The sequence below is a fragment of the Capricornis sumatraensis genome, chromosome X (assembly GCF_032405125.1).
Source record: "Capricornis sumatraensis isolate serow.1 chromosome X, serow.2, whole genome shotgun sequence".
NCBI lineage: Eukaryota > Metazoa > Chordata > Mammalia > Artiodactyla > Bovidae > Capricornis > Capricornis sumatraensis.
This window is the reverse complement of record NC_091092.1, coordinates 76,635,104-76,707,192: the sequence shown is the minus strand read 5'-3', so window position 1 is coordinate 76,707,192 and position 72,089 is coordinate 76,635,104. Positions and strand designations below refer to the sequence as shown.

At 35.5% G+C, this 72,089-nt stretch overlaps 1 protein-coding gene across 3 annotated transcripts; it reads left to right on the top strand.

Moving 5' to 3' along the window:
- Positions 1 to 23,337: 23,337 nt before the first annotated feature.
- Positions 23,338 to 64,065, top strand: CHIC1 (cysteine rich hydrophobic domain 1). Of its 3 annotated transcripts, XM_068962806.1 has the most exons (7): positions 23,338 to 23,438; positions 23,589 to 23,654; positions 37,371 to 37,425; positions 43,048 to 43,203; positions 62,300 to 62,356; positions 62,597 to 62,656; positions 63,972 to 64,065. In XM_068962806.1, exons 1-7 carry the CDS (start codon positions 23,362 to 23,364, stop codon positions 64,020 to 64,022), a joined length of 522 nt encoding a protein of 173 aa, XP_068818907.1. In that variant the 5' UTR covers positions 23,338 to 23,361; the 3' UTR covers positions 64,023 to 64,065. The 3 variants fall into 3 exon arrangements, with proteins under 3 accessions (XP_068818907.1, XP_068818904.1, XP_068818906.1); XM_068962803.1 differs by having other exon boundaries at positions 23,338 to 23,654; XM_068962805.1 differs by lacking the exon at positions 62,597 to 62,656 and having other exon boundaries at positions 23,338 to 23,654; positions 63,972 to 64,022.
- Positions 64,066 to 72,089: the final 8,024 nt, after the last annotated feature.

The window sequence follows — 72,089 nt, the reverse complement described above, 5'->3', positions numbered from 1 at the left end:
GCCTCTTGATGAAAGTGAAAGAGGAGAGTGAAAAAGTTAGCTTAAAGCTCAACATTCAGAAAACGAAGATCATGGCATCCGGTCCCATCACTTCATGGGAAACAGATAGGGAAACAGTGGAAACAGTGTCAGACTTTATTCTTTTTGCGGGGGCGGGGGGGGGGAGGAGCGGGGGGCTCCAAAATCACTGAAGATGGTAATTGCAGTCATGAAATTAAAAGACGCTTACTCCTTGGAAGGAAAGTTATGACCAACCTAGATAGCATATTGAAAACCAGAGACATTACTTTGCCAATAAAGGTTCATCTAGTCAAGGCTATGGTTTTTCCAGTGGTCATGTATGGATGTGAGAGTTGGACTGTGAAGAAAGCTGAGCACCAAAGAATTGATGCTTTTGAACTGTGGTGTTGGAGAAGACTCTTGAGAGTCCCTTGGACTGCAAGGAGATCCAACCAGTCCAGTCTAAAGGAGATCAGTCCTGGGTGTTCTTTGGAAGGAATGATGCTGAAGCTGAAACTCCAGTACTTTGGCCACCTCATGCGAAGAGTTGACTCATTGGAAAAGACTCTGATGCTGGGAAGGATTGGGGGCAGGAGGAGTCGGGGACGACAGAGGATGAGATGGCTGGATGGCATCACTGACTCGATGGACGTGCATTTGAGTGAACTCCGGGAGTTGGTGATTGACAGGGAGGCCTGGTGTGCTGCAATTCATGGAGTCACAAATAGTTGGACACGACTGAGTGACTGAACTGAACTGAACCCAAGAAAACCTACAGATTCATTGCAATCCCTATCAAATGAACAATGGCACTTTTCACAGATCTAGATCAAAAAATCTGAAAACTTGTATGGAGACACAAAAGACCTTGAATAGCTAAAGCAATCTTGAGAAAGAAATACTCATTTAAATTATCTTTTATAATTACACAATTGCATTTGTCAGTGGTCTTTGTTTTTTCATGTGGATTCAAATTACTATCTGAAGTCACTTTCTTTCATTGTGAAGAAAATTTTTTAGTATTTTTTATAAGATGAGTATGCTAGAAAATAATTCAATTAGTTTTATCTAGGAATGTTCTTTTTAAATTTATTTTTAATTGAAGGATAATTGCTTTACAAAATTTTGGTTTTTTCTGTCAAACCTCAATATGAATTAGCCAGAGGTATACATATGTCCCCTCCCTTTTGAACCTCCCTCCCATCTCCCTCCCCATCCCATCTCTAGGTTGATACACACCCCCTGTTTGAGTTTCTGGAGACATACAGCAAATTCCCATTAGCTGTCTATTTTACATATGGTAACATCAGTTTCCATGTTAGTCTCTCCATACATCTCATCCTTTCCTCCCCTCTCTCCATGTCCATAAGTCTATTCTCTATGTCTTTTTCTCCACTGTTGCCCTGCAAATAAATTCTTCAGTACCATTTTTCTAGATTTTGTATATATGTGTTAGTATACGATACTTATCTTTCTCTTTCTGACTTACTTCACTATGTATAATAGGCTCTAGGTTCATCCACCTCATTAGAACTGACTCAAATGTATTCCTTTTTATGGCTGAGTAATATTCCATTGTGTATATGTACCACAACTTCTTTATCCATTCATCTGTTAATGGACACCTAGGTTGCTTCCATGTTCTAATTATTGTAAATAGTGCTGCAATGAACAATGGGATAGATGTGTCTGTTTCAATTTTGGTTTCCTCAAGTTATATGCCTAAGAGTGTGATTTCTGGGTCACATGGTGCTTTATTAGGAGTGTTCTTATTTTGCTTTCATTTTTGAAAGATATCTTTGCTGGAAATACTGTATGATTACAATTCTACTACATAACCAAAATGTGAAAATCTATATAGAGAGAATGTAGACTAGTGGTTGCTTAGTGCTATGGAGGGAAATGGAAGGTGAAAGATAAATGGCATGGATTTTCTTTTGAAATTATAAAAATATTCTAAAGTTGATTTTGGTGATGATTGTCCAAATATTACAAATATGCTAAAAGTGACTGAATTGAAACTGTAATTTTCTAAATTGTATGTTGTGTAAATTGTACCTTAAAATGTTTTTTAAAATACAGGCTGTCATAATACACAAAATATCCAAATTTCACTCAAAAAATCAAATGTCATATCAAGGACAAGAAAATTCTCAACCCAAACATAAAAAAAAAAACAATAAAAAGATAGCAATGCATCACCAAATAAAATAAACCCACTAAACTTAAAGAGATCCTTTCCAAGACAAACCATAATAAAACTGTCAAGAATCAAAGAAAAAGAAAATCTAAAAGCAGCAATAGAAAAACAATTTTTTACCTACAAGGGAACCCATATAAGGCTTTTAGCAGATTTTTCAGGCCAGGAGAGAATGATACGTAGAAAAATTACAGGCCAGGAGAGTGGAATGATACATACAAAATGCTGAAGGAAATAAATGCCAACCAAGAGCACTTTATTAATTATTAGTTAACATTAAGAAATGAAGGAGAAATGGTTTCCCAGACAAAAGAAAACTGAGGGAATTCATCAATATACCTGCCTTTCATGAAATGTTGAAAGGAGTTCTTCAAGTTTAAATGAAAGAAAGCTAATTGGTGACATGAAAATATATAAAACCATAACACACACTTGTAAATATAACTATATAGTCAGATTTAGAATACTCTAATCCTATAATAGGTTGGTGTATTAACCACTTATCTCTATTGGAAGAGTTAAATGACAGGAATATTCAAAATAACAGTTACAATAATCTGTTGATGAATAAGCAATATGAAAAGAAGTAAAATATGACATCAAAATTTATAAGGGGAAAGCAAAAGGGTAGAGTTTTTGTATATAATCAAGAAAAATTATCAGTGTAAAAGAGACTGTAATATTTAAGATATTTTATCTATGCACCAATGTAACCACAAAACAAAAATATACAGTATGTTTACAAAAGACAAAGTGATGAGAATCAAAGCAAACCACTACAGGAAATTATCAATTCACAACTGAAGAAAACAAGAGGAAGAAAGAAATGAGAGAAATACAAAAGAGCCAGAAAAAAATAAGATTGCATTAGTAAAATGTGTGTAAGTCGCTCAGTTGTGTCTGATTCTTTGCGATCCCAGGACTATACAGTCCATGGAATTCTCTAGGCCAAAATAGTGGAGTGGGTATCCTTTCCCTTCTGCAGGGGATCTTCTGGGTTCAATCCCTGGATTGGGTAGATCCTTACCTATTGATGGGGCTTCCCTGATAGCTCAGTGGTAAAGAATCCACCTGCAATGAAGGAGACACAGGAGTTGCGGGTTTGATCTCTGGGTAGAGAAGATCCCCTGAAGAAGGAAATGGCAACCCATTCCAGTATTCTTGCCTGGAAAGTCCCACGAATAGAGGACCCTGGCGGGCTACATTCCATAGGATCACAAAGAGTCGGACATGACTGAGCATGCATGCCCACACCTATTAATAATGCTTTGAACATAAGTGGCTTGAATTTTTCAATCAAAAAGCTTAGAATGGTTGAATGAATTTTAAAATAACTATGTTGCCTACAATGGACTCATTTAAGCCTGAAGAATAGGCTTAAAGTGAAGGAATGGAAAAACATACTAATGTGCAAATGGAAACCAAAAGTCAGTACATGTAGCTATATTTGCATCAGATAAAATAGACTTTAAGTCAAAAATGGTAACAAGAGACAGAGAAGGTCATTATATAATGATAAAGTAATCAATCAATACTGAACCATTATAAATGCATATACACTCAACATAAGAGTAGCTAAATATATTAAGCAAATACTAACAAGCCAGAAAAGCAAATAAAACAACAGCACAATAATACAAGGGCAATTTAATGCCCCATTTTCAGCAATGAGCAGACAATTCAGATCAAAAAATCAACAGGGAAACTTTGGACTTTATACCAAGTACACCTCACAGAAACAAATTGAGCATTCCATCCCACAGTAGCAGAATACACATTATGCTCAAGTACAGAGGGAACATTCCCCAGTGTTGATACTATGATAGATCACAAAACAAGTCTTAGCAAATTTAAAAAGACTAAAATTGTCACTCAACTCAGGTTCAGCTGCTCATTGCTCAAAAATTCAATATTGAGAGACAAGTGTTGGGTAAAAGAAAAGATAGTTTTATTGAGGAAGCTGGCAATCTTCAGGAGAAGGTGAACTCATTTTATGCCAAGAAACCAACTCCTCACTGCCCATCAAGGGACAAGAAGTGCATAGGCAAGGGGGGAGGGTTGCTATGTGTAGAAGGGCAGAGTCAGTTCTGACAATCATCTTGAAAAAGGTCGTGTGGTGATCTGATTTGCATCTTGGTTATTTTAAGTACAGTTAATCTTCAATTCCAGGGTTGGTTTTTTCCCATTCCCTTGAGGCAAATTACTGGAATTGTGTAAGATGGAGCAGCCTACATCATGGTTACAGTCTGGTCATCACATAGTTAACTTCTTTCACCTGGTGCAGGTTTCCGTATCCACAAAAGAACTCAAAGAATATAACTCAGAATATTATTTATAGCCTTCAAATAGAAACTAAAAGTCCTCAACTTTGTTTAATGGCTAAACTATTAATATTTTGTCTTGCTAGACTATTTGCCTTTGCTCCTTCGTTTTCTCATTTCTCTGATTAAATTTTCTCTTTGGAACTTAAAGAAGTCTCAGGATGTTAAAATTTCTCTACAAACAAGAGGCAGGTGGAGGACATTGAACAGGAGTTGGCGGGGGCGGGGGGGTGTGGGCAGGGAGGGAGGTGTCTGTCCTGCTCAGCTACAAAATCATACTAAGTATCACCCGTTTTCAACCACAATGACAAAGAAAGGCTGGAACATTTCTGAATATGTAGAAATTAAACAACACATGCCTAAACAATAGATGAGCCAAAGAAGAAAACAAAAGTGAAATAAAAAAATATCGAGGGAATTCTCTGGTGGTCCAGTGGTTATGACTCCATACTTTCACTGCCAAAGCCCTGGGTTCAGTCCCTCTGGTCAGGAAGCTGGGATCCCATAAGCTATGCGGCCAAAAAAAAAAAAAAAAAAAGAAGAAATCTTGAAACATTCTATAGGTTGTCTTTTTGTTTTGTTGGTGGTTTCCTTTGCTGTGTAAAACCTTTTAAATTTAACTAAGTCCCATTTGTTTACTTTTATTTTTATTTCCTTTACTTGGGGAGATAGATGAAAAAATATTGTTATAATTTATGTCAAACAGTGTTTTGCCTCTTCTAGAAGTCTTATGGCTTCTTGTGTTACATTTGGGTCTTTAAATCATTTTGAGTTTATTTTTCTATATGGTGTCAGCAAGTGCTCTAATTTCATTCTCCTACATATAACTGCCCACTTTTCACAGCATCACTTATTGAAAAGACTGGCATATTCAAGGTATATTCCATGATATATTCATGACTCCTTTGTCAAAGGTTAGTAATATAAGTGTTTGTGTTTATTTCTAGGCTCTCTATTCTGTTCCATTAATCTATTTGTCTATTTTTGCACCAACATCATACTGTTTTGATTACTGTAGCCTTGTAATGTAGTCTGAAATAAATAAGCATGATTCCTCAGCTCTGTTTTTCTTTCTCAAGATTAATTTGGCTATTTGGGGTCTTTTCTGTTTCCATACAAATTTTTAAATTATTTGCTCTAGTTTTGTGAAAAATACCTTGATGTGTCAATAGGTATTGTATTGAATCTGTAGATTTCCCTGGGTAGAGTAGTTACTTTAACAATATTAATTTTTACAATCCAAGAACACAGTAGATCTTTCAATCTGTTTGTATCATCTTTAATTTCTTTCATCAGTGTCTTATAGTTTTCCAAGTACAGGTTTATTCCTAGGTATATTCTTTTTGATGTGATAGTAAATGAGATTGTTTCATTAATTTAAATGAACAGAAAACCTACAGAATGGTAGAAAATATTTGCAAATGATATGTTGACCAATAGGGAGTTAATATCCAATGAATCAAAACAGCTTGTGCCATTCAACATAAAAAAAAAAAACCTCAATTAAAAATGCACAGAAGACCTGAATTGACATTTTTCCAAAGAACATGCAGAGGGCCAACAAGTATAAGAAAAGATGCTCAATATTGTTAATCATCGAGGAAATATAAATCTAAAACAATCTTGAGAAAGCAGAACAGAAATGGAGGAGTCATGATCCTTGTAGAGCATAGTACAAGGCTAAAGTAATCAAAACAGTATGGTACTGGCACAAAAATAGACACATGGATCAATGGAACAGAATGGAGAACCCAGAAATAAACCCAAACACCTATGATAAATTCATCTATGACAAAGGAGGCATGACTATACCAAGGAGAAAATATGGTTTCTTCAATAAGTGGTGCTGGGAAAGCTGGACAGCTACATGCTAAAGAATGAAGTTAGAGTATTTTCTGACAACATATACAAAAATAAACTCAAATTGGATTAAAGGTCTAAATGTAAGATTAGAAACCATAAAACTTCTAGAAAAAAAATAGGCAGAATGCTCTTTGCATAAGTCTCAGCAATATATATATATATATATATATATATATATATATATATATTTTTGGATATGACTTCTAAGGCAATTGAAACAGAAGCGAAAATAAACCAATAGGATCTAATTAAACTTAAAAGTTTTCACACAGCAAAGTAAACTACCAACAAAACAAAAAGACAATCTACTGAATGATAGAAAATATTTGGAAATGATATGACTGATAAGAGGTTAATACATAAAATACATTAACAGCTTATAAAACTCAACATCAAAAAACAAACAATCCATAAAAAATGGGCAGAAGATCTTAGTAGACATTTTCCCAGAGAATTACAGATTGCCAACAGGCATAAGGTGCTCAATATGGTTAATCATCAGAGAAATGCAAATCAAAACTACAATGAGGTATCACTTCAGATCTGTCAGAATGGCTTCATAAAAAAGAACACAAGTAACAACCAGTCCATCCTAAAGGAGATCAGTCCTGGGTGTTCTTTGGAAGGACTGATGCTGAAGCTGAAACTCCAATACTTTGGCCACCTCATTCGAAGAGTTGGCTCATTGGAAAAGACCCTGATGCTGGGAGGGATTGGGGACAGGAGGAGAAGGATGAGATGGCTGATTGGCATCACTGACTCGATGGACATTGAGTTTGTGTGAACTCTGGGAGTTGGTGATGGACAGGGAGGCCTGGTGTGCTGCAGTCCATGGGGTCACAAAGAAATGGACGTGGCTGAGCGACTGAACTGCACTGAAGTTATACTATCATAATTAAAAAATTTTTTTTATTTTCTTTTTTAAAATTTTTATTTTATTTTATTTATTTTACTTTACAATACTGTATTGGTTTTGCCATACGTCAACATGAATCCGCCACGGGTGTACATAAGTTCCCACTCCTGAACCCCCCTCCCACCTCCCTCCCCATACCATCCCTCTGGGTTATCCCAGTGTACCAACCCCAAGCATCCTGTATCCTGCATTGAACCTAGACTGGCGATTCATTTCTTATATGACATTATACATGTTTCAATGCCATTCTCCCAAATCATCCCACCCTCTCCCTCTCCCATAGAGTCAAAAAGTCTGTTCTGTACATCTGCATCTGTTTTGCTTTCTCTCATACAGGGTTATCGTTACCATCTTTCTAAATTCCATATATATGTGTTAGTATACTGTATTGGTGTTTTTCTTTCTGGCTTACTTCACTCTGTATAATTGGCTCCAGTTTCATCCACCTCATTAGAACTGATTCAAATGTATTCTTTTCGATGGCTGAGTAATACTCCATTGTGTATATGTACCACCACTTTCTTATCCATTCATCTGCTCATGGACATCTAGGTTGCTTCCATGTTCTGGCTATTATAAACAGTGCTGTGATGAACATAAGGGTACACGTGTTTCTTTCAATTCTAGCTTCCTTGGTGTGTATGCCCAGCAGTGGGATTGCTGGGTCATAAGGCAGTTCTATTTCCAGTTTTTTAAGGAATCTCCACACTGTTCTCCACAGTGGCTATACTAGTTTGCATTCCCGCCAACAGTGTAAGAGGGTTCCCTTTTCTCCACACCCTCTCCAGCATTTATTGCTTGTAGACTTTTGGATCGCAGCCATTCTGACTGGTGTGAAATGGTACCTCATTATGGTTTTGATTTGCATTTCTCTGATAATGAGTGATGTTGAGCAGCTTTTCATGTGTTTGTTAGCCATCTGTATGTCTTCTTTGGAGAAATGTCTATTTAGTTCTTTGGTCCCTTTTTTGATTGGGTCATTTATTTTTCTGGAATTGAGCTGCAGGAGTTGCTTGTATATTTTTGAGATTAGTTGTTTGTCAGTTGCTTCATTTGCTATTATTTTCTCCCATTCCAAAGGCTGTCTTTTCACCTTGCTTATAGTTTCCTTTGTTGTGCAGAAGCTTTTAAGTTTAATTAGGTCCCATTTGTTTATTTTTGCTTTTATTTCCAGTATTCTGGGAGGTGGGTCATAGAGGATCCTGCTGTGATTTATGTCGGAGAGTGTTTTGCCTATGTTCTCCTCTAGGAGTTTTATAGTTTCTGGTCTTATGGTTAGATCTTTAATCCATTTTGAGTTTATTTTTGTGTATGGTGTTAGAAAGTGTTAAAGACTGTAAAACTAGAAGAACACAAATGAGGAAAAAATGATTCTTTTTGTATTTGACTCTGGAAAAACAGTTCTCAACTATTATTTATTTAAATAAACAACAACCTGGGGAAGGAAATGAATATACAAGTTCAAGAAGCTAAGAAAACCCCGAATTGATTAAACACATGAAGATTTTCTTCAAGACACATTATAATAAAACTGTCAAATCCACAACAAAGAAACTATAAAAGCAACCAGAGGAAAAAAAGAGATGGGAACCTACAAAGGAACCCCTGTTGTGCAATAAGCAGGTTTCTCAGCACAAATTGTACAGGCCAGGAGGGAGTAGAAAGACATTATCAAAATACTGAAAGATAAAAAGTGTCAGCCAAGAATACTTTATTCATAAAGGTCATCATTCAGATATGAAGGAGAAATAAAGGGATTCCTAGAACAAAATTGAGCTTATCAACACTAGACCTGCCTTACAAGAAATGTTGAAGGGAGTTCTTCTACCAGAAATAAAAAGGAAAAAGTACACAAAACTTGCAGTTGTGTACTTCCAGATGTTCAAGCTGGTTTTAGAAAAGGCAGAGGAACCAGAGTTCAAATTGCCAACATCCACTGGATCATGGAAAAAGCAAGAGAGTTCCAGAAAAACATCTATTTCTGCTTTATTGACTATGCCAAAGCCTTTGACTGTGTGGATCACAATAAACTGTGGAAAATCCTGAAAGAGATGGGAATACCAGATCACCGGATCTGCCTCTTGAGAAACTAATTTTGCCAACAAAGGTCCATCTAGTCAAGGCTATGGTTTTTCCAGTGGTCATGTACGGATGTGAGAGTTGGACTGTGAGTCTGAGTGAACTCCGGGAGTTGGTGATGGACAGCGAGGCCTGGAGTGTTGTGATTCATGGGGTCGCAAAGAGTCGGGCACAACTGAGTGACTGAACTGAACTGAAAGTAAAGAGAGCCAGCTTGAGATCAACTCCCAGGGATTCCACTCCAGCAACCTGGAATCAGGCCCTATACCTGACAGGATGGTGGCAGCCACTGAATAGAGAAGTCCCACCTCACATCCACACCCACTACAAAAATGATAGCTGCCAGCACACCCTAAGGAAAGACATTACTGACATCCACATCAAATCCAGCCCTCTCACCAAACACAATGGATACACAAAGTCTGCAAAGGGATGCTCCACCCAAGAACACAGCTTCAAGGCTACAACACATAATTCTGTTATCTAAATTCATAGTGAAGGAAAAAGTTAAGTAAAATGAAAAGACAGGGAAACTACTCTCAAATGCAAGAATAAGATAAAACTTCTGAAAAAATAAATAATAAAAATAATCTATCAGATGAATTCAAAACATTGATAATAAAAATGTTAACTGAATTAGGGAAGATAATTAATCTAAACAGAGATCAACTTGATAAGGAGCTAGAGAATATAAAGAAGACTCAATCAAAAATAGATAACTCCATATTTTAGATTAAAAAACACTAAAGAAAATGAATAGCAGAATAACTGACATAGAAGAATGCATAAGTGATTTGGAAGATAGAATAAGGGAAATTATCCAATCAGAACAACAGACAGAAAGACAAATGGAAAATAAAAAAGAAAGTAACACAGAGATCTGAGATGTGAAAGTAGGGCCATAAAGAAGGCTGAGCACCAAAGAACTGATACTTTTGAACTGTGGTGCTGGAGAAGAGTCTTGAGAGTCCCTTGGACAGCAAGGAGATCAAACCAGTCAATCCTAAAGAAAATCAACCCTGAAAATTCATTGGAAGGACTGATGCTGAAGCTGAGGCTCCAATACTTGGACACCTGATGTGAAGAACTGACTCATTGAAAAAGACCCTGATGCTGGAAAAGATTGAGAGCAGGAGAAGTGGGTGAAGGAGGATGAGATGGTTGGATGGCATCATTGACTCAATTGACGTGAGTATGAGCAAACTCCAAGAGATAATGAACGACAGGGAAGCCTAGTGTGCTGCAGTCTATGGGGTTGCAAAGAGTCAAACATGACTGAGTGACTGAACAACAACAACATGGAGATCTAAGGGATAACATTAAATGTGTCAACAGCTGCATTACAGGGTTATAGAAGGTGAAGAGAGAGAAGGGGATTGAAGCTGTATTTGAGGAAATGATGGTAGAAAATAATCCTAAACCTAAAGAAGGAAACAGATAACCAGGTACAGGAAGCACAGAGGGTCCTTAACAAGATTAACACAAACAGGTCCTCACACATCAAGACATATCATAATCAAAATGGCAAAAGTTAAAAACAAAGAGAAATGTCTAAAGGCAGCAAGAGAAAAACAGCCATATAAAACTGTCCCTATAATGCTATCTGGAGAAGGAAATGGCAATCCACTCCAGTACTCTTGCCTGGAAAATCCCATGGACGGAAGAGCCTGGTAGGCTACAGTCTATGGGGTCACTAAGAGTTGGACACAACTAAGCGACTTCACTTTCACTTTTCACTTTCACACATTGGAGAAGGAAATGGCAACCCACTCCAGTATTCTTGCCTGGAGAATCCCAGTGCCAGAGGAGCCTGGTGGGCTGCCATCTATGGGGCTGCACAGAGTTGGACATGACTGAAGCAACTTAGCAGCAGCAGCAGCAGCATAATGCTATCAGTTGATTTCTCTGCAGAAGTTTTGCAAGTCAGAAGAGAGTGGTATGATATATTCAAAGTGCTGAAAGGGGAAAATCAGCCACCTAGGATACTTTACTCAGCAATATTATTTAGCATAGAAGGAGAGAGAAAGAACTTCTCGGACAAGCAAAAACTAAAAAAAATCATCAATACTAAATCTACCCTAGAAGAAATGTTGTAGGAGCTTGTCTAAATGAAAAAGTGAGAATCTAGAGCAAAGAGAAAATCCCAATAGGAAAAGCAAATATATAGTAAGAATCGAAAATTTCTTAAATAAGCCAGTATATGGATTAAAAGACTAAAAAAAAAAAAAAGTTAAAGCAACTATATTTATAATAAACAGTAAAAGAATAAACAGAAAGATATAAAATATGACATCAAAACAAAAATGTAGGTGAGGGGATTAAAAACATAGATCTTTTAGAGTGTTTTTGAACTTAAATGACTATCAAATCAAGTTTTTTAGTTTAAATCAAGTGCTACATGCCAAGTCACTTCAGTTGTGTCCAACTGTTTTCAACCTTATTGACTCTAGCCTGCCAGGTTCCTCTGTCCTTGAAATTCTCCAGACAAGAATACTGAAGTGGGTTGCCATGCCCTCCTCCAGGGGATCTTCCTGACCCAGGGATCGAACCTGTGTCTCTTACACCTCCTGCACTGGCAGGTAGGTTCTTTACCACTTGTGCCACCTGGGAAGCCATAACTAAAATAATAGTGAAAGTGAAAGAAAGTGAAGTCGCTCAGTCGTGTCCGACTCTTCGCGACCCCACAGACTGTAGCCTACCAGGCTCCTTTGTCCATGGGATTTTCCAGGCAATAGTACTGGAGTGGATTGCCATTTCCTTCTCCAGGGGATCTTCCCGACCCAGGGATTGAACCCGAGTCTCCCACATTGTAGACAGACGCTTAACTGTCTGAGCCACCAGGGAAGTCCTAAAAAAAATAATAGTAGGGGACTTTAAACCCCATTAACATCAATGGATAGATCACAGACAGAATATCAAGAAGACAAGCCACAGCAATCAGAGAAGCAAAAGAAATAAAAGATATCCCCACTGTAAGGGAAATAGTAAAACTGTCACTATTTACAGATGACATGATACTTTACATAGAGAACAGTAAAGTCTCCACACCAAAACTATTAGACCTGATAAATGAATTCAGAAATTTTGCTGAATTAACACACATAAGTTTCTTGGATTTCTATACACTAATAATAAAATATCAGAAAAGGAAGTAAAAACACAGTCCCATTTAAAATTGTACCAAAAAGAATAAAATATCTAGGAATAAACCAAATAGGTGAAAGACCTGTACCCTAAAAACTATAAACCACTGATGAAGGAAATTGCAGATGATACAAAAAATGGAAAGATATCCTTTGCTTTTGTATTGAATTAATATTGTTAAAATGGTTATACTACTTAAAGCAATCTACAGATATAATGTAATCACTATTAAAATACTCATGACATTTTTGAAAGAACTAGAACAAATAATTCTAAAACTCATATGGAACCACAAAAGACTGCAATTTTGAGAAAAAAAAGAACAAAACTATGGTAGTCAAAACAGTGTGATACTGGCATAAAAACAGTTACATAGTTCTATGGAACAGAATAGAGCCCAGAAATTGTACCTATAGTCAGTTAATCTATAACAAAGGAGGTTAAGAATATACAATGCAGAATAGACAGTCTCTTCAACAAGTGATGCTGGGAAAGTTGGACAGCAATATGTAAAAGAATGAGATTAGAATATTCCCTCACACAATGTAAAAAATTGAAATGGTTTAAAGACCTGGATATAAGAACAGAAACCACAGAACTCATAGAAGAGAACATAGGCAGAACACATGTTGACATATATCATATCAAATTTTTTGGATAAGTTTCCTAAGGCAAAAGAAATAAAAGAAAAAATAAACAAATGGGACCTAATAAACTTTTTTAAAGTTTTTAAACAGGTAAAAGGCTTTTGCATAGTAAAGAGAATTACCGATAAAACCAAAGCACAACATCTGGAATGAGAGAAAATATTTGTAAATGATATGACCAACAAGAGGTTAATATCCAAGATACACGAACAATTCATACAACTCATTACATAAAAAAAATCCCAATCCAATCAAAAAATGGGCAGAAGATCTGAATAGACATTTTTCCAAAGAAGGCATACAGATGGTCAACAGGCACAGGAAAAATGCTCAGCATCATTTATCATTAGAGAAATGCAAATTAAGACCACAATGAAGTATCACTTCACATCTGCCAGAATGGTTACTGTCAAAAAGAACACTAATAACAAATGTTAGTAAGAATGCAGAGAAAGGAGAACCCTCATATACTGCAGGTGAGAATGTCAATTTGTGCAGCCACTGTGGAAAACAGTATGGAGGTTTCCCAAAAACCTAAAATTAGAACTGCCATATGACTCAGTAATTCCCCTCCTGGGTATATGTATCAAAAAAAGCACAAAACACCACTAATTCGAACAGATACTTGCTCCCAATGTTCACAGCAGCATTTACAATAGCAAAGATATGGAAGCAACATTAATGGCCATCAACAGATGAATAGATAAAGAAGTACATCTTTATACACACACACACACACACACACATATACAATGGAATACTGCTCAGCCATAAAAAATGAAATTTTGCCATTTGCAATGACATGTATGAACTTGGAGGGTATTATGCTAAGTGAAATAAGTCAGAGAAAGACAAATACTGTATGATATCATTTAAATGTGGAATCTAAAAATAAAACAAAATAGTGAATATAATAAAAAAGAAACACTCAGATATAAGGAACAACTAATGGTTATCAGTGTGGAAAGAGAAGGGAGGAGGGGCAAGCTAAGGGTACTGAATTAAGAGGTACAAACTACTACATATTATATAAGCTACAAGGATATATTGTACAGTATAGGCAACATAGCCAATATTTTATTATAACTATAAATGGAGTGTAACCTTTAAATATTGTGAATCGCTATGTTGTACATTGGATATTTACATAATATTTTAAATCAACAATATCTTAATAATTTAAAAAAGAAAATATAGGGAAGAATCTCTTTGGTGTTAATGATTTTTTGAATTTGACACCAAAACGACAAACAACAACAAAAAATCAACAGACGCAAGCCCATTAAACTTAAAAGCTATGCACCACAAAAAAGAATCAACAAAATGAAAAATACAGAATAAAAAAAATTTGCAACGCATATATTGAATAAAGGGTTAATATCTAAAATTTATAAAGAACTCACACAACTCAAACTAATTAAAAATAGGCAGAGGAACTACATAGAGATTCTTCCAAAGAATCGAACAGGTATATCCAACAGACCAGTAGGTCATGAAAAGGTACTCAACATCACTATTCATCAAGGAAATGGCAAATCAAAGCCACAATGAGATATCACCTCACACTTTTAAGAATGGCAGTTACCAAGAAGACAGGAGATAAGTGTTGGTGAGGATGTGGAGAAAACGGAATCCTTGTACACTGTTGGTAGAATTGTAAACTGGTTTGGCCACTATGGAGAACAGTACGGAGGTTCAAGAAAAAGTTAAAACTAATACTACCACATGATTCAATAGTCCCGCTTCTGGATATATATTCAGAGGAAATGGAAACAAGTTATTTAAGAGATATATGCATTCCCATGGTTTTTGTAGTATTATTCAAAATAGCCAAAACATGGAAACAGCCTAAGTATCCATCAGTGGTTGAGTGGATAAAAAAGATTTGGTGGTGTTGCCATTTGTAACAACACAGATGGACCTTGCATACATTTTGCTGAGATCAGTCATACAGAGAAAAACAAACTACTGTATGATATCTAAACTCTGGGAGATCGTGGAGGACAGAAGAGCCTGGAATGCTACAGTCCATGGGGTCGCAAAAGAATTGAAAGTAGAATAGTGGTTACCAGAGGTTGGAGACTGAGAATTGGAGAGATGTTGTTTAAGGGTACATACTTAGCAAGCAGTAAATAAGTAAATCCTAGAGATATAATATACACTATAGTGATTACAGACAACAAAACTGTATTACAAATATTAAACTTACTAACAGAGTAGATCTTAATTGTTCTACTTAATTGTTCTAATTATCACCTCTAGAAATGATAACTATGTGATATGACAGAAGTGTTACCTATCATTACAATGGCAATATTATTGCAATATAAATTTATGAAATCAATATGTTTCACATCTTAAACTTATACAATGTTTTATATCAATGATATATCAATAAAAATTTTAATAAAGTAGAAGAATGGGAAAATATTATGGAAATAGCAACAATAAGAGAGTTGAAGTATCTACAGTAATACAAAAAATAAAATTTTTACTTGAGATATAAAGGAATATTATATAATTATTAAGGATCAATTTAAAATACAGTATGAAAAAATAGTTACACCTAACAAAGGAGTCCCATACTACATGAAGCAAAAGCTAACAAAAATGAATAAGAAATGGAAAATTCACCAATAATATTTGGAGACTTCAGCGACCCACTCTAAGAAATGAACAGCAAAATGAGACAAAAAAATCAGTAAGGGTATGGAAGATATTTGAAGGCAAAAGGAGAAAGGGGTGGCAAAGGATGAGATGGTTAGATAGCATCACTGACTCAATGGACATGAATCTGAGAAAACTCTGGGAGACAGTGGAGGACAGAGGAGCCTGGGGTGCAACAGTCCATAGGGTCACAAAGTGTCAGACACAACTTAGTGACTGAACAACACATAGAAGACATGAAGAGCACTATAATGTACACATAACTGACGTTTTTAGAACAATCCAACCAACAAGAGCAGAATGTAGATGGAACTTTCTCAAAAGTAAATGATATGACAAGTCATGAAACAAGTCTCAGTATATTTAAAAGGACTGCTATCACACAATTTGTGGTCTCAAACAACACTGGGAGTAAATCAGAAATCAGCAAGAGACAAAATTTTGGAAATCCTCAAATATATGGAAATGAAACAACACATTTCATAATAACCAATGGGTCAAAGAAAAATCACCAAGGAAAGTAGAAACTATTTTAAGAAAAGAGCAAATTAAACATAAAGAAATCAAAAAGAAGGAAATAAGAAAAATTACTGCATAAATCAATGGAATGGAATGGATAATAGAAAAAAATAGTTTTAAATAGTTTAAATAGTTAAAAATAGTTTAAAATCAATGAAATCAGCAGTTGGTTCTGTGAAAAGGGGCTTCCCTGGTGGCTCAGACAGTAAAGAGTCTGCGAAAAGATAAACAAAATTGAAAACATGAAAAATGAGAGAGAATATATAAATTACTAAGTCATAATGAATGAGGACAGGACTTTCCTTGTGGTCCAATGGTTAAAACTCCACACTTCAACAGTTCAATCCCTGATGAGGGAACTAATCCTGCATACTGTGTGGCATGGCCAAAAGACAAAAAAAAATTACTAAAGAAAGAAAAAAAAATAAAAAATTTTAAAATCATAGTGAATGATGAGCTATTACTACTAAACTTACAGAAACTAAAAGGATTATAAGAGAATGCTATGGACAATTTTAAGCCAACAAATCAGACCACTTATAAGAAACAGATAAATTCCTAGAAAGACAAAAAGTACTGAAACTGACTTAAGCAGAAATAGAAAATCTGAATAGATTTTTAACAAAGAGATTGGATTAGTAACTAAAAACTACCCATTTTAAGAAAAAAAAAAAAAAAGCCTAGGCCTGGTTAATTCCTTCAAACATTTAAAGAAGAAAAATAACAATTCTTCACATATTCTACCAGGAAATAAAGGAAAAGGGAAAACAAAATCCCCAAATGATTATAAAAGCCTGTCATTACCGTAATACCAGATCCAGACCAATATCACATGGAAAAAATAGAGCCCAATATCCCTCATGAAGATAGATGTAAAAATTTAAATATTAAGAAATTGAATCAACCCACATATAAAAGTGACAAGTGGGTTTAAGAACTGAAAATCAGGGAATTCTCTGTTGGTCCAGTGCTCGGGACTCCATGCTTCCACTGCAGGGCACGGATTTAATCCCTAGTCAGGGAACTCAGATCCCACATGCCACGAGAGGCAGCCAAAACAACAACAACAACAAAATCTAGAAATTATATTATGTAATAAAACATATAAGAGAATAATGAACAAAAACTTCATGATCATTTCAATTGACATGGAACAGGCATTTGATAAAAACCCAAGACCCATTACTGATTTAATTTTTTAAAAAAATTCAACAATCTAGGAATAGAAGGAAACTTGTTCAACCTAATTAAGGACACTTACCAAAAAAAACACACACACACACACACAAAAAAAAAAACTACAGCTAACATCATACTTAAAAGTGAAAGAATGCTTTAGCTCTGGGATGGCCCTGAGGGATGGGATGGGGTGGGAGGTAGGAAGGGGGTTCAGGATGGGGAACACATGTACACCCATGGCTGATTCATCTCAATGTATGGCAAAAACCACTACAATAATGCAAAGTAATTAGCCCTCAATTAAAATAAATAATTTTTTTAAGTGAAAGACAGTCATTTTCTCTTGAGATTGGGAACAAGTCAAGGAATTCTGCTCTCAACCATTCAGTTCAATATTTTTTTACTGTAAATTTAAAGCTAGGTCAGATGGTAAAGCGTCTGCCTGCAATGCGGGAGACCCGGGTTCGATCTCTGGGTTGGGAAGATCTCCTGGAGAAGGAAACGGCAACCCACTCCAGTACTCTTGTCTGGAGAATCCCACAGATGGAGGAGCCTGGTAGGCTACAGTCCATGGGGTCACAAAGAGTTGGACACAACTGAGCAACTTCACTATTCACTAATCAGGCAAGAAAGGGAGGGAAGAAGAGAGGGAGAGAGGAGAAAGAGGAGGAGGAGGAAGAGAAGGAGAAGGAGAAGGAGAGGAGAAGAAAAGGAACACATAAAACTATGCTTATTTACAGGTTACACAATTTATATGTAGAAAATCCTAAGGATTTCACATACACATAGACACACATACACAGGCTACACATCAATATACAAAAATAAATTGTATTACCATAAATTAACAATGTGCAATCCAAAAGGAAATCAATTGAACAATTCCATTCACAATAGTATTAAAAAGAACAAAATCATTTAGTAATAAATTTAACAAAAAAAACTACAAATTTTGTACACTGCAAACTACAAAACATCACTGAAGGAAATTAAGGATCTAAATAAATGAAAAGGTATCCTACCTTCACGGATCAGAAGCGTTAACATTGTTAAGTTGCCAATATTCCCAAATTCATATGCAGATTCAATGTGATTCCTATCAAAATTCCACTTGTTTTTTCTAGAAGAAATTGATGGGATGATCCTAAAATTTTTGTGGAAATGTAAAAGATTGGGGGGGGGGGAAATATTATTGAAAAAGAGCAAATTTGGTGGACTTATATTTTCCAATTTTAACAAAATTTATAGTATTCAAGGTGGTGTGGTACTGGCATGAAGATAGACATAGATGAACTAAATAGAATTAAGGGTCCAGGAATAAACCCATACATTTATGGTTAACTGATTTTCAACAAAGGTATCAAGGCAACTCAACAGGGGAAAAAAAAGTCAGTCTTCAGGAAATGATGCTGGGACATGGAAAAATATGAATTTAGACCCATGCTACATGCCATACACAAAAATGAACTCAAAATTCATCACAGATATTTAGAAAAACTTTTAGAAGTAAACAAAGACCAAGTTTTTTGACAGTGCACTAGGCAAAAATTTCTTAAGATATATTATCAAAGGCACAAGTGATAAAAGAAAAATTGATAAATTGAATTTCATCAAAATTTAAAACTTTTTTAGTTCAAAGGCACCATTAACAACATGAAAAGGCAAGCCACAGACTGGGAGAAAATATTTGTACACCATATATCTAATAAATAATTTCTATCTAGAATAAAAAACAGGTACCTTATAACCCAATAATATGTAAACAAATAACCAACATCTTAAGAAGGAAAAAGCTATACACAAATGTTCACAGTAGTTTTACTTATAATATTCAAAATGTGGGGAAACAGTAGGTGAATAAGTAAACAAATTGCTGTACAGTCATACTGTAGAATAGTACATAGCAATAAAAAGGAATGAACCATTGGTATACTCAATAACCTAGACGATTCTCAGAAGAATAATGAGTGAAAAAGGCCAATGCCCAAAGGTCACACACTGTATAATACAATTTACATAATATTCTTGAAACTATAATAATTAAAGGTGGTAAACAGCTTAATGGTTATGAGAAGGGAGAATGTGATTATAAAAGGGTAACAACTGGTATCCTTGTGGTGATATAACTCTTCTGTATCTCGACTATGGTGGTGGTTAAATGAACCTACATCTGTGATAAAATTGTATAGAACTAAATACACACACACAAATGAGTATATGTATGACTAGAAATCTGAGTAAGATGGTGGATTGTGTCAATGTTAGTTTCATGGTTGTGATAGTGTACTATAGTTACAAAAGTTGTTACCATTCAGGGTACTGAGTAAAGGAATAAACGGGACTTCTCTGTATTATGTTTTATAATTGTATATGAATCTCCAATTATCTTAAAGTTTATTTTTTTAAATGGACCAAAAAATTTGAATAGACGTTTTATCAAAGAAAGTATAAGAAAGTTCATTTGTAAATGAACAACAAGCACGTGAAAATATGCTTAACATCATTAGTCATTCAGGAAATGCAAAGTAAAACTACAATGCAATAGCACTTCATACCCACAATAATAGCTATAACCGAAAAGACAATAACAAATTTTGGAGAGGATGTGGAGAAAAACGGAATCCTCATACATTGCTGATGGGAATGTAAACTGAGTAAGCAACTTTGAAAACACTTTGGCAGTTCTCTTAAATTCAAAACAGTCTTACCATATGTCCTAGCAATTCCACCCATAGGTATCCACCCTAGAGAAATCAAAACATATGTTCATACAAGGACTTGTATGTGAATTTTCGTTAACAGCATTTTCATAATATCGAAAGGTGGAAGCAATCCAAATGACAACAATTGGTGAATGGATAAGCCAAATGTGATATATCCTTACAAAGGCATGCTATTCATCAATTAAAAGGAATGAAGTATTCATACAAGACACAACATGACCAAACCTCAAAAATATTATGCTAAGTGAAAGAAGCTAGACACAAAAGAGCACATATTGTATGGTCCAATTTATTTGAAATGCCCAGAAAAGAAATCTATACAGAAAGAAAGTAGATTAATTATTTCCTGGGGCTGGGGTAAAGAGTGGGGAATGACTGAAAATAGAACTGTGATTTCTGTTGAATGTGACAGAAATGTTCTAAAAGTAGCTTGTGGTGATAGTTGCACAACTCTGTGAATTCACTAAAATCACCAAGTCATATGCTTTAATAAATAAATATCTAAATAGAAAAAGAAAGAAAAAGAGGAAGGGAGAAACAGAAGGAGGGAGAGAGGAAGAAAGTTGTTTTTCAAAAGTTGCAATTGGTTTCAGCTGTTTTAAGGTTGAAATCCACCCCCTCAAACAGTTAAACTTGTGATCTCTTGCCTCAGGTCCCCTGCCATCAGATGCGACAATTACTCCCACGCCCTGCTTAGCACATTGGACAGAAGTTGTGTGCTTTCTTCTCATCCACTCCTAGCTTTACTATCCTTGATGGCAGCTAAAGTATCATTTGAAAATCATGTTCTTGTGTTTTGCTGAAAAAAATGTGTTTTTCTCAGCTTGACCAATTCCAAATTCTCCTATAGTTCTCCAAAACAAATTAAGCTTGAAATCATATATGCCTTTTCAGCCCACCATATATGCAGCAAAAACAGATGTGCAGATTTAACTATACTTGTGAGTTTCTCAAAGCATAGTACTTCTCTTAACTGCTTTGTCCTTTTGATATCTGACTGTCAAGGGCTTCTTTGCATCTTGACTATGGAATTTCACTGTTCCTCTCCTTCCCTCCCATCTCCCACAGCCTTAACTTCTTCACTTTCACCATAGTTCCAATATCTCATTTATACCTATCACAAGTACACTACCTAGTCTAATCCTGAGTGGTGAAAAGAAGAAACTACCAGTTAAGCAGTCATCAGCACAATACTTCCCTCTAGAGATTGACTTGGTAGACTTTCATGGATAATATAAGATGTTTGGAAATTTTTTTTAATATTGCCTGTGGGTTTTTTTTGTTTTTTTGTTTTTTGCTTTTTGAAAGAGCTGGTGCAGAATATTGATTTGATCTTAAGTCTAAGGTATTTTGCTCTGATAAATGACATATGACACATTATCAATGCCCAAGATAACAGACCTAACAGAAGTCTATTATAAAATTCTTTAACATTCCATCTTTAATTATAATTTCTGGTTAGTAGATAAAGTTCTTTCTGTTATAAAAACCTAGATTTTTTTTCTGAGAGTGTTGCAACTTATTTTTAAAGTTCCAAAATAATCAAGTTTTTGAGTACAAGTTTTTTTTTTCATTTTAATAACACAAATTCCTTGATAATAATGATGGTTTGATCAGTCCCTTTCATAGAACTAATTTCTTCCTCCCTCAGACAGCCTAAATGCTTTGTTTTCACTGCTATACTGTTAATATAATACTCACCCTACATTAAAGTGTGGCTTGGCTATATCTATTTCCTCAGTCCCATCAACTAATTGGGATGCAGCCATCTTGTAGCAGAAAGAGCAGTGAAGCTGCTATCAGAATACCTGGATTACAGTATTTGTTTTATTACTTTGCAGCTGTGTTACTTTATTGTCTTAATAATCCTTGAATTATGGCATGAATTTTTGTGCTACTGCCAAATATGAAATAGTTTGAAACATGGATTGGAAACTCAAAATATGTGATCTCTGTAACATTTAGCAGATGTAAGGAAGCAGGCGTTTGAAAAAGAAAATCTTAGACGAAAGGTCACCAGAGTCCTTAATACATTACTTAAACTTCCTGAGACTGCTTTGTCATCTATAAAATAATGATGATGATGCCTACCCCCACAGTATTGTTTAAGGGTTAATTGAGATATTGTATGTTAGAGTCTAGCCCAATGTCTGGAAAATGGATGATGTTAATCGATGTTTCCTTGGGTTGGAACGCTCCCTTTACTCCCCCCATTTCCCTCCTCCCTGCGGAAAAAGAAAAAATAAATTCCAAAATTCAAACATCTTTCAAGATGCCCAAAAGGCACCACTCTATGAAGCCCTTCCAAACAACTTTAGGAAGTATAGCCCTTTAGTTAAGAATACTGGGCTTCTGGAATCAGAAGCATTGGGCAAGTTACTTCTCTCTGCATCTAGGTTTCCATGCGTAAAATTAAATCATCACAGTACATATTTCATAGGGTTGTTTAGTATTAAATGAGACATGTACATACAGCACTTAGCACAGTCCCTGACACTTAGTAAGTCCTCCATAAGTATTACATAGTAGAAGAAGTAATAGAAAGTTTCCCCTTCAGTAAAATGTTAATAAAAATGCCTCCCAGGGTGTGGCAAAGTTCTGCAGCAAAAGTCTTTTAAATTGGAATGCTGAACAAATGTGAGGGATTGGTGAATATTTTAAGATATATGGGGCAAAGTTCTAACCTCACTTTTATAGAATATCCTTTCTCTGCACTGGAGGCAAAGCGGGTAATAATACCATTATTAATTAGTAGGAAGTAAAATCAGAGGATACATCCCTCGGAGACAAGCAGCAGAAGCCCAAACAGCAGTATTAAGAGCAGCACCCGCATACCGGACCTCGATAATTCCCTGGAGTTCACCTCTAACGTCCCTTTTCCCTTGGAGCCGCGCAAGCGTACACTGATTTTGCTTCTCTCTCCCTTGTGCCCTCGCGTCTCCCCCCCCCACCCCCACGTCCACCCCACCACGCAGGCGCATCTCCTTAAATCCAGTCCCTACACCCCTCCTGTTTCCCTGCGTTAAGTTCTCCCTCCTCTTTCTGCACCTCAGCAGGTTCACACTCTTCTCCGTGAGGGTGGCGGCGATAGAGAGGTCACGTGATGAGCATCTTGCTGCCCAACATGGCGGAGTTCGATACCATCTCGGAACTGGAGGAGGAGGAGGAAGAAGCGGCAACGTCGTCGTCGTCGCCGTCGTCGTCGTCGTCGGTATCAGGGCCTGACGATGACGAGGAAGATGAGGAGGAGGAGGAAGAAGAAAACGAAGAGGAGGAGGAGGAAGAAGAGGAGCAAGTGGAGGAAACGCCGCCCCCGCCTCGGGTAGTGAGCGAAGAGCATCTACGGAGATATGCCCCCGACCCTGTATTGGTGCGGGGCGCCGGCCACATCACTGTGTAAGCGAGAGGGAGCTATGGGGTTTGAAGAGGCTGAGATTTGGCGACAGAGGAATAAGGCGATCGAGGGGCGTGTGGTGTGGGGGAGGGCTGACTGAGGCTACAGTTAGAAAAGGACACCTGGTCTAAATGGAGAAACTGAAGGAGATAGGTGTAAAGGAAGTGAGGAGAATGCAAATGCGATGCGCCAACACGAGGTAAAGAGTGAGTATAAGACAGGGAAGTCTGGGGTTCGGAGCCAAAGGGACTGGAGTAGAGGTGAGTCTCCTTGCTTCTGTGTATGCTGGCGAGAATAGTCTAAACTGCAGGATGTACCAGCGGATTCTTTGCTGTTAAGATTGGTGTCTAGTGGAACACGGTGACTGCTGTAACAAGTGACAAGACCGAGGCTTGGACTCTTCAAAACAGAAACAGGATATATTTTGTGAATAACGTTATAGAATAGCCACTTACCTATATTTGCATCCATTCTTCTGTTTAACTCTTATGTAAATGAATACAGTAATCCTTTCTCTGTGTTGATCACTCTGACATTCCTTGAATATCACACAATTAGATGTTCAGATTGAGAGGCAACTATGAAACGTTGAAAGAGCAATAGATTGAGAGTGAGGGCTCTTGTATGTTAGTCCCAGCTTTACTTCTTACTGGCTCTTGACATTGGTCAGGTTACTTCCTATTGCTGGGCCGTAATATCTGCATCGATAAAATAAGGGGTTTGGAGTTAGATGGTTTCTAAAGTCTTTCACCTCTGAGATAATTTAAGATACCTTCAGGAGATTTTGTATGTGCAAATAGTAAATATGCAAACATTAAATATGTATGGACATCAATCCCCTAGGAGCTGAGAATGATTTTTTGAAAACTTATGCAGAGTTTTTAAAAATTGAAATCTTGGATCATATTTGAGAAAATAAAAGGGAGAGGGCCCTCATAGCATAGTACTTGCAAAGCCAAAGAAAAATGTAGTGGTTTTCTGGGCTTTGAAGAGTGCTTTCTCATTTTTATGTAATGAAATGGACTGTAAATACTTGGAAGTTTGAGTATTATATCATGTTCATCATCTTAAATATGCTGTCATTTACTGAATTTAAAAAACAGGACTATTTTTTCCTAGTAAGTCATGCTGCCTATAATTTTGATAATGGCTCACCTACCACATTGACTTTCAGTTGACTTCATATTATCTGAAATCATGTAATATGCACCACCTCCCCTCATCATGTTAGCTTTTAATTTTAACATGTTGAGTATTTTGATTGTAATATACTTTTGTGATCTTTGCATGAAAAGATTTTGAAATTGTGGAAGGATGTGTGGAGATTTTTAGATCTGCCATTTGGTAAGGCAAGTTTAACACAATTTTTTTTTGGTTCAAGAATTTTGCAGATAGTCTACAATGTTCAGATGCCAGCTTACTGCACAGTTTTACTTAGATTCCTTTCATCACTACGGAGACAATCTATTACTAAAATTGATTATGATTCTGGCACCAAAGTTTACTTTCATGCAGATTATTTCACATGACTAAACAGAAAAAGATTTTTTATTCTAGTCCGTAATTTTATATTCCAACACTCCTTCCCCTCATTATTTTCTAAAATTCAGAAAACAAAGAACAAACAAGAAAACAGAATTTAAGTTCTCCAAAACTTATTTGTGGTTTCATTTTACTCTTCACACAACTTATAAATCTATTTTCAATTAAAAGCAAAGCACTGACACTTGCTATGCTCAGGCCCTTTTGATAAGTGTAATGTCCTTCCTAGCTTAAAAATTATGGAATAAAGAGCGTGAAATAGTGGTGCTCTTAGTAACTGTTGGCATTAATTGAAGGCAAAACCTGAAAAGCAGCAAACCAGTACTTGAATTGCTAACCAATGTACGTAGTTTGGAAAAGTATTTAGTTGTACATGTTCTCTGACCTAGAAAGAACATTTGATGTTAAAAGTCTGAGATTTGGAGGAAAAAAAAAAAAAAAGTTGAATGTTTAGGAGAAAATTTTACTGGATCTGAGAAACTGGTCTTTCTATGATAGTAAAATCTTCCTTACAATAGATAAAGTCAAGTCCTTAGGAAATAGTTAATTTAATTTTTAAATGTCTAATATATCAAATTTTTTCTGACATAGGAATATTAGTTGCCCTATCTGAATGAAATATTTCTTATTCTCTCCCACCCTTATTTTATTCATTCTTAGTATAGTCACTTGTTCTTTAGAGGATGTTGTTTCTTTTCAAAGTTTAAAATCTGAGAACCATCACTTCAAATTCAGTATATCTTAAACCTAATATTTTCTCTCCTTACATTGGCTGTGCATTCCAGTTGCCCCATTTCTGACTCTGATACTACCATTCCAATCTTCCCAGGTAATATTTCAAGTCCTTGAGTCATTTTTAACTCTTCCATCTCCTTAAATTGTCCATTGCCAGTCTGTCCCAGAATTATGTCTTCATGCCTTTTACAAAGTCTATTAAATTATTCATTTTTCTCCATTTCTACTGGCACCTTGCTAGTTTGGGTCACCATCATCTTCTACTTGAATTGCAGCCACAGTCTGCTGCCTCTTCCCACTCCAGTCCATCTGGATGCTTACGCCAAACTAATTTTCTTAAAACACAGTTTAAAATGTCACTTTCCTGCTGAAAAACCTGCATTGGATCTTACTTAGGTTTGAATTTTATGCTCTCCTTCTCCACTCTCAGAGGTCAAAGAGTCCCTCCACTTGTTCAGAGCTCACCCCTCCACTGATGCCTTCCGAAACCTTCTTTTGCAACCTCCTTCCAGGCAGCCCCTCTCTATATACTATTACCTCACTTGGCCTCTATTAGGTCAGCCTATAACTGTATTCAGAATCTAATTCTTTAAAAATAAAATAGCCTTCTTAGACCTATGTTCCCCATTAGCTACTGTCTAGTCTCTTTTCCTTCTCCAGATTTCTTAAGAGTAGCTACATTCACTATGTCTATTTCCTCTTCACCCTTCTGATACCTGGATTTTGCCACCATGACCTCAGACAAACTGGCATCATTAAGATCGTTATGACCTTCTGTTGCTAAATTAATGGGCATCTTCCATTTTCTATCTTTCTGGTCCTCTGTATTGCTTATGAGACTTATAATGACTCCCTCTTTCTCAGAGGCTTTTACTCCAGGGGTCACAAACACACAAGCCTTCAGAGCCAAGACAGGTCACAGAAAATGGTGCAGCTTGAGTAATGATGGGCCTTAGTTGAACTGGAAGGTATGTGTTTTGCCTAAAGGGTTTCAAATTCTGTTAAAAAACAAAACAAAACATTTTACCAGCCAAACAAACCTAGGAATTTCTTGGCCACTTTACTCTCCCTGGTTTCCTTATATTTTTCTGGTTATTCCTGAACTGTCTCATTCATGGGTTTTTCTTCCTCCTTTGCTCCTTGAATACCAGTGATCTCCAGAGTTTTGTTCTCATCCCACTATTCTCATTCCTTACTCTGTCTAGATAGGTGGCCTCATCTTGGTTCCCATGGTTTCAGTTATCTGATGTCTCCCAAATATGTATTGCTATACCAGACCTGCTAAGACTCTTATCTGGGCTTCCTCACCTAATGACTCACTGACATTTTAAATTCAATATATTCAAAACAGAACTCACCCTCCCCTCTCCTACAACATATCCTCACACCCCCATCCCAACCCCTCAAAAAATTCCTTCTATTTCTGAGTTCTCCAACTCAGTTAAATCTGGCGAGTGGTTTGTCTTCCCCATTCAGTCTTCTAACATCTAAGAAATCAGTGGGTATAAACAATATATGACTTAAATTTTTCTTCTTTTCCTCCCTACCACTACTTACTTCCCTGATTCAAGCCCCTTTCACCACTCTACTCATCATCTTGTCTTCATCTTATCACCTTCACATCCATCCCTCCGTTCAGTTCAGTCGCTCAGTCGTGTCTGACTCTTTGCGACCCCATGAATTGCAGCACTCCAGGCCTCCCTGTCCATCACCAACTCCCGGAGTTCACCCAAACTCATGTGCATCAAGTCGTCCCTCAGTCTGCTGCTAAATGGAGACACCACTTTCCTGTTTAAGACTTCTGTGATTTTCTCTTCATCTGTAGGATCAAGTCTAAGCTCTGAAGCATGGAATATATTACTAGACCCTGCCTATCCATCAGCCTGATCTCCTGACATTTCCCTTTACTGCTTGTATTTTCTTATTCGTAGCATGCTATTTCTTATCTCTTTGCCTCTGCTCAAGCTGGGGCCTTCATTTAGAATTCCACCACCCACCATTCTTACCCCATATGTGGTCACCACTTCCTGTGAGTCTTCTCTGCCCCTGCTAAATTGGAAGCTGAAATGGCAGGATAATCACTGGTTCCCTCTGAATTTTCAGTGCCTACCACAGTGCCTTCCCTGAAGTAGAGAGTAAAAGTGACTTGAATAAATATTAGTTCTTTTAGTAAAACTCAATATGCCCACCATAGTGTGTGCTGTATTATAGGGCCTCAACAAGTGTGTGTTGTAGAATCATCCTCTGGAGAGTACTTATGTTTCTGAGCATAGATACAAAAATACTACCAGATTGGGGAGTACAGGGGAAGGGTATGGCATGGGCTTACCTCTGAAAACTTTGTTGAGCAAGACTCTGTGTGTCCGAATACCCTGTCTACTTATATAAACTTTACACATTGGTTTTCTTATTTTAATAAGATCAGTCAGCCGGTTGAGTCACTCAGTTGTGTCCAACTCTTAGTGACCCCATGGACTGCAGCGCACCAGGCTACCCTGTCCATCACCAACTCCCGGAGCTTGCTCAAAGTCATGTCCATAGAGTTGGTGATGCCATCCAGCCATCTCATCCTCTGTTGGCCCCTTCTCCTCCTGCCCCCAATGTTTCCCAGCATCAGGGTCTTTCCGATGAGTCAGTTGTTCACATCAGGTGGCCATAGTATTGGAGCTTCAGCATCAGCATCAGTCCTTCCAATGAATATTCAGGACTGATTCCCTTTAGGATTGACTGATTTGATCTCCTTGTAGTCCAAGAGACTCTCAAGAGTCTTCTCCAACACCACATCTCAAAAGCATCAACTCTTTGGCACTCGGTTTTCTTTATGATTCAACTCTCACATACATACATGACTACTGGAAAAACTATAGCTTTGACTACATGGATAAAGCACAAGCTGGAATCAAGATTGCCGGGAGAAATATCAATAACCTCAGTTATGCAGATGACACCACCCTTATGGCAGAAAGTGAAGAGGAGCTAAAAAGCCTCTTGATGAAAGTGAAAGAGGAGAGTGAAAAAGTTGGCTTAAAGCTCAACATTCAGAAAACGAAGATCATGGCATCTGGTCCCATCCCTTCATGGCAAATAGATGGGGAAACAGTGGAAACAGTGTCAGACTTTATTTTTTTGGGCTCCAAAATCACTGCAGATGGTGACTGCAGCTGTGTAATTAAAAGACGCTTACTCCTTGGAAGGAAAGTTATGACCAACCTAGATAGCATATTGAAAAGCAGAGACATTACTTTGCCAACAAAGGTCCGTCTAGTCAAGGCTATGGTTTTTCCAGTAGTCATGTGTGGATGTGAGAGTTGGACTGTGAAGAAGGCTGAACGCCAAAGAATTGATGCTTTTGAACTGTGGTGTTGGAGAAGACTCTTGAGAGTCCCTTGCACTGCAAGGAGATCCAACCAGTCCATTCTAAAGGAGGTCAGCCCTGGGTGTTCTTTGGAAGAAATTATGCTAAAGCTGAAACTCCAGTACTTTGGCCACCTCATGCGAAGAGTTGACTCATTGGAAAAGACTCTGATGCTGGGAGGGATTGGGGGCAGGAGGAGAAGGGTTCGACAGAGGTTGAGATGGCTGGATGGCATCACTGACTCTATGGACGTGAGTTTGAGTGAACTCCGGGAGTTGGTGATGGACAGGGAGGCCTCGTGTGCTGCGATTCATGGGGTCGCAAAGAGTCGGACACGACTGAGTGACTGAACTGAACTGAACTGACATGGACCTTTGTCAGCAAAGTAATGTCTCTGCATTTTAATATGCTGTCTAGGTTGCTCATAGCTTTTCCTCCAAGGAGCAAGCGTCTTTTAATTTCATGGCTGCAGTCACCATTTTGGAGCCCAAGAAAATAAAGTCTGACACTGTTTCCACTGTTTCCCCATCTATTTGCCATGAAGGGATGGGACCGGATGCCCTGATCTTTGTTTTTTGAATGTTGAGTTTTAAGCCAGCGTTTTCACTCTCCTCTTTCATTTTTATCAAGAGGCTCTTTAGTTTCTCTTCACTTTCAGCCATAAGGGTGCTGTCATCTGCATTTCTGAGGTTATAGATATTTCTCCCAGCAATCTTGATTCCAGCTTGTGCTTCATCCAGCCTGGCATTTCACCTGATGTACTCTGCATTTAAGTTAAATAAGCAGGGTAACAATATACAGCCTTGACATACTCCTTTCCCAATTTGTAACCAGTCCATTGTTCCATGTCCGTTTCTAACTACTGCTTCTTGACATGGTACAGATTTCTCAGGAGGCAGGTAAGGTGGCCTGGTAGTCCCATCTCTTTAAGAATTTTCCACAGTTTGTTTTGATCCATGTAGTCAAAGGCTTTAGCATAGTCAGTGAAGCAGAAGTAGATGTTTTTCTGGAATTCTCTTGGTTTTTCTATGATCCAGCAGATGTTGACAATTTGATATCTGGTTCCTCTGCCTTTTCTAAAGCCAGCTTGAACATCTGGAAATTCTTAGTTCATATACTGTTGAATTCTAACTTGGAGAATTTTGACCATTACTTTGCTAGCGTGTATGATGAGTGCAATTGTGCAATAGTTTGAGCATTCTTTAGCATTGCCTTTCTTTGGGATTGGAATGAAAACTGACCTTTTCCAGTCCTATGGCCACTGCTTAATTTTCCAAATTTGCTGGCATATTGAGTGCAGCACTTTCACAGCATCATCTTTTTAGGATTTGAACTAGCTCAGCTGGAATTCCATCATCTCCACTAGCTTTGTTTGTAGTGATGCTTCCTAAGGCCCACTTGACTGCTCACTCCAGGCTGTCTGGTTCTAGGTGAGTGATCACACCATCGTGGTTATCTGGGTCATTATGATCTTTTTTGTGTAGTTCTTCTGTGTATTCTTGCCATCTCTTCTTAATATCTTCTGCTTCTTTTAGGTCTATACATTTCTGTCCTTTATTATGCCCATCTTTGCATGAAATGTTCCCTTGGTATCTCTAATTTTCTTGAAGAGATCTCTAATTAATATTAAATATATTTAACAAGAGTTATTTAATACTTTATCAATGAATTACCATTTTGGGGAAGTTGAATGACCTAACCACAATAATTGTAATTCCAAATCTGAGATGATGGTGATCATAAATGGATATTTAATGATCTTTTTCCAAATAAAAATACATACATGGCTAAGTTAGCACCCACAGATTTAAGGTTTTAGAAAACAGAAATAATGAAATGTTTCTTGTAAGTGTTATTTCAAAAACACTGTACATCTGAGTGATATAGCTTAATAGCTATCATTTTTCTTCTTGATATTTTTAGGGTAAATATTTGGATCCAGTGTATTGAAATACAAGAAAAATTTTATCTCATGAGATTATTTTCTTATTTTTAGGTATTACTAAACTCCTTATTTTTCTTAAAATATATAATTATTTACTCTCTATAGTAGAGGTATGTAGCAGTAAAGATGAGAGTTTACCAATGCTCAGATATATAAAATTCTCATTAAAATTAATCTAAAAAAGCTGAAGTTATTACATATAGAATTTAAAAAGATAGCCAAATTTGTCAAACAGTGCATTTCTGCAAAAAGTGAAATAGCACTGCAAATGTTGCCTTTTCTATAAACAGCTGTCTTTGAGAAATTACAGTGAAGCATTGTTAATTTATGTTTGTATAAGGTAAATATCTTATAAGATTTTAGGCTTTGAGAATACTGAAGCTATAGTAATTTGTCATTTTACAGAGCAGCAAGACATATTTCCATATGGAAGATTAAAGAAATTTAATTTTTCAAAATATCTTTTAATCGTATGTCATAGACTTTCCTTTTTCTTGGTATAGTAAATAGAATTCAATGCACTTGCTTCAGAAACAGTGTTACTATAAGTGCAAAGTTTTCTAGTGAAATGTGTTTTTCTTTGGCAGAATTTTAATACATTTTATCTGTTTTCTTAAACAACTTAACATATAAACTTAAAATTTGTGTAGGATTTTCAGAGGCTGATGTACAGCCATTTTCAAAAGAATTAAAGACAGTGCGAGGTGTAAAGAGGAAGAAAAGTGGAAGAGCAACTAGAGGACCCACCTTTCTTTGCCTCAGTTTCCTTTACTGCAGAGAATTGTGCAAGAAATTAAAATTTGGGACATTACAGACACTTAACAAATACAGTCATTAAGAACCACCAGCTGGGTCAGCTTCAAACACATAATACACTCTTTATTTAATGGACCTGATAAAATGAAAATGTGAACAGTTCTCAAATGTTTCTGTCTAATGCTGAGAAACTTCACATCTTTACTCATGTCTCTCACTGATCACTCACTAATGGGTAGATGAGCTTGTCTAACCTCTGTGAACTCACAGATCTTATTAACTTAATGGTGCTGAGATGTTCATCATTTAGCAGTAGCCATATCAACATTTTCCTAGTAACTACTAAGTAAAATGTTGTGTCAAAGATTATTTAAGTACTCATTTTAGGTACTTAATATCTACTGTAAAAGTTAAGGGAAAAAATCGCTGGTAGGCAAGAATGCAATTGCTACTGCCTTTTAGCCAAAATTATGAGAATATGTCAAGAAGGAAATGGCACCCCACCCCAGTACTCTTGCCTGGAAAATCCCATGGACAGAGGAGCCTGCTGGGCTGCAGTCCATGGGGCCTTTAAGAGTCGAACACGACTGAGTGACTTCACTTTCACTTTTCACTTTCATGCATTGGAGAAGGAAATGGCAGCCTACTCCAGTGTGCTTGCCTGGAGAATCCCAGAGACGGGGGAGCCTGGTGGGCTGCCGTCTCTGGGGTCGCACAGAGTCAGACACGACTGAAGCGACTTAACAGCAGCATGAGAATATATTGGGCCTAGTTTGCCTACCTTTATACCTTTTAAAGTAGATAAATGTAGGCCATAATGGAGTATTTTAAGAAGTAAAATGACTTCCTTACCATTTCCTTATCTTCCCTTACCGTTTCTATTTTTTTAATTTTTTTGACCATGCTACACAGCTTGTAGGGTCTTAGTTCCCCAACCAGAAATTGAACTTGAACCCTCTTCAGTGAAAGCACGAAGTCCTAACCGCTGGACTGCCTGAAAGTTCCCTGCTTTACCATTTCTAATATACTTTTTATGTTTTAGAAAAGACAATCTCTTTTTATGTTAGAGAAGAAAATTTATAATGTGAATTTAGCAAGAATTTTTTGAGAACCTGAGCACTGAGCTAAACACTATGAAGAATACAAAAAAAGCAAAGTATAGGTCTTGCTTTACAAAGTTAACAGGAAATTTGCCTTTAAGAAACTCATGTGGATCAGCAAAGAATAAAGGAAAATATCTTTAATACTTTTGAATTGTATAGTACAGATTAAAATTGGCTATCAGTGTTCAGAGAAAGGGAAATCCATGAAGACTTGCAGTAGGGGTTGAAACTTGGCTTGAGCCTTAAAGGCTGCACTGGATTTAAACCAGGGAGAGAAAGCAAAACCAGGAAGAGGATGCTAAAGCTGAAACTCCAATACTTTGGCCACCTGATGCAAAGAACTGACTCATTGGAAAAGACCCTGATGCTGGGAAAGATTGAAGGCAGGAGGAGAAGGGAATAACAGAGGATGAGATGGTTGGATGGCATCACTGACGCGATGGACATGAGTTTGAGTAGGCTTCGGAAGTTGGTGATGGACAGGGAAGCCTGGCGTGCTACAGTCCATGGGTCGCAAAGAATTGGACATGACTGAGAGACTGAACTGAATTGAACTGAGGAAGCAAGAGAAACCTCATAAACAAAGAAAAGAGCCAATGTAACAGTGGCAGTGGAAAGGAAGTAAATATTATAAGAATGATTTCAAAGGAACAAATGACAGTATTTGGGACCACTTGGATATAAGCCAGGTGTGAAAAGTAGGAGATAAAAGGTACAAAAATGATACCAGGATCTAGGTTAAAGAGAGTCAATGCGCCATTGAAAGAGATGAAGAATTTGAAAGGAAGGAGCCAGTTTCAAATAAAAGGTAACATTTAATTTTAGATGTGTTCACATGAGGTATAAAGATATCCAAATGGAAGTTTTTATTTTTGTTGTTGTTTTAATTTATTGTATTCAAGTATAGTTATTTACAATGTTGTGTTAATTTCTGCTGTACAGGACAGTGATTTATTTACATATGTATGTATTCTTTTTCATATTCTTTTCCACTGTGGTTTATCACAGGATATTGAATATAGTCCCCTGTGCTATATTTTAAGATCTTGTTAATCTATTCTATATATGTTAGTTTACATCTGCTAACCCCAAACTCCTACTCCATCCCTCCCTCACTCCCCTCCCCCTTGGCAACCATAAGTCTGTTCTCTATGTCTGTGTGTCTGCTTCATAAATAAGTTCGTTTGTGTCATATTTTAGATTCCACATATAAGTGGTATCATATGGTATTTGTCTCTTTCTGACTTATTTCACTTAGTAAATAACCTTTAAGTTCATCCATCTTGTTGCAAAAGGCATTATTTCCGAATGGAAATTTTTAGTATGCAATTAGAGGTGAGGGTCTAGAGCATGTTGGGAAATATAGAATTAGAGATATAGATTTGATGGTCATCAGAATAGAAGTGATTTTTCAAAGCTATTAAAATAGATGAACTATTATAATTCCTTTAGAAAGAGAAGCAGATGACTGAAAGCTAAATTTTGGCAAAAGATGAGAGTGTTAGGAGAGAGTGAACAAATGGGAGAGTGTTGAGAAGGGAGTGGTAAACAGCATCACAGACTGCAAAGTCAGGAGGGGAAGTTCTGAAAAGAGGGTATTGAATTTAGCAATAAATAAGATGAACTTGTCTTTCTAAATAAATTTTCCAAATAAGGAATTATTTTCAGTAAAATAACAGTATCAAAAGGCAAACTTCAAAAGATTAAGAAAGGATGGGATATTAAGGAAATGGAAACAGAGGCAAAAGTTCATTTCTCTGATGATAAATGCAAAGAGAGAATAGCAAAGCTAATTTTTTTAATAATAGAAATATTCCATATATTTTGAGGAACACATATGTCTATATCCTCTATGTATTTGGTATATGATAAAAGAATGGCAACTTGAAAAAATCTATAATGGCAGCAATCTCTAATAGGGGTAGGAACACATTATAAACATTGAATCTAAAAGACAAGAAGGAAAAGGACTCCACACTTCCATTGCAGGGGGTACAGGTTTGATCCCCTGTCAAACTAACATCCAGGTGGAATGGTCATAAATAAATACATAAATAAAATTGGATTTAAAAAATAAAAGACAAGATATAAGAATGGAAATAGAACTCTACTTTCAAATGTATCATGTCTATTTTCATGAAAACTGTATCTGTTTCTTTGTTATACAATAAGAACTCTGTGGAATAATGAATTGATTTACATCTTCTTGACTAGCGATAAAGCCACTGTTTAGCTAAATATTATTTAAATGAAATGTTTCTTGCTCTGTTAAATATTTGCTGTTTTACTGATCACTTAGTACACAGTTGCAAATATATAAATAGTACCAGAGTTATCAATTTCTCAAACAGCACGTGAAAGTTGTCATAAAAATTTATGTACAAGAGTACTGTTTTAAGTTTGACTGTACTCCTCTACGTAAAGACTTAAAGAAAATGTTATTATGAGGATATTATTCTGAAAATACTATGTTTTCATTACATGTACTGACACCTAGAGAAGTTATGACATTTTTAATGAAGTTATGGTCTTTTTATAATTGCTAATTAGTTTTCTCAACTCTTTTAAAAACTAGAATTTTTTGTTTCAAAATACATTTTAAACATATAAAGTAAAATTTATTTATGCACGGATGTGTTCCTTGCTGCTAGCTACTAGGTATAGTGTCTTTGTGGCGGATTCACGTTGATGTATGGCAAAACCAATACAATATTGTAAAGTAATTAACCTCCAATTTAAAAAGTTAAATTTATATTTTTAGAAAAAAGACTCACTTGGGTCCTTGTAAAGGAGCTATTAGCATAAATAATACAAGGAGACTATGATATTCTCACAGTTTTAATAGGACATTGGATTCTTAAGATGTCTATAAAATGACCCTAAGACCAAAATGCCATATATCAGTAGAATCAAACAGTACACACAATAACTCATTGTTCAACAAACTTTTATTAAGCACTTAGATTCCATTGTGCTGTTATGCATAATGGAAGATAACAAAGTAAATAAGCCATAGTTTTTGTTCTTCAGGAGCTTAATATAGGACAGAAAGAATTTAAGGATTAGCATTTGAATTTTGGTTGTCCTTATTCCCTGGTGGCTCAAAGGGTCAAGAATCTGCCTGCAATGTGGGAGACCTGGGTTCCATCCCTAGGTTGGGAAGATCCTCTGGAGGAGGGCATGGCAACCCACTCCAGTATTCTTGCCTGGAGAACCCCCATGAAGAGAGGAGCCTGGTGGGCTACAGTCCACAGGGTCTCAAAGAGTTGGACACAACTGAGTGACCAAGCACAAGAGAATACAAAATAAATAAATAAATAAACACAATCTCTTACTATAATGACTTTGGGCAAATCATTTAATTAATTAATTTTTGAAATAAAAATTTTCTGTCAGATTCCTTCTCTGTAAAACAGAGATAACAATACCTCTATTGCAGGGTTGTAAAGTTTAGAGGTAATATATTTACCTATAACAGTGTCTAACTCATGGTAAATAGATAGTTACTGGTAACTGTTACTATTATTGTCTACCTCACAATGAGTTCTTAATAACTGTTGGATTTTTTTTTTCCTTTTTCTTACACTAACATAAATTGTAGTTACTCTGTTATATCATCTAACCTGCAGGGAGTGACTTTTGTTGTTCCTACTGAAATCAACAAGGAGGTGAAGGAAGGCTTATAAAAATCATCTTGACATAGTATAGATTTCAGTGAGTGTACTTGAAGAAAGTCAGAGCTTTTGAGGCTGGGATCTGTTTTCTTAAACTTGTTTGCGTGTACATAAAAGCCATTCATAAGGATCAACCTTTGAGTATCTGAGTAGTCACTGATCATAAGTTATCAAGCTGTATAGTTCCAAAAGCTACATTAATTTTTATTAGGAAAATTTTTATATATCCACAGAAGTAGAAAAAAATAGTATAATCCACTCCCGCATATGACCCATCAGTTCCAACAGTTATCAACTAAAATGGGTTTTAACAGAAATATTTCAATCAAAAATTATAATATTTCCAGCTCTATATCAGTGTTTCTGTATTATTTTTTAATCTCATATCATGGCTCTTGTTGGAATCCTACTTTAACATTGGCTCCTTAAGTTCCTTTTACTTTTAATTTTGATTAATAGTCAAACACTTATTTTCTATAAATATCAAATTATTTTTAGGACATGCTTTTAGGTCACAAAATCAAAGGAAAAATGCATGGCTTTGTAACTTTTTTAAGGAAAAGAGTTAAATACGCTGGGTAGAATGTATTTTGTTCTTTGTTTTTAAGGTTTGGCTTGAGCAACAAGTTTGATACTGAATTTCCCTCAGTTCTAACAGGGAAGGTAAGTGAGAGTTTGCATTGAACTTTTCAATTCTAAAAGCATTGGTTTATGGCTGATTTAGTGTTATGACAGATGCTTTGATGCACTGTAATGAAGTCTAATAGTAAGAGGCCAGGATAATTTTAGGCTGTATCATTAGTGACTGAAAACTGTCTCCATGACTACTAGCCTGTGACCAGTTATTTTGTTCATTGTCCAATAATGCCAGCTATCATTTACTTATCTATTCAGTTTTTTCAGTTTTACCTTTTTTTCTCAGCACGGGTAGCTATAATTGTTTTAATTTAGATCAGTAATTTCCAATGATTTTAGAGTTAACAAAATTATTGTTCAACTTTATATCACTCTGTGAATTTTAAAGTATCCTGTGATATGATTTGTTATACCAGTACATAAAAACAATCAAAATTTTCTGCCTTTTAGACAGTTTGAGTTTCTATAATTAGACTCACTGCAATAAATTGTTACTACCTTTTTGTTTCCTGGTTCCTCTACACTCAGTAGTATCTTTTAGCACTGAGGTTCAATCTTCAGAGACCTTCTAGGATTCAAAAGTGTTTGGAAAATCCTCGTAAAACAGTAATGCTAACTTCTAAGGCCAAAGGAAAAGGCTCTGATAAGACAAAAGAGAATATATAAAACACCTAGTGTATTGTCAGGTACTTATTAGTTTCACAGTGTAAGTTTGTGATTGTTATTGACAATTCTTCATCAGTATATCCTAGTTTCACCCTGATTGTTTTTCCAGTTTTCTCTACTCAACATCTTTCCATTTTAATTGCTTTTGCTACTTTAACCTTGTTCTTCTGAGTAATTTTTTGTTCTCAGTCCCACCAATAATTTGTTCTCTCTCCTGATGTATAATGTCAAATCATTCCATACAGTAATAAACAAGTAGTGATAGTCCCTGGCTAAGTGAACATTAGAAAATATGTGGCCATTTATCTTTTTAGGTTACAAAGAGCCCTTTGGTTTGAGATTTTGGCCTCATTTTCTAGTATGTTATACCTTCCTGTCTTGACCATATAGAATAATTCACCAATTTAAGCAGCAGTTCAGATTTAGATTTGTTTTAGATAAATTTTTTTCCAAGGAAAAATAGCTATGGAAAAAAAAATCTCTTGAATAATAATTTGTTTGTAGAAAGATGGCAAATTCAATATTAAAATTAAAGACAAATAATGTGAGTTAAGATATCTCCAATGGAAAACTTGTTCTTTATATTTCCCTTGTTGCTGTCAAATGTGTTATCTGGGCAGTTGCATCCAGTTTTAATATTGGTTTTTGCATCCAGTTTTAATATTGGTTTAATTAGAAAGAGTTTGAATTACAGTTCTAAGTAATTCTAAAAACTGAATAATCGAAAAAGTCAGAGAATAGAGTTTCCAGGTATAAGACTTATCCATCTTTCCATCTTTGAAATTGGCCAGTTTTATGTGCTCAAGGGATCTTCAGAATATTTCTTCAGCTTTCCAAGTCTTCTAAAAACTGAAATTCCACCAGCACAAAGAATAGTACAGGTCTTCAAACTAGGGAAGTAGGAATATTGGACTTTCCTGGTGGTTCATCAATAAAGAATCTGCCTGCAATGTGGGCCTGGGTCTGAAAGATCCCGTGGAGGAGGGCATGGCAACCCACTCTGCTACTCTTGCCTAGCAAATCCCATGGACAGAGGAGCCTGGCAAGCTGAAGTCCATAGGGTCGCACAGAGTCAGACACAACTGAAGCAACTAAGCAGCAGCACCAGGAATATTAAGCTGGATATGAACTGTTCTTAAAGACATCCATTCTTTTCAGCTGACCATTTTTGTAACACATAATGATTGGATATTTATTCTAGTGTACATTATTTAAATGCACAAAATTTCTCATATGTTTGAATGAGGATAAATGATACAGTGATCCTAGTTTAGTGTTTGATGATGGAAAACACTGAAGGAATTCTGAAAGTCTGATTTTGAAAAATCATGGTGGCTTTGTTTTCTCTTTAGTTTCTCTCTCATGAGATTATTTTTCTCCAGTAGGCACTATTTCACATGTAAATGTTATTTTGGATTATCAAAATGCATCTCTGATAACTATGAAGAAGAAGCAGAAAAAAAAAATTTACGTGTTTCAGAAAAAAAGTTTGAATTCCAGACTGAGCAGCAATGTAAATATATTTCACAATGAATAAATGCAGTAGCAAAAATAGAAAATTAAATCTGCATTTTATAAAACCAGTATTCTAGCATGAATGGAATTCTTAAATAGCTTTTATGCCTAAACTAAGCAAAATTGCAGGGTGAATTCCAAAAATCTCAAAAGCCATTTTGTTAAGCTCTATGGCTTAGTATTAATTTTGTGCTTCTTATGTGTTAGTGCTTTTAATATAAATAAAAAGATAATCTTTTACATTAAATTAAGCAAAGATTGTTTCCATCTTTCACTAAAGATAAGTCCTGTCAGGATGTATGAAACAGGTGTATACATACAAATTTTGGTGACCAGAAAATGAAAGAACCACAGAATTTCCGAAAAGAAATAAAAGCTTCCAGCCCTCAGCTTGAAACAGTTAAATGGTGTTACAAGGAAATTAGCGTGCAGTGTTGGGAATTGTAAGCCATAAAATCCACCTTTACTATTGTGATCCATTGTGACAAGTGATTGATGGGGTTGTGTTCCCCATGACTGAAGGAGACAAATCAGTCCTGCTGGGTTTTGCTTAGATTTTCTTCTGTTTGCAAAGTGTCTTGTATCCTGTTATAAAATATTATGACCCTTTCCCCCACTTTCATGATGTGACTTTTTTTCTGAGAAAGTTAAGAGGAATTAAATGTTTCTTTACAACCTGCCATTCAGCTACAAAGTAAAAGGCTTCCATCTAACCTTCATTACTAGTGATACTCAAATTATATGAAAGTAAACTCTGATTCCACACAGTTAACTAAACATTTCTTTCACATTGTTTAAATTTGGGAGTTAACCAGTTCTCATTTCCTATGCCTTTATTTCTGTTTTATGACTTTTACTGTTATTCAAATACAGATTTTTTTTTTCAAAGACAATTCTGGCTTCCTTTTAAAGTCAAAATGCAGATTTTAGTTTATTGTTTGAAATTCTAGTAAAAGTTTTATTTTCAGTATGTTTCTGTTATGACTTCAAAAAGTTTGAATTGTCATTTTTAGAAACTTAAATGTTTTAGTTTTTAGTTTGTCCATAGTGATAGAGTACAAGCTATGAATATTATGTATTACATGTGGAAAATATTGGTGGGAAGAAGGAAAATTACCACATTTTAGAAATGGTTTTATTAATTCATTTCCAGAATCATGTAATGAAAGATAAATCTTATAACAAATTTTACATACCTTGGCATGCAATTTATTTCATTCACAGTGTTTTAAACAAAAATCAAGTTTTACTTTTTGGATTCTTCTCTGGCTTTAGCCTCATTCTTTACTTTTTTTCATCTGTGGTTACACACTTTTAAATAAAAGTTATATATAAAAATTTTACTTTTTAAACAAAATTTAAATTCTAATTCCAGGTACTTAAATTTGTAAATGGACAGATTTAATATGAGTATATCAAAATTTGCCATATTTTTAAAATGTATTAGTGTTTCTAGATATACAATTAAAGAAAATTAATAATGTTATATTACAGATTAGAGCTAAATATATAAATACATTTTCCTTATCTTAACTTCCATTTGGTTGCTCACTCGTTCACTAGGAAAAAAGAAGCTAAATGTCACTGTTTAAGAGGTAAATGAAGATAGCAACTTAGTACCTAGATTTTAAAAAAGAACATTTTTTTCTCTAAAGAATTGAAAACCATTAAATTTGCATTCAAAATGTAGCAGATTATCCTTTTATGTAGAATAGAATGTGTAGGAAACCTGTGGAGTTTAACACTGTTGAGTTACCTGACCCAAACCTTCAGTTGATACTCCATGCAAAAAAAAGCCTTGCTTTTTTTTCTCCAAATCTAATCAGAGATAAGATTCACTGACTTCCTTTCTCAAAGCATTCTAGGCAGGAGGTTCTTTCTAAGGTATAATTTCCATTCCCCGTGAGGTATATAATAGAAAAATTATTTTTCTCATTTTATAGATGGGAGACTAAAGCTCACAAAAATTAAATGAACTTACCTAGAATTTTTTGTAACTAATAAGAAACTAGAATCTAGATCTTGATTTATTGTCTTAATGTGCTTAGCCTGTTGCTGTTTTGTTTCCAGTTGTCAGCCATAGTTCCCTGAATTTATTTTCATATTTACTCCAGAAATTTATTTATTTGGAATTCTTTTTCCTCTGTGATTGTCTTTAGGTCATATTGGAGAATGAAATAAATTTACTTTCCTCTTGTAAATACGATTTTGAGCCTTACAATTTCCTAACTAGTTAACATATTAGGAAAAAAGGAAAATTTATAGGTTAAGCAAGTAACATTATTAGGTAGCATGAATAATTCTAATAAAGCTAATATAATTACTTAATGTTTTAATCATGATGGTACTGAATTCTGTGGTCGTGTATCTTTCTAACATCCGTTAATCAGTATGTATTATAATATTGATTCTAAGACATGTTTATTAAAAGACAAAAATGCAATAATTTGATTCCTGTAGAACAGTTTTTACTTAGAAGAGTTGTGGAGCTCTATATTTTTGATGCCAAACATGCTAATGGGTTTTTTATTTTACAGCAACTTATTTTTCCTAACAATTTCGTAATTTTTCCTGCATAGCCAGATGGTGGAATTTTTTCTTATAGATTTTACAGTGTGACAGCTTTCTAAATGAAAGGGAATCATTTTTGTGATCTAGAAATGTGATTTCATTGAAAGCAGAGTATTTTTAGTATACCTTTGAATTGTATAACCTTCAAGCAGAATTTTGGGTATAAATCTAATTATGCTTGTCATGATCGTGCGTTTGAACTGACTTTGTCATTGTTTACAGAGAACCATAAGCATCCACTTCCAGGAATGGAGGTAGTAATTAAAAATATTAAATTTGTATATTTAAGGATCTCTCAACTTCTAAAATTTACAGCAGTTATGAATCCATTTTACGCTAAAATGTTTTTTGAATGTGATCATTTCTCACTGTCTTTTGTTAATGTACCTTTTCCCTACAAACAATGGCAAGTGTTTAAGTTGTTATGTTGCAAATTTACCAGGGAGAAAAGATTTGAGAGTTGCCGTCTAAATTTAATTCTATTTCCTGTAGTAGTATTGCGGTTTTTTTGTTATATGATGCTTCTAGTCTTATTCAACCTTTAGTCAGAGTGACTGGAGACTATAAATAATATTGCCTTAATAATGAGAATAACTGGTAAGAAAACTGTGTGACGGTATCCTTTACTACGAATTTTACTGTTGTCATTTTATTATTGGTAATTTCAGAAGATTGTTTTCAAACATCAGAATAAGTTCTGTAAACATGAAATTATATTGTTTTGCTTTCTAATGTCATCCAAGAGCATATAATACCTATTTATAGGGAAAGATAGGGAGGAAATAAATATGTGTAATTCCTTAAAGTGTTTGTAATAAGACAACCATTTTATTTAGGTTTAGAGATAAACAGTAGAAAGCTGCCCTCAAAGTGTTAAAGATTGTGCCCTTGTTGTAGGTGGCCCCAGAAGAATTTAAGACCAGCATTGGCCGTGTGAATGCATGTTTGAAAAAGGCTCTCCCAGTCAATGTGAAATGGTTGCTCTGTGGTTGTCTCTGCTGCTGTTGCACATTGGGTTGCAGCCTGTGGCCTGTTATTTGTCTCAACAAAAGAGTGAGTAACCATTTTATTGTGTAATAATAATGAGGTAACATTTATTGAACAGTTGTTGTGTGCCAGGTACTTTACAGGATTTAATTCTCCTAGCAATGCTGTCCTCATTCTAGACATAAACTCAGGGCCGGTAATATTAAGCCATTTGTCCAACCTTTATCAACATTTTATTACTTAATATGGGTTCCAGTCATTATTTTAAATAAGTACAAAGTAAGTGGAGTACTTAAGTAAATGTAACTTGGCTACTTATTCTTTTTACAAAACCTGAAGTTATGATTTAGAGTATTTCCAAGTCACAAGTGTATGGGAGAGTTTTTTCTTGATCTGAAGAAGTGAAAGTAATCTACAAAGTTGGTGGGGGCAATCTTGGTTAGTTTTGAACATGTTGAAACAACATTCTGGCATGACATTACTCATTGTATCATAGATTTAAGACTACTATCTTAATCTGATTTTCTTTAAAATTTAATTTTGATCTTCAGAATGATATTTTCCCCACTAGGAAGATATCTTTAAACTTTTTAATTCAAGTCAATGAGGAAAATTAATTCATTTGCCTCCAATTCTTTTCCCTGTACAACATTGATGATTCACTTAAACTTCTAAATAATAAGTATATTCAAATTCACAGCACCTTGATGGGGTATAATTAATGGTACAGTTGTTTCATAAAAACCAGAAAGATTCCCACCGAGTACTCATATGTTCCTCTCCATCTTTCTCCTGCCCTTCTTAATGTCTGTTTCAAAAAATAAAATACTGCCACCCCTATTATTTTTTGAATGGAAAATTGGACATTTTATTAATCCTTTTGGTCACTACCAGTAGGTCAGAGCTTTATTTTAAATAGAGCTTAGTTTATTGTTTGTCAAAATATGAACAGTGTTCTCAAATGGCTTTCTATAAGTTAAATTAATTATGAGATTTTTTTCATCACACAGATATAGCCAATTTCAGTTACTTTAAGAACAGATTTTTTAAATTTTAATATTATCCAGGATCTTTTTTTCTGATGACCTGTTTACATAGTTGCCTGTTTATTAACACCTCCACCACAAGGCCTGAAATAGAAGCAGTTTATTCAGTCATGTGATTTTACTATGAGCACTACTGATTTGACATTAACACTGATGCTATGATTTCTCCCTACGTCTATTAAGTACAGATATGCAGACTATTGTCCTGTGGGCTAAATCCAGCCCACTCTATTCTTTAAACATTTAAATCAATTGCTAGCATTTAAAAATTAGAATATTAAAATAAAATTTGAAATAGCCAGTGTCTCTTGTAAAATCTAAAAATCTGGAAATATGGGACCCACATGCCTACATTTCAGCAGTTGGCCCTTGCTGAGTGGTGGCTGCTTCCTTTAAATAGGACATGTGGACTCTGATTCACCACAGAACTACCCAGCATTTACATTATCTGCCTTGCTCTGTACACTTTATCGTTAGGACCCTCAATGTTGTACATACTAACTTGTTAACACACTAGACAATGAAGCACCAAGCATATTCTAGTAACCTTGTACAAGACACTGTCCTTTCTGGAGCCTCAACTTCTTCACCTATAAAATCCAGATATTACTTACTTTAAGGTGGTTGTGAAGATGAAGAGATTTAAGGTACCTCACTGCTTTTTTTGTCTACATGAAGAAACAAAAAATAAAATGCAACAATTTAAGAGTGGCTCTAGCCTTTCTAATGAGGAATCTAGCTTCATGAAAGTCATGTCTGTGTTTATCCACAAAATAAAATGGAAATAATATGATTAATCTGCCCTGTGTCAAAGGTCATTGCTGTATAAATAAATGATTATAAAATGTTTACAAGAAAGAACTATGTAAACAGTCTGCCTTGTAAACTTTTTTTTGCCCATATACATCATGGTTATTTTTCTAGCAAATTAGTTGAAAGAAAAGAAATACAAACCAGAATGCCCTGAGTCTCTCTTGGCTCTGATAGGATTCTATGGCTACATGATATATGAAATGAAGGTTTTCACTTAACCATTTTTACATTTACCTCAGTGATATTACATCAATTTTCAGGCCTAAGCATACTACCATCCTTTAATTTGAAATTACTTTTAACTTTTACCTTTGTTTTTGCTATAATATTTACTAAATTGAGAGGGATGTTCAGAGGGAAGGGACTATTATCTCAGGCTTACAACATGAACCAATAATGTTGTTTTCCTTATGATTTCTAATTTAATTCCATTGTTATTAGAAAAGATACTTTGTATGATTTTAATCTTTTTAAATTTATTGAGGCTTATTTAGTGGTATAACATATAGCCTATCCTGGAGAATACTCCATGTACACTCAAGAAGAAAATTGTATTGTTGTGGGGTGGAAGGTTCTATATATGCCTGTTAGATCTAGTTGTTTCTCAGTGTTGTTCAAGTCCTGCCTTTCTGTATTGATCTTCTGCATAATTGTTCTATCCACTATTGAAAGTGGGGTATTGAAGTCCTAGCTATTATTGTAGAATTGTCTGTTTCTCCCTTCAGTTCTGTCAGTTTTTGCTTCATGTATTTTGCAGATCTGTTGATAGTTGTATATATGTTTATAATTGTCATTTCCTTTTGAAAGATTTTATTTTCATCACTATATATTGTTATGGAATTGTGTCCCCTCAAAAGTCATATGTTGCAGCCCTCCCCTTTAATCTGATGGTATTTAGAGGTGATTGGTACTTTGGCCCTTGGAAGGTAATTAGATTTAGATAAAGTCATGAACATGGTGTGCTCATTGTGTATTAATGCCCTTATAAGAAAAGATCAGAGAGCTGCTCTCTATCTCTCTACTGTATGAGGATACAGCAAAAAGGAAGTTGTCCATAAGCCAGGATGAGTGCTCCCATAAGAATTCAAGCAACCATGTTGATACTCTGATCTAAGACTTCCCATACTTTAGAGCTATTGTTTAAGCCACCTAGAATATGGTCTTTTGTCATAGTAGCCTGAGTGTATTAAGACAGATACTGAGCATCTTTTTCTCTTGTAACTTTTTTTTAGTTGAAATCTATTTTGTCCAAATCTATCTGCCCCAGCCCCCCCCCTTTTTTTTTTTTTTTTGGTTACTATTTACAGTGGAAAGTCTTTTTCTGTCCTCTCACTTTCAACCTACTTGTGTCTTGAATCTAAACTGAGTTTCCTGTAGACTCATGGATCATATTTTTATATCCATGCTGTATATCTCTCCCTTTTAATTGAGAGTTTAATCTATTTGCATTTAGAGTCATTAATGATAATATACTAGTTTGCCAGTTCAGTTCAGTTCTCACTCAGTCGTGTCCGACTCTGCGACCCCATGAATTGCAGCACGCCAGGCCTCCCTGTCCATCACCAACTCCCGGAGTTCACTCAAACTCACGTCCATCGAGTCGGTGATGCCATCCAGCCATCTCATCCTCTGTCGTCCCCTTCTCCTCCTGCCCCCAATCCCTCCCAGCATCAGAGTCTTTTCCAATGACTCAACTCTTCACATGAGGTGGCCAAACTACTGGAGTTTCAGCTTTAGCATCATTCCTTCCAAAGAACACCCAGGGCTGATCTCCTTCAGAATGGACTGGTTGGATCTCCTTGCAGTCCAAGGGACTCTCAAGAGTCTTCTCCAACACCACAGTTCAAAAGCATCAATTCTTCGATGCTCAGCCTTCTTCACAGTCCAACTCTCACATCCATACATGACTACTGGAAAAACCATAGCCTTGACTAGATGGACCTTTGTTGGCAAAGTAATGTCTCTGCTTTTCAATATGCTGTCTAGGTTGGTCATAACTTTTCTTCCAAGGAGTAAGCGTCTTTTAATTTCATGGCTGCAGTCACCATCTGCAGTGATTTTTGAGCCCCCCAAAATAAAATCTGACACTGTTTACACTGTTTCCCCATCTATTTGCCATGAAGTGATGGGACCAGATGCCATGATCTTCGTTTTCTGAATGTTGAGCTTTAAGCCAACTTTTTCACTCTCCTCTTTCACTTTCATCAAGAGGCTGTTTAGTTCCTCTTCACTTTCTGCCATAAAGGTGGTGTCATCTGCATATCTGAGGTTATTGATATTTCTCCCAGCAATCTTGATTCCAGCTTGTGCTTCTTCCAGTCCAGTGTTTCTCATGATGTACTCTGCATAGAAGTTAAATAAGCAGAGTGACAATATACAACCTTGACGTCCTCCTTTTCCTATTTGGAACCAGTCTGTCGTTCCATGTCCAGTTCTAACTGTTGCTTCCTGACCTGCATATAGGTTTCTCAAGAGGCAGGTCAGGTGATCTGGTATTCCCATCTCTTGAAGAATTTTCCACAGTTTATTGTGATCCACACAGTCAAAGGCTTTGGCATAGTTTGCCAGGGCTGCCTTAATAAAGTACCACAGACTAGGTGGTTTAGACAACAGAAATGCATTTTCTCACAGTTCCAGAGGCTGTAAGTCTGAAGTCAAGGTTTTCGGAAAGCTAATGCTTTTTTTTTTTTTTTTTTTTTTCCTGAATCTTCTCTCCTTGGCTTATAGATGGCTGTTTTTCTCCCTAGGTCTTCATGTGCCTTCACCTGGTTCCTTCTATACATATTCGTGTCCTAATCTCTTTTTATAAGGACACTAGTCATATTGCAGCAGCAGCGTATTGGATTAAGGCAAACCCTAATTTTGGGGTTTCCCTGGTGGCTCAGATCATAAAGAAAATGCCTGCAATGTGGGAGACCTGGGTTCGATCCCTGAGTTGGGAAGATTCCCTGGAGGAGGGCATGGCAACCCACTCCAGTATTCTTGCCTAGAGAATCCCCATGGACAGAGGAGCTTGGTGGGCTATAGTCCATGGGATTGCAAAGTCACACACAACTGAGTGACTAAACACATAAACACTAATTATCTCATTTTAGCTTAATTACCCCTTTAAAACCCACATCTCCAAATATAGTCACATTCCCAGGTACTAGTGATTGTGACACTTGAATATATGAATTTGGGGGGAACATAATTCAATCTGTAATAGATAAGGGAGGACTTCTGTCATTTTGTCTTTTGTTTCCCATGTGTCATATCTTTTTTTTTTATACTCCATTACTTCCTTATTTTATATTTAAATAATTTTTATAGTGTGCCACATGCCTTCTCATTTCCTTTTTTGTATATATATTTAGCTATTTTCTTATTTGTTACCCTGGGGATTATAACTAATATCTTAAACTTGTAGCATACTAGTTTGAATTAATACCACTTTAAATTCAGTAATATACAGATTCTGCTTCTGTCCGTGCACATACCTCGCCATATGTGTTATTATCAAAAGTTGCATCTTATATATTATATATCCTTTAATATATATTTATAATTATCATTTTATACATCTGTCTTTTAAATCATATAGTATGAAAATAGAAATTTCAAAATAAAAACAATGTTGGCTTTTATATTTATTTATTCAGTTTTACTAATGTTCTTTATTTCATCATATAGCTTGAGTTATTGTCCAGTGTTCTTTCATTTCAGTCTGAAGGACACTTTTTATCATTTCTTATGCTGCTGCTGCTGCTAAGTTGCTTCAGTCGTGTCTGACTCTGTGCAACCCGAGATGGCAGCCTACCAGGCTCCCCCGTCCCTGGGATTCTCCAGGCAAGAACACTGGAGTGGGTTGCCATTTCCTTCTCCAATGCACGAAAGTGAAAAGTGAAAGTGAAGTCACTCAGTTGTGCCTGACTCTTAGCGACCCCATGGACTGCAGCCTACCAGGCTCCTCCATCCATAGGATTTTCCAGGCAAGAGTACTGGAGTGGGGTGCCATTGCCTTCTCCGATCATTTCTTAAAGGCAATTCTAATAGCAGTGAACTCCCTCGGTGCTTATCTGGGAGTATCATAATTTCTCCTTTTTTTGAAAGGATAGTTTTGTTAAGTATAGAATTCTTGAATGACATTTTTTTTTTCCTTTAGCACTTTAAAAGTGTCATTCTACTTCTTCTGAACCTCTTGGTTGCTGATGTGAAATTGGCTGTTAATCTGACTGAAGAGCTCCTTATAACATAAGTTGCTTCTCTGTTGCTGCTTTCAAGATTTTTCTTTTTGTTTCTGGCTTTTAAAGGTTTGAATAAAGTTTCTATCAGTATGGGTCTCTGAGTTTATCCTACTTGGAATTCATTGAGTCTCTCAGTTTTCCTTTTTCTGTATGTGGACTCATATTAATACCTGGTGTGCTGTGGTTTCAGCCTGAGGAACTCCCCACAGTATTTCTTATATGGTAGGTCTGTAGGCAGTGGATTCTCTCAAGTTTTTATCCAAGAATATTTTCTCATTAGTACTTTTTATAGATAATATCTTAATTAATAGACTATTTTTGAACAATTTGAGGTTTACAGAAAAAAGAGAAAAAGCGAAGTTCCCATATACCTCCCTCACTCAACCCCCAATTTTCCCTGTTATTAACATCTTGCTCTATTGAAGTACAGTTGTTAAAACTGATGAGCCAGTATTGACACATTATTATTACTAACTAAAATCCATAGTTTACATAAGAGTTCGCTCTTCATGTTGTACATTCCATGGGTTTTGATGATGTATAAAGATAGGTACCATCATGTATACCAATATACTTTGGTATGTTAATCTTGTATCCTGCATCCTTTCTATAATTGCATATTAATTCAAGGAGTTTTGTTGATTTTTCAGGTTTTCTACATAGACAATCATCTATGAAGTAAGATAATTTATATTTCTTCTTATTATGTATACCTTTTTTTCTTATCTTATTGCATTACCTAGGACTTCTAGAATGATATTGAAAAGCAGTGGTGAGAGGGAATATCCTTGCCTTGTTCCTGATCTTAATAGGAATAGCTTTGAGTTTCTCATCATCAAGTTTGATATTAACTGTAGGTTTTTTGGTAAGATGTTCTTTATCAGCTTGAAGAAGTTCCTGTCTTCCTTGTTTGCCAAGAATTTTTCTCGTAAATGAGTGTTGTATTTTGTCAAATATTTTTTCTGCCTCTGTTGATGTGATTATGTGATTTTTCTTTTTTAATCTGTTGATGGGATGGCTTACATATTAATTGATTTTTGAATGATGAACCAGATTTGCATATGTGAGATAAACCCACTTATTTTAGTGTATATTGTTGTATTTCTTTGCTAATGTTTTATACAAGTTTTTGCATCTATGTTCATGAGAAATATTGGGTCTGCAGTTTTCATATAATACCTTTGTCCGGTTCTGTAATACTGGCCTCATAGAATGAATTAGGAAATATTCTCTCTGCTTCTGTTTTATGGAAGAGATTGTAGAGTGCCACGTCCAGCACAACAGGTGAGAAAGACCTGAAACAGGGGTGAGCATGTAATGAAAAGACAGACACATATAATTTGGCAAACGAGGAGTCAGGGGGCCCTCCTGCTCTCCATGGCAGGAAGACAAAATGGCTCCTTTCAGCCCATACTTTAATTGGCAGACGTCACATGAGCTCATTAAGGAATAGCTATACTGGGGAGTTTGGTTAGCACAGGCTCTGCTGTTGATCAGGAATATCTTGTTTTGTTTCCATGGAGATGGATGCAGGGGTAGGCAGTGAAGTGGAGCAGAGAGCAGGTCCCACCCCAAGAATGTCTGTTCGGCATACTTACTAGGATGATCACAAGGGTGCAGTTTGCCACACTCTCGAGTCTGGTCTCTGCTCCGCCAGGCTGCAACAGTAGAGCACTGGTATTTCTTCCTTAAATGTTTGAACCCATCTGGGCATGATGTTTTCTATTTGGGGAGGTTATTAATTATTGACTCAGTTTCTTTAATAGACAGAAGCCTATCAAGATTGTCTATTTCTCCTTACATGGGCTTTAGTAGACAGTGTCTTTCACATAATCAGCCGTTTTCATCTAGCTTATCAAATTCATGGGCACAGATTTGTTAATAATGTTCCTATATTTTCCTTTTAATGTCCATGGCTTCACTAGTGATAACCCATATTTTGTTTCTGAAACTTTGTAACATTTTTGTCTCCTTTCTTTTTTTCGTAGTTAACCTGCCTAGACACATATTAATTTTACTGATCTTTCAAAGAGCCAGTTACTTATTTGTTGACTTTTCTCTATTGAAGTCCTATTGTTAGTTTCATTGATTTTTACTCTAATTTTTATTTATTTTCTTCTTACTTTAGTTTGCTGTTTTTTTCCCCTAAGGGGCAAGCATATGTGGTTGATTCAAGGTATTTCTTCTTTACTAATATATATATTCAGTGCTACTGCTTTTAATGCATTCCACAAATTTTGATAAGTTTTGTTTTCATTTACATTTAGTTCAAAGTATTTTAAAATTTGTCTTGAGATTTCTTCTTAGCCATGTGTTACTTGAAAGTGTGCTATTTAATCTCCAAGTATTTGTGGATTTTCCACTATTTTTCTGTTGTGGTCTCAGAGCATATGTTGTATGATTTCTGTTCTTTGAAATCTCTAAAGATGTGTTTTATGACCCACAATGTGGTCTGTCTTGGTATATGTTCCACCTCAGCTTGAGAATAATCTATCATTTGCTGTTGTTAGATGAAGTAGTCTGTAGATGTCAGATATATCCAGTAGATCAGTAGTGCTCATGAATTCACCTGTGTCTTTACCAACTTTATGCCTACTTGATCTGTTTCTGATAGAGGGCTATTGAAGTTGCCAACTATAATAGGGGACTCCTCTGTTTCTCCCTTCAGTTCCATCAGTTATTGCCTCACGTAGTTTGATGCTCTTTTGTTAGGCATCACTTCAGTCACTCAGTCAATGTCCGACTCTTTGCGACCCCGTAGACTGCAGCAACCAGGCCTCCCTGTCCATCACCAACTCCCAGAGTTTACTCAAACTCATGCCCATTGAGTCAGTGATGCCATCTAACCATCTCATCCTCTGACATCCCCTTCTCCTCTGGCCTTCAATCTTTCCCAGCATCAGGGTCTTTTCAAATGAGTCAGTTCTTCGCATCAGGTGGCCAAAGTATTGGAGTTTCAGCTTCAACATCAGTCCTTCAATGAATATTCAGGACTTATTTCCTTTAGGATAGGCTGGTTGGATGTCCTTGCAGTCTAAGGGACTCTCAAGAGTCTTCTCTAACACCACAGTTCAAAAGCATCAATTGTTTGGCACTCAGCTTTCTCTATAGTCTAACTCTCACATCCATACAAGGACTACTGGAAAAATAATAGCCTTGACTAGATGGAACTTTATTGGCAAAGTAATGTCTCTACTTTTTTAATATGCTATCTAGGTTGATCATAACTTTTCTTCCAAGGAGTGTCTTTTAACTTCATGGCTGCAATCACCATCTGCAGTGATTTTGGAGCCCACAGAAATAAAGTCTGCCACTGTTTCTACTGTTTCTCCATCTATTTGCCATGAAGTGATCGGACTGGATGCCATTATCTTAGTTTTCTGAATGTTGAGCTTTAAGCCAACTTTTTCACTCTCCTTTTTCACTTTCATCAAGAGGCTCTTTAGTTCTTCTTCACTTTCTGCCATAAGGGTGGTGTCATCTGCATATCTGAGGTTATTGATATTTCTCCCAGCAGTCTTGATTCTAGCTTGTGCTTCCTCCAGCCCAGCATTTCTCATGATGTACTCTGCATATAAGTTAAATAAGCAGGGTGACAATATACAGCCTTGACATCCTCCTTTTCCAATTTGGAACCAGTCTGTTGTTCCAAGTCCAGTTCTAACTGTTGCTTCATGACCTGCATACAGATTTCTCAAGAGGCAGGTCAGGTGGTCTGATATACCTATATCTTCCAGAATTTTCCACAGCTTATTGTGATCCACATAGTCAAAGGGTTTGGCATCGTCAATAAAGCAGAAATACATGTTTTTCTGGAACTCTCTTGCCTTTTCAGTGATCCAGTGGATGTTGCCAATTTGATCTCTGGTTCCTCTGCCTTTTCTAAAACCAGCTTGAACATCTGGAATTTCACGCTTCACTTACGTTGAAGCCTGGCTTGGAGAATTTTGAGCATTACTTTACTAGCATGTGAGATGAGTGTAATTGTGTGGTAGTTTGAGCATTCTTTGGCATTGCCTTTCTTTGGGATTGGAATGAAAACTGACCTTTTCCAGTCCTGTGACCACTGCTGAGTTTTCCAAATTTGTTGGCATATTGAGTGCAGCACTTTCACAGCATCATCTTTCAGGATTTGAAACCGCTCAACTGGAATTCCATTACCTCCACTAGCTTTGTTTGCAGTGATGCCTCCTAAGGCCCACTTGACTTCACATTCCAGAATGTCTGGCTCTAGGTGATTGATCACACCATCGTGATTATCTTGGTTGTGAAGATCTGTTTTGTACAGTTCTTCTGTGTATTCTTCCCACCTCTTCTTAATATCTTCTGCTTCTGTTAGGTCCATACCATTTCTGTCCTTTATTGAGCCCTTCTTTGCGTGAAATATTCCCTTGGTATCTCTAATTTTCTTGAAGAGATCTTTAGTCTTTCCCATTCTATTTTTTCCTCTATTTCTTTGCATTGATCACTCATGAAGCCTTTCTTATCTCTCTTTGCTGTTCTTTGGAACTGTGCATTCAAGTGGGAATATCTTTCCTTTTCTCCTTTGCTTTTTGCTTCTCTTCTTTTCACAGCTATTTGTAAGGCCTCCTCAGATAGCCATTTTGCTTTTTTGTATTTCTTTTTCTTGGGGATGGTCTTGCTCCCTGTCTCCTGTACAATGTTGTCATGAACCTCCGTCCATAGTTCATTAGGCACTCTGTCTATCAAATCTAATCCCTTGAATCCATTTCTCCCTTCCACTGTATAATTTTAAGGGATTTGATTTAGGTCATACCTAAATGGTCTAGTGGTTTTCCCTACTTTCTTCAATTTAAGTCTGAATTTGGCAAAAAGGCATTCATGATCTGAGCCACAGTCAGCTCCCAGTCTTGTTTTTGCTGAATGTATAGAGCGTCTCCATCTTTGGCTGCAAAGCATATAATCAGTCTGATTTCTGTATTGACCATGTAGTTATGTCCATGTGTAGAGTCTTCTCTTGTGTTGTTGGAAGAAGATGTTTTCTATGATCAGTGCATTCTCTTGGCAAAACTGTATTAGCCTTTGCCCTGCTTCATTCTGTACTCCCAAGGCCAGATTTGCCTGTTACTCCAGGTGTTTCTTGACTTCCTGCTTTTGCATTCCAGTCCCCTATAATGAAAAGGACATCTTTTTTGGTTGTTAGTTCTAGAAGGTCTTGTAGGTCTTCATAGAACCATTCAACGTCAGCTTTTTCAGCGTTACTGGCTGGGGCAGAGACTTGGATTACCATGATATTGAATGGTTTGCCTTGGAAACAAACAGAGATCATTATGTCGTTTTTGAGATTGCATCCAAGTAATGCATTTCAGGCTCTTTTGTTGACTGATGGCTATTCCATTTCTTCTAAGGGATTCTTGCCCACAGTAGTAGATATAATGGTCATCTGAGTTAAATTCAGTTAAGAATTGTTCAATTAAGACTTCCCTGGTGGCTCAAGACAGTAAAGCGTCTGTCTACGATGCAGGAGACCTGGGTTCAATCCCTGGGTTGGGAAGATCCCTTGAAGAAGGAAATGGCAGTCCACTCCAGTACTATTGCCTGGAAAATCCCATGGACAGAGGAGCCTGGTAGGCTACAGTCCATGGGGTGGCAGAGTCAGACACGACGAGCAACTTCACATTCACATTCAAGAACTGTTATGTCTTAGAAAGTTGACCCTTTTTCATTATGTAATATCTCTCTTTATTTCTGAATATTTTCCTTACTCTGTAGTCTGCTTTGTTTAAAATTACTAAAGTGACTCTAGCTTTCCTTTGATTAGTATTACTATGGTGTATCTTTCTCCATTTTTTTACTTATAGTTCTGTATGTCTTCATATTTAAAGTGGTTGTCTTGTAAACAGCACTTAGTTGTTTTATTTCTTGATCCCTTCTGACAGTCTCTGTTTATTTATTTATTTATTTATTTACAATATTATATTGGTTTTGCCATATATCAGCATGAATCCGCCATGGGTATACACATGTTCCCAATCCTGAACCCCCCTCCCACCTCCCTCCCCATAACATCTCTCTGGGTCATCCCAGTGCACCAGCCCCAAGCATCCTGTATCCTGCATCGAACCTAGACAGTCTCTGTTTTTGAATTGATATATTTAGACCTTTGATATTTAAAGTGATTATTGTTATAATTTGACTAATATTTACCATGTTTGTTACTGTTTTCTATTCATTACTCTTGTTCTTTGTTCATATTTTTGTCTTGCAGTCTTTTTGACTTCTGTTTAATTATTTTTGTATGATAGTATTATTTATCTTCCCTTACTATATCACTAATCCTACTTTTTAATCTTTTTAGTGGTTGCTCCCTAAAGAGAGTTTGCAATATATATACATATAAAACCAACCCAGGTCCCTTTCAAATAACACGGTACCACTTCCCAGGTAGAACAATTACCTTATTATAGAATATTCCCAGCTCCTCCCTCCCATCCCTTATAACATTACTGTCATTCACTTTACTTATCCATAAGCTATAATCATGGACTACATTATTGTTATTAACAAAGTGCTATTAGATCAGTTGAGAATAGAAGAAATGAAAGATTTTATTTTACATCCATTTGTTTCTTCTCTAACACTCTTTCTTTATGTAGATCCAGATTTCTTACTTGTAGTGTTTTACTTCTTTCTAAATAACTTATTTTAACATAAGTTATTTAGAAACTAAACAAGGAGGGTCTAGTAGCAACAGAGGCCCTTAATTTTTTGTCTTAGTCTTTATTTCTCTTTGATCTTTGAAGGACAGTTTTGCTGGGCACAGATGGAATTCTAGGTTGGTAGTATTTTATTTTAAAACGTTAAACATTTCATTCCACTTTTTTCTTTGCTTGCATAGTTTCTAAGGAGGTGGCTAATATGACTCTTATCCTTGCTTCTTTATATGTAAGGTATTTTCTCCCCTAGCATCTTTGAACATTTTTCCTTGACATTCTGTAGTTTGAATACGAGATTATTAGGTGTAGATTTTGGAGTATTTATCTAGCTTTGTTGGAGAAGGAAATGGCAACCCACTCCAGTATTCTCGCCTGGAGGATCCTATGGACAAAGGAACCTGGAAGGCTACACTCCATGGGGTCACAACAGTCGGGACACAACTTAGCGACTAAACTACCACCACCATCCAGCTTTGTATTCTGAGCTTTTTCTATCTATGAGCATGATGCCTTTCATTAATTTGGGGAAATTGTATTGTCATTATTGCTTTAACTATTTCATCTCCTCTTTTTTCTCTCTACCTTCTGATATTTCTATTATGTAGGGCTTCCCTGGTGGCACAGAAGTAGAGTTTCTATTATGGGTCTATTGCTCCTTTTGTAATTGTCCCATAGTTCTTGGATATTCTGTTTTGTTTTTCTTTTTTCTTTTTCTTCTAGTTTTGTAAGTTTCTACTGATATGCCTTCAATCTTCATTAGTGGTTTCTTCAGCCATTTCCAATCATTGATGAGCCCATCAAAGGCATTCTTCATTTCTGTTGATATTTTGGCTCTCTGCCATTTCCTTTTGATTTTTTTCTTATAGTTTCCATTTCTCGTCTAACATTATCCATCTACTCTTTCATGTTATCCACTTTTTTCATTAGAGCATGTAGTATATTTTTCATAGTTGATTTATATTCCCGGTCTGATCATTTCAACATCTCTGCTATTTCTGAGTCTGATTCTAATGCTTGCTCTGTCTTTTCAAACTTTTTGTCTTTTAGTATGACTTCTGATTTTTGATTGAAAGCTATACATGATGTCCTAGGTAAAAGGAACTGAGATAAATAGGCCTTTAAAGTGAGATTTAATTTTTTTGTTTGACTGTGTTTACTGTTTACTGTAGCTGTTACAGGGCTTCCCAGGTGGTGCAATGATAAAAAATCTGCCTGCCAATGCAGGAGACACGAGTTTGATCCCTGGGTCAGAAAGATCCCCTAGAATAGGAAATGGCAGTACACTGCAGTATTCTCACCTGGAAAATTCTAGGAACACTGGAGCCTGGAGAGCTACAGTCTGTGAGGTTGTAAAGAGTTCGACACAAATGAGCACGCATGCACATAGCTATTAGAAATCGAAGGCTACACTTTTCTTAGTGTCCTTGTTTTTGTCTGGCCTATTTTCCTTGAATTTCCCTACAGACTTCTTAGACATCACCTGCGATGCACAGTTCTTTTAATTGTATTCCTTGTACTATAATACAGAAGCCTTATTGATGTAGTGGTAAGCTGCTGGGGAAGGAGGATTCTCTGGTGGCTCAGTGGTAAAGAATCCATCTGCCAATGCAGGAGACACAGGTTCAATCCCTGGGTTGGGAAGATCCCAAGTACAAAGAAATGGCAACCCATTTCAGTATTTCTGCCTGGGGAACCCCATGGACAGTGGAGCCTGACAGGCTACAGTCCATGGGGTTTCAAAGAGTAGGACACAACTTAACGATTAAACAAGGTTTTGGGGGACTGGACATGTTCTATAGTATTATGTCTGCTAAGTCAGTTGCTAAGTCACTTCAGTAGTGTCTGACTCTGTGTGACCCCATAGACGGCAGCCCACCAGGCTCCCCCGTCCCTGGGACTCTCCAGGCAAGAACACTGGAGTGGGTTGCCATTTTCTTCTCCAATAGTATCATGTCTAGGCTTAATTTTTTTATTGAGCCTGTGCTCCTGGGCTGTACCCTACAGAAGTGCTTCTCAGATTTTTTGTTGTTTTGTTTTCCCCTTTAGGTGGGACAGGAAAGCTAGAGGATGCTAGAGTTGTGTGTTGCCTTCTCCAAGATTGGTTAGGCTCTAGTAATATCCCAGTAGATTTGGCTCTGTCTGGTACAGTAGTTTCTCTGGAGAACAGGCTTTGCTAAGAAGAACAGAATGTTCTGGGCATATATAAATGTGACTGACTGTTCTTCCCTTTCTCCTGCTGGAAGGATGAGGGGATTTTTTGCAATCACTGTGAGAACATGATAGGTCTCCTGGTAATAAAGTCATAAAAGTGTGGGAGTCTCCACCAAGATGGGACCCCTTTGGAATTTTGAACTCTCAAACTTGTCCCCACTGAGCTTCCAGCAATTTGTTAATTAAAGTTCAGGTGTTGATATCAAACAAACAGCAACAACAAAAATTGCTATCCTAGTGCTAGTTCCCACACAGTTTTCCTCTTCTGCATTTCTACTCTGGTAAGTTGTGCACAAGGTTTCCAGTTTCTCCAGATCTTCACCAACATTCACTATTCTCCATTTTACTGATAATAGCCACCATAATGAGTGTGAAGTGATATCTCATTGTGGTTTTGATTTGTATTTCCTTAATGACTGGTAGTGTTGAGCATTTTACATATGCTTATTGACCATTTGTATATTAGGTACTTTGCCCATTTTGTAACTAGCTTGTTTAGTTATTTGTTGTTGAGTTGTGGCATATATATATATATATATATATACACATATATTCTTATTATTAATCCCCTATCAGATAAGTGATTTGCAGATATTTTCTGCCATCCTTTTGGCCTGTGCTTCAGTGTCATATCTAAGAAATAATTGCAAAATTCAGTGTCGTGAAGATTGTCTCCGTTTTCTTCTAAGACTTTTGTGATTGTCATTCTATTTTTAATTCTTTGATCCATTTTGAGTTAATTTTTGCATATGGCATAAATTTAAAATTCAACTTAATTCATTCACAAATGGATATCTAGTTTTTACAGTATTTATTTAAAAGTCCTTTTTCTCCATTGAACAGTTGTCACTCTTGTCAGAAATCTGTTGACTGTTTATTTGAGGGGTTTATTTCTAGGCTCTCTGTTCTATTCCATTGGTCTATATGTCTATCTTTATGCCAGTACTGTATTCTTTTGGTTATTATTGCTTTGTAATAAGTTTTAAAATCAGGAAATGTGAGTCCTTTACATTTGTTTCTCATTTTCAAGATTTTTTGGCTAATAAGAGTCTTCTGGGGTTCCATGTGAATTTTAAGATGAAATTTTCTATTTCTATATAAAAAGTCACTGGTATTCTAATAAGGATTGTGTTGGATCTGTGATCATTTTGGATAATAATGTCACCTTAACAATATTAAGTCTTCCAATTTATGAACACAAGATTCTTTACATTTATTTAAGTCTTTAATTTCTTTTAGTATCATTTTATAATTTTATGTGTACAAGTCTTTTGCCTCCTTGCTTAAATTTATTAAATATTTTCTTCTTTTGATACTATTGGAAATATTATATTTTCTTAATTCCTTTTTTGAATTGTTTACTGCTGTTATATAGAAATGCATCTGAATTTTGCATGTTGATTTCATATTCTGAAATGTTCCTGAATTTGTTAACTAGCTCTAACATGGTTTTTTGTGGGTTCTTTAAGGTTTTCTACACATAATATAATGTCACCTTCAAAGAGAGATAATTTTATTTCTTCCTCTTTGATTTGGATGCCTTTTATTTCTTCTCTTGCTTAATTTCTCTGTCTAGAATTTCCAGTAATATGTTGAATAAAAGTGGCAATCATTGTCTTCTTTCTATCTTAGAGGAAAAGCTTTCAGTGGCAATCATTGTCTTCTTTCTATCTTAAAGGAAAAGCTTTCAATCTTTCACCATTTAGTATGATATTAGTCGTGGATTTTTTTTTAACCTAAAGCCAGGGAGAGTGGGGTCTGCTAATATTCCCCATCTCTCATATCTACCCAGAATATGTCTGCCATAGGACACTGGGAAGATAGCAACTGCCACTCAGTTGTAAGAGCAGCTGTAACAGCTCACCTACAACATAGATGTTGTAGAAAGAGGGACTCATTCTTTGCCAACTATCCTGCCTATTTTTCAGAAGCTGTGGGTAGGGAAATAGTTGCTGCTCTCCTGACATCACCCACTTGATTTAGGCCTTTTATTGCACAGAACTATGGAAAATGGGATCTACCTATTTTCACTGTCTGCCCAAACTAACAAAATTAACTTTTAAAATAGTCTTGCTTGTACCTTTTATATCATATCTTAAGGGGGCTTTGCCTAACTCAAGATTTAAAAGATGTACTCCTGTGTTTTCTTCTAGTTGTTTTAATGTTTCATTTCTTAATGACTTGGTCTTTGATCCATTTTGAGTTAATTTTTTGCATACGCTATTTTAAAAGATAAATTTGACTTAATCAAATTAAAAGTTTTTATGTGTCAAATATAACATCAAGTTAGTAAGAGCCCACCCAGAATGTCAATGTGAGAACTAACTCATGAATATATATATATATGGGATATTTTCCATTTATTTACCTCTTTTGAAATTTACTTTAGCAGTGTTTTTTGTTCTTTGGAGTTTTTATTTGGCCACACTGTGCAGCTTACAGGATCTTAGTTTCCCAACCAGGGATCCAACCCAGGCTCCCTGGACCACCAGGGAATTTCTTTTAGCAATGTATTTTAGTTTTCACCTTACACATCTTATACTTCTTTTGTTAAATTTATTCCTAAATATTTTATACTTAAATCTGTTGTGAATAGGGATAAATTAGGAGGATGGGATTAACATATGAAAAGAAAAATCTATTGTGAATGGGATTAATCTTTTACTTTCGTTTTTAGATTGGTCATTGACAGTATATAGAAATAAAATTGATTTTTATATGTAAGAACCTTGTATTACTTTTCTGTCTAGCATACCAAATTTCCAGAAACTTAATGACTTAACACTATTTTATTAATTCACAGTCAGAAGTCTAGGTACAGTGTGGCTTAATTGGGTTCTCTTATTCACAAAGAGTCAGACACAACTGAGTGACTTCACTTTCACATTTTTTTTTAAAATTAGAATCTTACAAGGCCAAAATCAAGGTGCTGGCAAAGCTGCATTCCTTTCTGGAGATTCTGGGAAAGAATTTACTCCCAAACTCTTTCAGATTTCAGAAATCATTTCCTCCTTAGACATTCTATGTGACCTTTCCATCTTAAAGCCAGCAATGATGGTTCGAGTACTTCTTGTGTTTCAGACCCCTCTGGCTATTCTTCCATCAGCTGGAGAAAATTCTTTGCTTTTATGGGCTCATGGAATTACATTGAGTCTGCCAAAATAATCTAGAATAATCTCCCTATTCTAAAGCCAAATGATTAATAACTTTAATTACAATTGCAATGTCCCTTTTGCAATGTAGTGTAACATTCACAGGTGTAACTCCAGGAAGTGAAGATCATGGGGGCCAGAATTCTTACTTATTAGTTCAAGTAGTGTTTTAGATTCCTTAGGGTTTTCTCTATACAAGATCATGTCCTCTGCAAATGAAGATGGTTTCATGTTTCCTTTTACAATTTGGATGCCTTTATTATTTTTGTCTAATTGCCCTGGCTATAACATCTATATGCTGTTGAATAAAACTATCGGGAGGAGACATCCTTATCTTGTTCCTAATCTTAGGAGGAAAATATTTAGTCTCTCTCCATTTATTGTGATTCCCTGATGGCTCAGATGGTAAAGAATCCACCTGCAATGCAGGAGACCCAAGTTTGGTTAAAAATAAAAAATGCCTAACAGTCTTTAATTTTAATGTTTTGGAACATTTTGCAAACTTTTCTTATTCCTTTCAAAATACATGCACTGCAAATGAGAAACTCAGCCTCTGTCTTCCTGTTTACTACAGTGCTGCTTCTCTTGTTTTTATTTTTTCCTCTAAATACAAATTTTTCAACTGCCTGATTTTGTACTTCTTTTCAGTGGAAATTCTGATATATGTTGGTTTGTTTTACTCAACTTGTAGACCTTGACTACTATTTGTCAGGTATTATGCAAAGAACTCTGATAGGAGAACATTTGATGAGTAGTCAGATTAGCTTGGCATATTATATGTATGTTAAAAAACTAACCTTGTGAAAAGATATACGAAAGTCTAGATTTAGGTTCATAAATGGACTACTAGCAGTACTGGTAATGTTTTTATATAGTCCAATTAATGGACTCACAACACAGAGTAATTTGTACATATTTTGTTTTGAAAAGAAAAGGCAAGAGGAGAAAATAATGGGATCTTACAAGTAAGCAGAAGAATATACACATAGTTTACAAAGCTCTTCATCTTGTAACAAAGTCTTGATTCTTTCTTATAGACCAGAAGATCAATTCAAAAGTTGTTAGAATGGGAAAATAACAGATTGTATCACAAGGTAAGAAAGTTTAAGCAAATAAGTATTCCATTCATATTTGCATTAATAAATTGAGAAAATGGAAAATTGTCAGCCACAAAAGCATGAATTAGAGAATACTCACTTTTTAATATTTGTTCTTTACAAAGTATTTTTAAAAGTATCTTATTCCTGGATTGTTGTTCAGTGGTTTATTCAAATGTGTAGGTAATAATTAGTATAAATTGTTGTTAAAATTCTTAACAAACTTTACCTTCTTAGCTTGCTTTGCACTGGAAGTTGACTAAAAGGAAATGTGAAACTAGCAATATGATGGAGTATGTAAGTATGCAGTTATCTTTAATTGCATATTTTTGGATTCCATCCTGAATGTTACATTTTACTGTATTTATCATTTGTCACACTTCTTTCTACCTTTTTTCTTCTCAGCTTGAACTTTTGTCATTTGGAACATAGAGGTTTCCTTCCACATTTTTAGGTTTGTAGCCAACATAAAATATCTTGAAAACTGACAGTTATTTACATCTTAGAAAAACTTTAGCTACTATGCTCAGATGAAAACCTGGTAAAACCTTAATCTTTTTCTAACACAGGTACAAACCATAACACATGTTGATGGGCACAGATGAACAAATATTTCTAAATGTAATCTTGTCAAAACTTACATAAAGTAGGAATTGACTTCTGGATTCATATTCCTGGCTTTTTTTTTTTTTCTTAGCTGATATTTATTAATAACTTTCAGTGAAGAAACTATAGATTCTAGTTTTTTTAAACTGAAAGATCTGCGATCTTAGTCACAACACATAAAGTCACATATAGCCAGTGTGACAGATAGGGTATCATTAACATTCAAAAGAATATGAAATTTATCCAAACTTTAAGTTGCTGACATGTAATATATATTTAATCATAAACATTCCATTTCTATTTCATAAGTAAGGATTATTATGTATCTTTCTCCACTTTGAATAGTTTTGAGGATAATGTGCAAATGACCACAAATCTAAAATTCTCTGTAGGTAAAACCTTGTATAAATTATTGTAACTTTGTGTAACTTTATAAATATATTATTTTTATTTCCAAACCTTTTTTAAATTAAAATGTTTTAATCAATCCATTTGAACACTATTTTTTACAAAAAAGCTTCTAAAAGATAGTAATATTCAACCAATATCAGCTGTTGTAATTGAAAAATATGTAAATGTAATCTAAGTGAAGGTATTTTTTTCTAATCCTAATCCTAATAAATTTTTGTTAGAGATTCTAATAAAATTTGTATGCTTCCCATTTAATTGCTTCCACTTTGCTACAAAAAACGGGAACCAAGGGAAAATGGGAAAGACATTAAAATATAATAGGGTTTGCTTTTCTGTTAACTAAATGCTTACTGTAAATCAGATAATAAAAACTATTAGCTATAGCAAGTAATTATGTTTTTCAGTTTAATTGCCAATCTAATGATAACTTGTGGTAAGTTCCTTTTGTAACTGTTTTATATATTTCACTTGCTTTATAGTATAAGACCAAACCATAGTCCTGTGAGAAGTGATTATAGATTTTGGGGGTTATGTGTAAGTTGCAGTAAAATTGTAAAATTTTGTCAATATATTCTTGTTTATTTTTATTTTACAGGTAATACTAATAGAATTCTTACCAAAATATCCCATATTCCGACCTGACTGAGGAGTTTATTCAGTCACTTCTGTTTTACCTGTCATTTCCTACCCTTAGTGCCTTGTAGATGATTTTGGAATGAAGATGGTCTCCTTTGCTGTGTTCAATTTATTCTTTATAATGGTAGAATATTCTCCTCACACTTTTCATTTGTGTTGATTTAAGAAGAAATTTTGCACATTCTTTTTGTTGTTGTTAAATGAGGCTTGTATTTTGCACTGTCAATTTTTAAATAAATACACACATATATGTGTGTGTGTGTGTGTGTGTGTATATATATATATATATATATATATATATATTTGCCACTAAATATAACATCAGTGCAGGTGTTTAAAAAACAAAAACATGTTCTGAGCATGCTGCCTTATAATTTTCATACTTACTGTTTCTAAATATGCATCATTTTTCTAGGCTATTTAATGCTCTGTAATCCCTTACTGAACATACATAAATAAGCTTTTGGTAGCTTTTAGAAACGGTTTTACTCGTACCTGCTTTTAAAGGACATGCAATTAATAGCACTGGTTTTGTCCTGCACTTTGCTTAATTATCACTTATATTAGTGGATAAAATATTTAAACTCCTAAAGACCTGTAAATATTGTTTCTTTGCATAAAGTAAAAAAATGTGATATGTCATGGTTTACAGAATGTACTGTTATTCTTAATGTGTTGCCAACAATTCTGCATAAATTTTAATGTGAATGAAGTTTGCAAGCATCCTTTTGAATGTATAGATTGTTAACATGCTGTGTTATGGCAAAGCCATAATAAGTATGTTAAAAATTTCAGGTGTGGGCAGGATGGCCCTTTGTAATGAGAAGATTAAAATTGAAATCATTGTCTGAGATCTTCTGCATTGCACCTGAAACCAAGAACCTTATTTTTTCCATTTAGTTCAGTACATCCCATTTTGTCCTCCACTTACAAAAGAATTCATTTGACATCTGACACATTTCACAGCCTCACTCTCCTCATTTGTCTCCCTTTATGTATCCTTTTCTTCACTTGGAAGTATACAGGATTATGACCTTTAAGGAGTGTCTCAAGTTTCAGATGTTTTAAGAAGTATCTAGACCCCACCCACCCCACTCCAATACTCTTGCCTGGAAAATCCCATGGAGGGAGGAGCCTGGTAGGCTGCAGTCCATGAGCTCGCTAAGAGTGGGACACGACTGAGAGACTTCACTTTCACTTTTCACTTTCATGCATTGGAGAAGGAAATGGCAGCCCACTCCAGTGTTCTTGCCTGGAGAATCCCAGGGATGGGGGAGCCCGGTGGGCTACCGTCTATGGAGTCGCAGAGTCGGACATGACTGAAGCGACTTAGCAGCAGCAGCAGCAGCAGACCCCACCCCCAGGAAAGCCACTGCTAACCCCTTTCTGGAGTTATGATCCACTTTGAGAAAGAGAGAGAACTAATTGAAAAGCTCTACCTAAAGTGGCAGATTCATAATTGATTAAATACTCTTAATCCTCATTTTGGGGATCTTTTGTAAAGGTATGGATATTATTAATGAGGAAAGACAAGAATTTAACAAAAATATTTTCATTTTCGTTTCTAAAGTAGCCACACATGCAGGCTTTTCATTGGTATGTGCATATTTCTCTATTTCTCTTCACATTGGAATAAGAGCAGACACTCTTAATTCTTCTAGAATTTGAGTTTTTAACATAATGAAAGCTTTACATTGCATTAGTTCAACTGCAAATTTATGCCTGTATGCAGACACTATTTGTAATTCCTAGTGTTAAAAATAAAAGTTCTGAGACTGAATAATATTTTATTTATTATTTTAGTCTATTTTTATTTATTTTATTTTATTTATTTTATTTTAGTCTATTTATATTTATTATTTTTAGTCTATTTTTAGGCAAACATTCATCCCAATGAAGAGAGCAGTCATTTTTTCATACAAGGTCAAGCCTTTTAAAGCCACTTTTAAAATTTATGCCTAATTTGAAATCCACAGTCCTGGACCAGTAAAAGAAGAGAGGAAAAAAGAGATTTTTGATGTGTGATTATAATTGCATGAACAACTTTTCCACCTCTCTCTGTAGAACCCTGTTACCCCCATGCCACCCAGAATCTCTAACTTTTAATATATTGTGTGTGCCTGCAAATATCATTTGTCTGTCTGCTGTAAAATTGAAGGTGTATTTTTATAGACAAAGTGGAAACCTCTGAAAATGTATACCAAATGTCTTGTTTTATAGATAAATTCGGGGAAAAATTGTATCTGTGGTTTATGTTCCAGCTAATATCATCATGTTTATGTTTCAAGTTGTGACAGTTTAATACCAAAATTGATTTCCAGCATAATACAAAATTTCTAATTATCACTGATAGAATAATTACTTTGAGTCAACCCTTATAATCTCATTTTTTTCCTGTAAACTTAGAATTTGGCCACATGATGGTCATAGTAACTTTTTCTACCATGTATAGATCACACTTGTTTTGCTCAAAGAACAGCAGGAAGTGGTGAATTGTTTCTATAAAACAAATATTAAGACAGGAATAGAGTGCATCTGGAGGTAACAGAGTTTTTAATTTAAGTTACAGTAGTATTTATCATAAACATTTACCAGCATGTGTAAACTTAATTTTAAAACCTATTCTAATAACTCTTAAATTTATTATCTTATTATTCATTATGTTGATTGACTTATTTTCTTGAACTACTCAGAAAATACTCAATTTTTTTTTTTTCTTCTATGACTACTTTTTCAAGCTCTTTTCCTTTGGAGGGGACTAATTAGCAGTTGAATATTTTTGAGTCCTTTAAGAGATTTGTTTTCTTTTCAGTGATATTGGCAGCAGTGAATGCTGAAATGACAGGGTACACTGTGGACATTAATTTCTCACTCACTGACTTTTTTCTTATATCCTCAGGATAGAATATGTCAAGTTAATGAAGTATTTTTGTGCCAGTTGTTTTTAGATTAAAGAAACAAATTTGAGTTTTCTTTGTTATATAATATTCATTTATGAAACCTGCTACGGATGTTTCCAGAGACAATAACATGTATCTGCTGAAGTATATAAATCTTACAAAGTTTTGAGGTTACAAGTTAAAACTGTTCCTTCTCTGACTTTCCATTATGCATCTCTACTTGCATAAATTGTGTATAAAATGAAATAAGCTTTAACATTTTTCAGCTACTCTTTGATTCTTTCTACCCTCTATACTAATCTAGGAAGAAACCATTGTAGTCAAATGTTAGAAGTAGATGGAGAAGTGCCTTGTCGTCTTTAAATAAAGATAACATTCTATGTTGAAGGAAGCAGAACAAATGAATTGGTAAATCATTACATTAAAACCATCCTTTTCAGCTAAGTATAATATAAGAATATTTTACTAGTATATTGTATTTCTTCATTTCTTATTTAAAGCCTATTTCCTGGGTTTTCCCCAATTATGAGATATATTAGTGACAAAATATTACAGAATAGAAGTATCGGTCACTTATAAAACTAGTATAACTCTAATGCTAGTAATCATGTAATTTAACATAGTCCTGAAAAAACAATAGTCTTTGACTGAAGCCCTACTAAAGCCTACTGAAGTATTTAACACACTGTTCATCTTATCATGACCTATAAGCACTAATGTCTGATCAGTTAATCAAACTGTTACTATTTAGCACTCTACCATTTTAGTGAAATTTATTCTTGTTTTATCTAATTTGAATGAAGTTCCATAACATTTGTAAGTCTTCAAACAAATGGATTTTTTTAATGTAAAATCTCTTTAAAAATCATTAGCGTTTTAATTTTGTTTATAAATTACCACTCAAAAAATCAGACCTCACTACTTAAAGCCTCCAAACAGTTTTTTATTAGAATTGACTATATTGACCTGAGAGGATATGTAGAAATTTGTATACACCCTTTTAATTGGAGCAGTTTCACATAGTGGGAATACTTTTTGCTAATTTGATAATAAGATGCTGAAATTCACTGAAATTAAGTCCTCTAATGCTTATAAAATTCTACTTTAATCCATTGTGTAACAATTGTCAAATCCTTTGGGTTACTTTAAATGATGAACTATTGGAAAATTTTCCCTAGAAAATAAATAATGAATAGATTTTATTAATAATATCTGTCCATGTAATATGTGGAATATATATATGTATGTGTGTGTATATTACATATACACATCTTCCTATATTCCCCCCAGTTTCTTTTTTCCTGATTCTGAGCCAGCCTTTTCATTTTTATGATGGCAACCTGAGAATATGTTCCATTTTCTATGGACTTTGTCAGATTCATACTATATGAGGAAATGATCTAATGTGCTCCAGGCAAGTCACTTACATTACATGTCAGTCTCTTCATCTGTAAAATCATGAGATTTAACCTAGAGCTGGACAGAAAATTAGAGGTTACCTGACATTCTGTGATACTAGGAATCCTTAGGAAGTTTTTACTCTACAGAATCTCAGAATGATTTTTCTCAAATCTACTACCCTTCGTGGAAATTCTCGCAGTGCCTTGCACACAATAAAAGTTTGATTTGCCAACAGTCACCTAGCTGGTATGTGTTCATATCATACAGACTCAAAGAACCTTTTGCCTGTGAGATCTCAGCACCTCCCTGCTGATAAGAATGATTGTAGTTTCCCTAGGAACTGAGGACTGAGGTCTGTGGGCTTTACCTATGTGGAATCTGACTATATATGCAGTTGGAACCTGAGCAAGAATTATGGCTGCAACAGATGTGGAGTTATGGTAAGACCCACCTTGACATTGATGTGAAAAAGAATTTTATATCCCATCCAATATCTGCTTCAGTGTCTCAGTTATTTCCATTTCTTCAAAAACATCTGTTGGAACAAATTAGTAATATTAGAAAGGAAAGTGATATAGAAGTCAAACCACCCAAGTCAGTTCTGGTTTAATTCTTAGCTCTGCTGCTTAATTCCTCTATACCTCATGTCCTCATGGTGGAAGTGGGGACAATAATCTGGACCTACCTCACAGGGGAATTGAGGATTTTTTCATATATAAATGTGCTTTTGAAATTGACTGAAGGATACATTGCATATCATAATTTTGTAATTTCTAAATAGAGTCCTTTAAATCTATGTTGTTATATTTTCTTTCTCAGTCAAACCTTACAGAAAGAGTATTACAGTTAATCTAGTTTGGGTAGTAATTTTGTTATTAATCTGTTATGTGTTAACATGTATAATTGTGTTATAATTGTGTTATATTGTGTTATAATACTTGATTTAGAGAGGAAAAGCACGTGGATATAAACCAATGGTTCTCAACTTGGGGCAGATGAAAATAGCAGTGGGGTCATCCTGAACCTTTTTTAGCATTTCAAAAAGTATACTAGAAATCATACATTTACCCATAACATTCCTACTGCACAAGCCAACTAAGACAGAATTTTTACACATTTTGCTTATGTTTCTTCAGTTCTAACACTGGTTATCTATATTGATCAGAAACTGTTAATGGTGGTTAGGCTTTTAATTATTTTTTTAAACGAGAAAACCTATTGTTATATGCAGTTTAATAAATAAAATACTTGAAAATATGGGGAAGAAATAATAAAGGAATCCTCATGGCAGAAATGTTGGGAGCCACTTTCATAAAGGAACCGAAATTATTTGACCTCCACAGGTTGCTTACCTAGTCCCTAAATAATGAAATGCTAAAGTATGTGTGTGTGTTTTGGCTAGACTGGGCTATATAACTTCAGGTTAGAATTTGCCTTCATTTTTTTTCTGTTTCAGGATGATATAATTGAGCTAATGTATCTGGGTGTATATATGTAAATCATACATATACACATATACAGGCTTACAAGTGTGAAAAGTGTTATAATGTTGTCTTCTAGCATTGGAGTAGACACCAATTTCTGAGTCTCAAAGTAGTTCTGTGTATAAAGTCAAGATGAAGGCAATTATTGCCTTAAGCAATAATTTCTCAAATGTTTCTTTTATTCCTGCTTATTTTGTTTGCTTTGATCTTTACTTTGAAACCAGTTACATATGTTTGAAATCATATGATCTACAAGCTAGTTTGCCATCCTTGAACTAACCATGTACAAATGTGAGTCAGCTGCAAAAATAGGAAATCCTGCTAGAAGGTGGGCACTGATCAAAATATCTATCTGAAAAACCTAGGATTTCTACTTTGGGGCAGAGGATTCCTGTTGAGACAGTTTTACCAGGAAAGGGTAAAAGTGAATATGTCCATTTAAGCCAAGAACTTTCATGCATCTTGTATTGTTATATAGCCTGTGGAATGAATCATTTTTTCTCCCTTGAGTTCCGGAGTGACTCTCCTGGAAAAACTCAACCTATATACCTGTGCCAAAAGGAAGGATACCTGCCTCTCTGAAACTTTCACTGCTGCTTCTGTCGTTGTTCAATTGTCAGATATTAAATTTTATTATCTCAGGATGCAAAATTACAATAAAGTACAAATCTCTGTTAATGAATTGTGTATTCTTTGGTGCATCTTCCTTCTTCCGTCCCTGCTTTCATCATTATAAGGTAATGAAGGATCCCTTTTAAAATGTTTGTTTTGCATATTTCCCCCTCCCACATTTGCTAGTGTTATGTCTAATATTGTAAGTAATTCATGTTCTCTGTTGGTTTTGTGGGCCTTTGTTGCACCCAGGGTTTAGCATTTGACTAAGGAAGAATTTGTTTCTAAACAACTTTGCATTCACCTTGTATGCCTACTTACAAATTATAAAAATAAAGTACAAGTGGATTTCCACCATACTAAGCATAATGTTTTAATGCAAGAAATGTTGAAATGTGAAGCTATTTGGCAAAAGTTTTGACTCTTGTTAGCCGACTAAATGACACTAAGTGTTAACTCAAGGTGATTAACATGCAATAATACTAGATTTTTAAAAACTTATTCTAAACTTCTGCAAATTTAGCAAAATAGCAAAATGTAACATAACAAGAAAAACTGTTTAATGTTTCCCAGTATTCAAAGACTATAAATTTCAAAATGTTAAATTGAAGATGACACACTTCAACATACAGAGAGGTTTCATGTTTTGTTTTAAAATTCTTTTTTGAAATGTTACTATATGGGTGGATAAAGATCTATACTTTTCATTGATAATTTCTTGGATGTGGTATAGGATGTGCTATGTAAGAAATACTTTTACATTGCATTTTATATTATTGAAGGCAGAGTCAGGCCTTTAAATTTGCCATTAAATAATATTTAACAGTTTATGGGATACTTCACTTACCTAAATGTAGGAAATTCTCTGCAGGATAGAAAATTCTCCAGTTGTAACTACCGTAAATCTGAGTTGTTATCCCTGTTCTATCACCCGAGTGACCTCTAGCAAAAATCAGGTCATTTAGTCTGATTTTATCCATCATCCCCAAGGAAGGAAGTTGGGTTAGAGCAAGGTTGCAAACTAAACTATAACCAGTTCTCAGATACACGTCTTTTTGACCTGCAGATTTTTTTTTCACACATTTTGAATCAGTTGCCAGCACTTAAGTGATCTCATGTAGAAAACCAGATTTCTGTCTTCATGAGAAATTCCACGTGTGAACAGTCAGCAAGAGCTGAGTAGCAACCTGCCCCTTTTTGATGGAGTATTCATTTTTTCTTTTTGTCTCTTTTTAATGTTTGATAAACTTGACCACATACAGTTGAAGCAAAATTGATCTTTATACATACCGCAAGCAAAGACAATGACAACAAATGGGTATGATATGGACATCAGCATTACTCATTATGAGAACAGAACACTTGGGAAATAAAGCCATTAATAGAGACCAAGTAAGTAAATTTTGGTACATTTACACAATGCAATGCTGTCAATTTGTGTTTTGGTTTTTATTTTTAATTGAAGTATAGTTGGTTTACAGTGTGGAATTAGTTTCTGGTGTACAGCAAAGTGATTCAGTTATATGTGTGTATACTTTTTGTTCTTTTATTACATACACATTTTCAGATTTCTTTCTATTATAGATTATTACAAGATATTGATATAATTCCCTGTGCTATACAGCAGGAACTTGGTGTTTTATATGTAGTGGGTATATGTTCATTTCAAGCTCCCCTCCG

What these genes read in the sequence shown, in the direction of transcription:
- CHIC1 (XM_068962803.1), top strand. Translation starts at nt 23,362, where the DNA reads ATGAGCATCTTGCTGCCCAACATGGCGGAGTTCGATACCATCTCGGAA. An exon ending in GGCGCCGGCCACATCACTGT is followed by an intron (nt 23,655 to 37,370) that starts GTAAGCGAGAGG and finishes TTTGTTTTTAAG; the next exon opens with GTTTGGCTTGAGCAACAAGT. An exon ending in ATAACAGATTGTATCACAAG is followed by an intron (nt 62,357 to 62,596) that starts GTAAGAAAGTTT and finishes TTACCTTCTTAG; the next exon opens with CTTGCTTTGCACTGGAAGTT.